At 27.9% G+C, this 72,089-nt stretch overlaps 4 protein-coding genes and 1 pseudogene across 12 annotated transcripts in view; 2 read left to right on the forward strand and 3 right to left on the reverse strand.

The window, feature by feature from the left end:
• The window catches only part of LOC112682943 (F-BAR domain only protein 2), a 10,462-nt gene extending 3,896 nt beyond the window's left edge, over positions 1–6,566 (reverse strand). Inside the window, exons 1-9 of one of the 4 annotated variants that reach the window (XM_025553730.1) lie at positions 6,092–6,566; positions 4,643–4,734; positions 4,363–4,579; positions 4,024–4,281; positions 3,809–3,907; positions 3,619–3,715; positions 3,273–3,548; positions 1,645–1,734; positions 18–117 (exon numbers count right to left, since the gene is read on the reverse strand). In XM_025553730.1, coding sequence (XP_025409515.1) covers positions 18–117; positions 1,645–1,734; positions 3,273–3,548; positions 3,619–3,715; positions 3,809–3,907; positions 4,024–4,281; positions 4,363–4,579; positions 4,643–4,734; positions 6,092–6,124 — 1,262 coding nt within the window. In that variant the 5' untranslated portion in view covers positions 6,125–6,566. The remainder of the gene's footprint in view (positions 1–17; positions 118–1,644; positions 1,735–3,272; positions 3,549–3,618; positions 3,716–3,808; positions 3,908–4,023; positions 4,282–4,362; positions 4,580–4,642; positions 4,735–6,091) is intronic. The other 3 variants (XM_025553732.1, XM_025553733.1, XM_025553731.1) reach the window with 3 other exon arrangements.
• A 12,263-nt stretch (positions 6,567–18,829) lies between these two features.
• LOC112682952 (zinc finger protein 25-like) lies at positions 18,830–29,923 on the reverse strand. 6 transcript variants are annotated; one of them, XM_025553743.1, is made up of 5 exons: positions 29,193–29,923; positions 28,983–29,123; positions 28,416–28,528; positions 21,692–21,814; positions 18,830–19,975 (listed from the first exon to the last, which is right to left on the reverse strand). In XM_025553743.1, the coding sequence occupies exon 5, from the start codon at positions 19,654–19,656 to the stop codon at positions 19,027–19,029; it is 630 nt and encodes a 209-aa protein (XP_025409528.1). In that variant the 5' UTR covers positions 19,657–19,975; positions 21,692–21,814; positions 28,416–28,528; positions 28,983–29,123; positions 29,193–29,923; the 3' UTR covers positions 18,830–19,026. The 6 variants fall into 6 exon arrangements, with proteins under 6 accessions (XP_025409528.1, XP_025409531.1, XP_025409530.1 ...); XM_025553746.1 differs by lacking the exon at positions 28,416–28,528; XM_025553745.1 differs by lacking the exons at positions 28,983–29,123; positions 29,193–29,923 and adding an exon at positions 23,966–24,048 and having other exon boundaries at positions 28,416–28,794.
• A 1,344-nt stretch (positions 29,924–31,267) lies between these two features.
• Positions 31,268–33,366, forward strand: LOC112682944 (annotated as a pseudogene).
• Positions 33,367–45,584: 12,218 nt separating this feature from the next.
• LOC112682950 (protein C10) lies at positions 45,585–46,820 on the reverse strand. Its single transcript, XM_025553741.1, has 3 exons — positions 46,496–46,820; positions 46,224–46,400; positions 45,585–45,821 (listed from the first exon to the last, which is right to left on the reverse strand). The coding sequence occupies exons 1-3, from the start codon at positions 46,533–46,535 to the stop codon at positions 45,688–45,690; spliced, it is 351 nt and encodes a 116-aa protein (XP_025409526.1). The 5' UTR covers positions 46,536–46,820; the 3' UTR covers positions 45,585–45,687.
• Positions 46,782–53,396, forward strand: LOC112682949 (zinc finger CCHC domain-containing protein 8 homolog). Its single transcript, XM_025553740.1, has 8 exons — positions 46,782–46,881; positions 47,814–48,067; positions 48,549–48,754; positions 49,553–49,776; positions 50,312–50,430; positions 50,640–50,784; positions 51,725–51,858; positions 52,787–53,396. The coding sequence occupies exons 2-8, from the start codon at positions 47,837–47,839 to the stop codon at positions 53,162–53,164; spliced, it is 1,437 nt and encodes a 478-aa protein (XP_025409525.1). The 5' UTR covers positions 46,782–46,881; positions 47,814–47,836; the 3' UTR covers positions 53,165–53,396.
• The last annotated feature ends 18,693 nt before the right edge of the window (positions 53,397–72,089 follow it).

A 72,089-nucleotide genomic window follows, 5' to 3' on the forward strand; every position in this document is an offset into this window, starting at 1 on the left:
ACTTATTTCGAACTTACTTATCAGATTTGTCTTCCTTGCCTACTGTTTCACCATTTGTATCCTTCTTTTTTTTAGTTTTCTTTTCCTTACGTTTGTCTCGTCTACTCCTTAAAAACCCTGAACACACACAGACAATTATTTAACTTTATGACTCATAATGTGTTTACTACTGAGTACTCAATACAAAGATAAAGAAAATTAATATTATACTTATAGAAAGAGTATTTTTTAATATATATTTTTTTTTTTAATAGACTTTTGTCTTTTTATCTTTGTATATGGCACTATGATACTATGCAATTTAAAACATAAAACTAATAAAATAACTGTGAACAACATGCAGCTAAAATAAATATAATAACAATTCATAAATAAATAATATAATAATTAATAATAAATGCAACAGTAAAAGCCATTTCAAAGGATAATAAAAAGGACAAAAAAGAAATTCATTTTTGTAGGTTTTTCTTAGCTTACACGGAATTAAAATATACTTATAGCCTCATACATTTAATTATCTTGTAATAGGTTTACTTGAACTTTGTGTACGTGTATGTATTTGTATGGCATCATGCTAAATATAAAGATGTTAATAAAAATTATTATTTATTTAGTTTTAAAGCATATCTATCTGTAATAATGAATAAATTAATTTATAAATGCATATACAGTCCAAAAAATAAAATTAAGTTTTTTAAATAATGTGAAGCAATTAATATCGTTCATAATAACCAATACCAAATATATATGTATGTATATAATATAGAGATATATAGTGTCAACTAGAACCTATTTTAATAAAATGTAGTGAAATTAGTGTTTTAATTTTTGTAAAGGACAAAATTTAGTTTGATTTTTATAATTTTACTTTACCAAAAATGAACTGTGATTGATGCATAACTGCTAAATAGTTTACATGACAAATTAAAAAATTATGTATACTATTTGACCATTCTCCTTAATACGAATATAATTAATTTATTTATATTTTCATCATATGGTTAATAATAGTAATAATCTTATAATATTATTGCCAACATAAAAAATGTCACCTAAATAGCAGATTTTTAAATTTTAATATAAAATTGTAACATGAATAATAGATTATAAAGACATAATTATAAATACTATTATTTTATTAATTTAATGAACTCTGAAAAGAATTATCTTTAATTATAAATATATTATTTAATGAACATTGTAATGCATTTTAATTAGAAATATATCAAATTATACAACATTAAACCACAAATATATTTTATTTAATTCAGAAGTTTAAAAGAAATATTAATAACAATATATGTATAAAATATGTTTCAGAATAATAACTTAAATGTGCTCAACAAAATATAATTTTTAATGTATGTACCTAATTAAATACTTCATATTTTAAATATAATCCAATAAAAACGAAAAAGATTATATAGTAAAATAATTATAAACTACTTTGTTAAAGTTTATTATCTGAAACTTACTATATTCATATATTTGTTTGGACAGCAGGCATCAAGAATAAGAACTAATTGATTTAAAAATAGCACTTTAGAAGGAAGAATACTTCATATCTACAGGAAAATACTAAAAATAATGCAAACATGCAAGAAACTTCATACCTAAGGATCAATAAAAATAAATAAAAATTACATTTTGATCCACGAATGGAATTCTGAGGAAGTGAATAAGCTGTGTGATCAGTACTTAAACTGACAGTTCTGTTTGATTTTGAAAAAGCACCTGTAACACAGCTTTTACTTAAACAACAACACAAAAGCTTATAAACAATTTATATAAATAAAGAAACATGCATAAATCATAATGTAGCAGAACAATAATGAATTATACAGATATTTTACAGATAAGGTGTGTATTAAATTTAGTTATTTTAATATTTATGTGTTATTTAAAACAACATAGTAAAAATAAAAATGGGTAAGAGATTAATATAAGATAAATTACTAATATGAATAGTATGAATACTGAGACATAATTTATATAAATTAATCTATTGTTATTTTAATAGTTACAATTTAAAAAACTAAATTATTTAACTAACTCTATAGTTATTAATTTATTATAATTTTTTTTTAAAAATATTGTATAATTATATGTAAAAGTATACTATTATAAAGACTTAAAAAGATATGAAGAAAAAGAAAAAAAAATAAGACCAAAAAATATATGGTAGGATACGATTAAGAATGATATGATGGCCATTAGTGTGTACTAGGGGATGTAGAAAATCCAGACAAGTGAAGGATTAGGACAAATATAGCCAACCCCAAATAGTTGGGATAAAGATAAAGGATAAGAAGACGAAGATTTGTAAAAGTATACTATTTTTATTACATTAACTACATTCAGTAGTTTCATAACCTATAAAAATTAAAAACTATTATCAACATTGAACAGAATTCCAGAACACAGTTATTAAGCAATTATAACTCACATTAATGTAAACCATCAATAAATATTATAAAATATATTTTAATTGAGTTAATTGTATAATACATTTTTTTTTTTTTGTTTGTTTATATTATAGGAAAAAGTTATATTAATTTATTACTTTTAAAATGAGTTTTAGAATTTTTTAACAGTGCAATATTAATATTTTTATACTCAATGAGATAATAAAACAATAATAAATACACTCAAAAATTAATATAATATGTGAAGTTATTTCTAGGTAATTATATGGAAATGTAATTGTTTATTCTTCTTTAATTCAAGAACCAAGGATATTATTGGACATTTTTAATTAAAAAAAAATTAATATATAATTCTAAGTTGAGTTCTTAAATCTTGATTCTTAATTATAGTTATAATTTTTATTACAAAATTATGAGTTTAATATAAACAAAATTAGATAAAAGACCACAACAATTATATGTTATAATAGAAATTAACCGACACACTTTTAGTGGTCACTATTCTCTTGCGAAATTTTATAAAGTTATACATAAAATATACACTTAGTATACTATAAAATAATGTTGGCAATATCAAGTTTAAAAAAATATACTTCTGAAATGTATGTGGTGATTAAGTTGGGGTAAAATAATTATTAAAAAATATCTAAGAAAATTAACACTAATGTATTAAGGGGACATGGTCAAACCATACTAACTAGTATACAAAATAATATAATTGTATAAAGCAACTAAAAAGATACTTAATTACCGATTGCTGGTACGGTGCAGAAAAATTCTACTAAAATAGCTGTTCTGGTAGGCCAATTGCGAGGTTGAAAAAAATTTATTGTTTAATGAACATACCGTGGGAGTTGGAGATGAAGATATTGAGTAAGGATGTTGCTCTGGAGGACTGGTAATTGGTAGCATCTTTCTTGTCCCTTATACCGCTATTACCTTCACGTTTTGCTGTAGAAGGCTTTTCAGATGCAACACTATTGGCACATGAATTTTGTGGTGTACTTGTTAACACTGGTGAATTGGTTCCTTGGATTGATCTTGTATCACTTGATGAATCAGGTACTTGATTGATAATATTAGATGTGCTATTTAGACATACTTCCTCAAATTCAATATTTTCTATTAAATAATAAATAAAATAAATCATTTAGAATCATATAAATCACTGAGAAATTAATTTTAATAGTACCTGGTTTTTCTAATCCTGTACATTTAGTTAAAACAAATTGCTGTAATAACTTATCTACTGATAATTCTGAACATTGTTTTTTAAATTCAAAATGAACCTAATGCAGAATATTATACTTACAATTACTTTTTAATATAAAATACATTGGTAATTAATTAAGTTTTATAATATGTCTTCAGTTGTAACTAACCTTTCCAATTTCTTCATGATTTGTTTCAATTAACTCAGTATACAAGTTGAGAAAATCTTTCATTTGTCTTAAATGTGATTCTTCAACTTCTTGAAAAATCTATATTGAATTGTTTAATATTTGAATATTTAATATACGGTTCAGTGTAGTTTATATTTATATATATAATGTACATGTGTATAAAAAAAATTAATAAAAATATAACCAATATTAACCTTGCAAGCTGTAGTCATTTTTTTTTCAAATTCTTCTTTCACGGCATTATATTTGTCAACTAATACTTTATAATCATCTTGAGCTTTTTTTAATTTTAGTTCTGCTTTTTCGATATCTTTGGCAGAAGCATTATCTTTTCTCAGTTTATCTAGTTCTCCACCTTTTTGTACATATGTATCTTTAGCTTTCTGTAAAGCCAAAGTGGTTGATTGTATGGCTTGTACAGAATCCAAAGTGCCACTTTGTTCTTCTTTAACCTAATAAATTGAATTATTTGTTGTTAACAAAGAAAATGTGACAAATTTATTTTTATATTTTTACTTGTTAATTATACTTACAGTTTTATGTTTTTTATGTAATTCATCAGTATACTTTGTAACATCTTTTACTAGCTCACAAATTTTATGTACCATCTGTAAATGTAATGTGGTGAGTTTTTCTATAGATCCTCGTAGTAATATCCATAAAGGATTGAAAGTTCCTGCTGCTGAACTGTTACTGGTTTGTTTAGATAGTTTTGCAAGTAATTTTGAACATGTTTCTTCAATATTTGTTCTGCAAATAAAATATGTATATTAGCAAAAAAAAGAAACAGTTAAAAAATTAAAATTAACTTACCTTTCTCTCAAAAAATCTGACAAATCTTTACTAGCTATTAAGCCATATTTCATATTATGGTACAAAATATCAAATCCATTATTTTTTTCACCCTAAAACAAGATATTCATATAGTGATAAATTTAACGAGATTAAAATTACATTTTCAAATAACTTATCATATAGGTACAATTACATCACAATATAACTCAATTTTACATTCATTTTTATAACTTATATTCTTAAAATGAAAAGTATTAAAATTTAATTTATCAATTAAATCATTGCCTAATATAATTTATAAACAATAATAGTTAATAATAAATGTATTTATGGTACTAAAACACTAAAATTAAAAACTTTACACACATATGCTACAAAATATGCACTTATAATTAAATAGAAAAATGAAATAAAAATAAATGAAATATTATTACTATAAATATATATATAAATATTATCAAAAAAATATTAAATTAATCAGTATCACTTAAAACACATTTCTGCTTACACACCTACGTGTTGGGAAATTAGAAAGAAAAGATGCATTTGCATCAAAATCCCAGCCTTACTTATAAGCTCACTTTGAAACCAGCATAAAGTGAGTCTTATAACTGAATTTATCTTATAGGTAAAGTGGAAAAAGATACAAACAAAAATCTGAATATAATTACTAATTTTATTTTACTACATTTTTACTTAATTTTTACTAATTTACTTTTTTGTTTTAACTGTATATAAGATATTACATAATATGTATTATTTAATACAATTTTTATTCTTTATTAAAAATATTTGTGATTTGTTTTTTATAATTTTCAACTATTTTGGAAATATACTGCTGTACTGATAAGCAGCTCTCCTCAACAAATCTATGGCCTTTAGAATGTCTTTGTTTGATAGTGATTCAACTATGATATCAATAAATAATTAGTAACATAGAAGTTAATTTTTAAAGATTTTTCTTACAAAATTTGAACCTTAAAACTGAATTTTTTTTATATATTTGAATACATCCGGATCGTTCCAGGCGATTTTGAGTCTAATAAGTGGCATTTACTGTAATATCCAATAGTATGGTAAATAAAATCTTTTACATTTTAAATAAGTAAAATACTTGTATATAATGACCAATATTTAATGATTGAATGTGATAAGAAAACCTAAATATACAAGGAACTAATTTTTTATCTTATCTTTATGAAATATGCAAGAAGAGCGTATTGAACAGAAATTGAACTAACAATTTTTGTTTTTATACTTTTTATAGCCTCTAACAATAAAACCATTAAAGTGAACTCGTTGGTTAAACCAACTCACAGGACTGACTCACTAAGTCATTTAACCGAGCACTCCAAAAATATACAATTGTTCGGATACGACAGATACTTCCCAAAAAGCTAGGAGCAAACGTAATGATGAAAACGATGTACGCGGTGATTACAGCTGTACAGCTTTGATAATATTTACCCAAAAATAATCACAAAAATCCACAACAGTCATGGTGACGACGAGAGGCACTGGTCATTCCAGAACCAAAACGGATGTCACGAAAACGTTTGGCGGCGACGTCTTTGTGATCGGTGTCGCGCGTGACGGATGCGGTGGCGGCGGGTAGAGCCGCAGGCCGACAGCAGAAAAATCGTCGCCGGTATTGACGATGTGATCGCGGACGGGCGTTGGGTTAATGCGTAAACGCGATTTCGCAACACTCGTCCAGCACACAGCCGACGGGAACGGTATGTATTGCGCAGTAAAAATGAATGACTACGACAATTGAACGGATAATAATAATGATGGTATTATTAACAATGTCGTTCGGGCGAACCGACTGCGGGAATGATAAAAAAAAAAAAAAGTAAATATAATAATAATAATAATAATGTAACGAAAAATAATCGAAACGAACTACGGGACGCTGGGAGGAAGACGAACTGATTAAAAATCGGTCGCTATCACCGCGAAACGGTTTACGCCCACTCGTCACTGCCCCGCTACCGCTACCACCGTCGGTCCACCTGACGCCGCAGCGCCCGCCCGCGTTACCCGCCCGTTGGGGCCAGTGTCATCGATGGGATATCGGAGCAACTGCTCCCGCGTCGAGCTCATGGAAGAAAACGAGCGCGTCGCGACCGGATCGCGGGTTTGCGTTATCCGCTACGGCGGTGGCGGCGGCAGCGGCGTATTCGCGTTCGTACTGATGCTGTTACAAAGTATAATGGCTGACGGGATATTTTCATGTATCGCAGTCACTTGAAATACGAACAAGTTCATCGGATATTTTCGATTTGTCGGCCAATTTAACCTATATTGCAGCGTTTGTTTGAACATTTTGTGATTTTATTTGCTAATATTTTTTCGTACTTCGCGGCGTCTGGCTTTTAAATCCATTACCCGAAGAAACAAATAACCAACCAATAATACGACGGCATACAATTAATACATAAATGTTATTCTATTTTAAAATATTAAAGCAGTTAAGTAATGTCAGAGGGCCATGGTTTGTAGCATTTCCTTATATTTATTACAAACAGATAATTTCAGATAAAGTTAAGAAAATTACAAAAAGTACTTGTACACTATTTTTATTTCCACAAAGTCAAGTTTACATTTCGAACTTCATTATGCTTTACGTGTTTGTGATTTTTTGTGACATTTTGTTCATTATAACGTGTATTTTTTCTCCTAAAACCACAACGTTTATTTTAAGTGTTACACATGTTAGTTATTTAATTATACTGTCAAACGATTTTCTATGTAAATTAATAAAATATTCTTTAATATACCTAGTTAACTATTTATTTTTATTGAATATTTTAATTCACATTACTTGTTTTATTAATTTTAGATCTATTTGTGCGTTGTAAAATATTTAATGGAAACTAGCATATATTGTAGTTTCAAGCTAAAAACTCTATATAAATGTTGTATTTTAAAACATATGAAAACTTATTAAAAAACGTTTTACACCATTCATAATCAAGTATATTTACACCAAGTTATCTTGAAAAATTGTCTGTACACTATACTGTTAGCTTATACTGTAAGCTTATGTTGTATGATTTTATTATAATTTTAAATTTAACAAATAAGATTTAATTATTAACGTTTTTTAAACCATAAAATCACAGAATAATCTGTTTTTTATGATGTATATGTTTGATTGTTAACGGTCAGGAAAAACTGATAGTTGAAAAACGCGGTTTTCTCATGTATATATTTCGAGACAATGTTCATTAATGTTTAACGAGCTCCTATAAAATATAAAATGGCGTAGCGTGGCAACTAAAGGATTAGAAATTCCAAAATAATTGCTAGTTTAATACGCCTTGACATAGAAAATAATTAATGGTTTTGACGTGTGGACGAATATTACTTAACGCACTGAATTACTATGTCTCACTTGACGCTCGCATTTAACAACAACGTAGTTTTGATGTTATGTAATACGAAAGGTCACATATAGTTAATAATTACGTATACCATGGAATACACGAACTATTAATATAATAATAATATATTCTGTAAAAATATCTATTCAGTACTCGGCCTTTTTTTTTTATCGTACATTACGCGTAGTCGATGGTTTTTGTATTTACATGTTACATACTATTGGTACCTAGTGCATACGGATTTGTTCATCGAGTGACATTCACAAATAATCATTATGGTACCACCGGTATTCAAGTAAAAATCGGAATCTAAAATCGATCCATCAGTGTATCATTGTATATATTTTCTTAAAATGTGTTACACTTATTCTAGATACTTGATACCTTATAGATAGCTATGTATGTGCACTGTATCGCACTCGTTAGCGTTACATAATACATGTATAGGTTGGCGGGGTACAACTGAAAAAGATTATACTAATTATATTAGTTACTTTTACACGTTTTAATTTGATAAATTTTGATGTTTAATTGAAAAATATTTTCATATTTAAAAAGGTCAAGGCCTAATTTTACTATAAGATTTAGCGTTCAGCTAATTTATATACATTTATAAATTATGAGTATATATTTCTATATCTGCAGTGACGCAATTGTATCGATAATGTTAGGTGAGTAATAAACCGCAGGGGCTTGCGTTTACAACAGTCCTGTTTTATTGGTTTTATTTATTTTTTTAAAATTATAAAATACCAATTTACGTCATAATATATTCAAAGTTAAAACAATCTATAAGAGTAGGTTTTACTTTGATTGTTTACTCTATAATATAGAGTATACTACATATTATGTAGTTTGATTCGACTCACCCAACTTGTCATCCGTTGAATATAGAGTACAATCGTGTACAAGAAAACGTTTGTTTATTTGTTGTGTTATAATTAAAATTGGTGTATTACAATAATTTTTAATGCATTGCATATATATACATAAATGTTTAGTATATTTTATTTATTTAGTTATACCTAAAAAAAAAAAAAAATACCATGATATGCACAATAAAATGTGATCTAATGGTAATTTTTTAATACTAAATATCATAAATACATTTATTGACTCAAATTTTGATTTACTATTGGTTTTACGGATATTGTTAAAAATAGAGTTATATTTAATTTATTTTCTAAACTTAAACGCATTTTGATAACTTTACACGTTATCATCAATGGGTCGGCATTGAATATAAAATGTTATATAATTAATATAAAAATAAATAAACAAATAGCTTATATATAAAAATAAATAAATGCTTAGCCTGGAATATTATTTAATTTTTAAAGTACGACAGGTTTCGAATTAAAAAGTCCGTCGTATAATATAGATACATATAATTATCAAAAGACGTTCCTATTTACATGTATGTACGAAGTACAGTTATTAATAGAGGTCGGATTAATATTCTCTTAAAATCCTTAAAATATGATGTTTTTATGTCATTTAAAAAACAATATATTCTCTAAATATTTTTAAAAATACCAAATTTATGATGATTTATGTCTTTAAAAATACAAATATTCTTTCAATATTCTGTAAAAAGATTATTTTAATTACTTGGTTTAAATTTATCAATTAGTAAATGTTATTATTAATATGATTTACAGTAACTTTTTTTACGGTTTTAATGCAAATTTTAACCGTACGTGGATTACCCCTGATACCTAGTGATTAATTTTTATTACAACCTAGAAGGACATAAAAATAATTCATATTGTGAATATTGTATTTGTTGATCAATATTATCAAAATACCGATGTACGTAGTACAATCGGTAATATACAATTATTTTCTTTGAAAAAAATATCTATAAAAATAAAACCTTCAAAAATAAAAATGTTTATAAAATATTCTCAATATATTCTAACGTATTAAATCTTCCCTAACTCCTAAAATATGATTTTTTATGCAAAATAAAATTTTTTCTCTGAATTCTGTGTTTTATGAATCGTAAAAATATCTCACTCTCATTTACATTGACATATCTGCATAGACTAGAAACAAATATGTAAAATCATAAAAATTCGACTTCTAGTTATTAATAATGAATAATATATATTTCTATATTTTTGTATAAATAATCTTTAATCTATTTTTCAACATGGCTGGACCACAAGTTTCGACTTCTCCAAATATTTCCACAACAATTAAAATATTGAATTGAGTATATAGTATCGGTGTATTTGTATTTATTATAATCATAGTTCCAGTAATTGTTTCAATGTCAATTGTTTGATTATATTAACTCAAAAATAAACATAATATATTCATTACTTTTTCGTATAGAATTTAATTATATCAGTATACGAATGAAAAATGTATAAAAGATATTTTTTATTCATTTCACTATTGACTCTTGCGGATACATTTGTATTCATTTTATAGGTGATGGCAATCGAGGTTTCAATACTTTAATTGATAATAATACTAAGTAATAAAAAATAAATAAATAATTTAAATGATTCATAACACACATAATAATTTTTAATTTATAAATATAAATATTACTACAAGTATGTAAATATCTATGCTTATAAATCGATTTTAGAACTTTTTATTCGGCCAATACAATATGTATTATAAATGTACAATTTATGTAGTATCTCGGATTGAAATTCAACTTTCTGCATGCTAATTATAATAAAATTAAACCACTATTATAGAAAGCAACTATATTCCAAAGTTATCACATAATAGCGAAATTTAACATTTCGCTGTTATGCATCTGTTCTCTATTGTAAATATTTTAGTAATTTTGTTTGTATTTTTCATATCTTGGTAATCGGTAGGTTTATGCTGGATGTTTGTGGGAAACAAATTTAACTAGACATGAATGTACGTATTACATATACATAAATAAATTACAAAAATAAGATACAGCAATATTGAAAAAGTTATATTTTATGTTTTATTTATATATTTGTTAAATTTATTTTCGTATAATACTTAACAGTGGAGTTTGTATTATAACTACTTATATTGGTGTAATAATTTTATTATTGTGTTAGGTTTTGTTAACGTTTGTAATATTATGTTTTAAGGACTCATGTCCATATATAAACTTGGTAGACTCATAATTATTTAATAACACGATAAAAAGTTACATCAAGAATTATTTTCATATTTTTGCATTTACCATTAGAAATGCACCCTTGAGATTTACACTACTGTTTACTATGTCATCGGTACGCCACAGGATCCATTATCTATTGCAAATTTTTCATAGCTTTAAATAAAGAATATTATGGCACGCTCGGCGGTTCACGCACGAATGATTTGAAATGATTTGCAAATATTTGTCTTGTATACGATGATAAACACGTACAATCGTTATCGTGCCTACAAAAAGTAATGCGAGAAAATATCAAATTTTTTTTAATAGAAAAAAAATAATTGAGTCACATACACGAAGTTGAGAATTGTATTTCATATATCTTTGCTACAATATAGATTTAATATTATTATGTAGTTATTATTTGTTCGTCAACAGTTCTAATAGAAATCAATTATTTATTATTCATAGTACAGCCTTATATATTTCATTTTTTCAATACTTAATATATATTATAGTTACCTACTACTTATTATTATGTCTATATTAAGGTCCATTTAGTTTAATGATGTTCAATTTAAAGTCAAAACAATTTCGTTCTGTCAGACGCTTCTGTCATTCATTTAAAATAAGGTTCAACTACTATCTTTATACACAGCTATGTTCGCTACAGTTATAGCATAAGCAAATATCAAATATAATACTTACACCACGATTGAGTTATTTAATCAAATGACTACAGAAATAAATATTAAATAAACGTTAAATTGCTACAATATTTGTATGTTTATTATATTCATGATATACTTATATTCTTGTCAGTGGCGTAACAAGGACATGGTGAACTGTGCCTACGTCTGGGACTCGAATTGCAAATAAGCGCAAAATCGTGTAAGATTTGTACTTATATTTTATCTTCAAAACGAAATTTTTCCATCACACTATTTGAAATATGTAGATTTTGTCTAATTGTACATTTAATGATGAAATTATGAAAATAAGACAAGGGATTTTATGTAGGAAATTTCATAAGAAAAAATGATCGATGAATTCGCCATTTTTAAAGCGAAAATAGTAAATTTTCAAAGTTTAAAATGTACACAGTAATGATAACTTATAAATAAAAATTTTATTCTTAAAAAAATTAGTAAAATTTAAGTATGAAAATATATTGTCATATGAAATTTTTAACTAGTTAAAAGTCATTTTTTATATGTTTACCAGGGGCCAAGGGCGGACTGGCAGGGCGGGTAGGTGGCCATATATATCGTGTAGGCGATGGTATTACGTATGAATTTGATGATCCAATTAAATTGGAAACCAATTCAATCGATTGCATTGACCAAGAAGTTAAAACGAAAATTGAAATGGATAATTTTAATAGTATTTTTATAATTTATTAATTTGATTTATATAGTATTTTGGTATTTTTCATTTTAGTATTTTAGTATAGATATTATAGTATAAGACTGGTTTTAACAGATTTATTGGCGTTTGCCATTTTATTTTTATTTTAACTTATATACTTATTATGTGTTGAATATTTATAATTATTTTATTTATAACTAAAACTTATGACAAATTAACTTAAAATTGAAGTTTTCTGTGTCCATTTTTTGGAAAGAACAGTTAATACTTCGGATTCTTTAATTTGTATTTCTCGATGTATGTGAAGATATGCCAATCCATTTAAACGTGACTTGTGTTTTGAAGGTTTTGATTCGCCATAACGTGGAAAACGATCTCTCAACCGTACTTTTACTTACTGGTAACGCTGCAAATATTTTCAAAAGTATAAATACTGATTCATATATTTTGAAATCACATAAATTTAAGCCATCAATTGCGTTTTTTTTTTTAGCGGTAAGGTATAGCAACAGTTTTTGAATTTTTCGTACCACAATCCAAATTCAGCTTTTCCGACAGAAAAAAATATTTTATTGCATGTCTTTTTCATAAAATTTGAAAAGATTTTTAAAACTTGAAATTTGTTCATTTGTTGGATTTTGTCCAGTTGGTAAAAAGCATTTAAAACTTGTAAGAAGATTCTTATGTTTTAAAAATCGATCAGAAAGACTGTTAAGAATCCATGGAATTGAACGTCTGTTGTATTCTTCAATATTTTCTGATGGTGTATTACATCGGTTAGTTTAATGTTTTGTTAGTCTAGGTATAGACATGGTCAGGTCTAAATTAGAGGCAATTTGTTATGCTTCTAGAAATAATTGCTTAAATTTATTTTCAACATTACTTCTAAGACGGCGGAAAATAGACACTACACTTTCTACTTGATTAACTGCAGTAGGAAGATCTATATCTGTCGTTTGAAGTATTTTACTTATTGGTAAAGTACCTATAAGATAATAATTTTTCTGAACAATGTAATGAAATAATAAATGAAGATTGACGAATACCATTTAAAAGTAAAAATGCTCCTGTTGATGAGTCTTACAGTTCCACGTTTGAATTTCTTCTAACGCCGCCACTATAAGTAATAAAAATTGATTGAATACTATTATTGAATCGTGTCGTTCAACCCATCTAGTTGTGCATAACTGAACAAGTTTAGTTTTATTAATATCAGGAACTAAAAGTTGAACTTGATTTTTTTAAATAATTTGACGTTTTGGTAGGTATATTATAAAACGTGTGTACTTTTTATACGACACCAAATCTATTCCTAATTGGTACTACGTCAACAGCATTAGATTAAGCCAAATTTAAACGGCGTGAAATACAATGTACATAAAGTGCAGTTGGATATTTTTCTGTTATACACGCTTGTACACCTATAAATTTGCCACTAGAAAAATCTGTATTTGCAACCTATCATTGCTTCAAATTAAGTTGTTCGATTAACAGACTTGGGTAAAATACTTTTTAAAAGTATACAGAATAAATACTCAAATACTTACAAAAATAGTATTCCAAATATGTATTCAAATACTTTATACAAATTGTATTCCGAATACATTATTTAGAATACTTCAAAAGTATTCCTAATACTTTTAAAATACTTCTAGTTTACATACTATAAAAATAATAGATGTTCACTCAACAGAAATATTTGAAATTACAGACTAAGTATATGTTACTTTATTGTATTTTTATATTACATAACTGTTATAGTTTATAGTTTACAATAATAATAAATACCTGATATTAGTTTTTACAAGATTCGACGGAGAAGTAATAAAATCATTTAAAAAAATAGACGATTTGACGGTATTCAAAATACTTTATCGAATACTTTTAAAAAAAAGTATTTAAAAAGTATTCGAAATACTAAAAAAGTATTCTGAATACAGTATTCCGAATATTGTACTCGGAATACTACCCAAGTCTGTCGATTTGTTTAAAAAGTTTTTGATAAATAGGAGTGGAGAAATACAAACATTTTAAAATTTAAGTATTGTTAACATATATTTTTTAAAAGAAACATACTTTTAGCGGATACCTAAAATTGAAATACCGTCTTTAACCGGTACTGGGAGAGATTGATGAGCTTAAATAAATGGGGGGGGAGGTATTTATCTAAGCTTATCAATTCATCAATGACAACATTTTAACACCACTGATGAATAGGGGCCTCTAAAATTAGTTTGCATCTGGGCTTCAAAATCTTAGTTGCAGCACTGAAACGAAGGCCAAAAATTAAAAAAAAAAATGCTCGCTGAGAAAGCTTCGGATGATGTCAGAAATATTTTACCGCATGACTACTTTAAAGTAAATACTCATTGGAGAACATACGATGTTCTAATAAATGTGTTTGAAAAAAAATGAAAATATATATGAAGTATTAGGTACATTTAATACACAACGTTTTAAAGAATTCGCCAAAAGCTTTCATTTAATTAATAACGATAATTTAAAATACGTTCCTCTTAAATCAAATGCCGAATCGGGAATTACAATAAAAGAAGAGTTTCTTCAATTTATTTCATTTTTTAGTTAAACTTTTAAAAAAATTACACATAAAAGTAACACAAAATCTCAAAATGTTGACGACAGTTCAACAGAATTTAGTGATAATTTTGAAACAAAGTGTAAGTTTGGAAAAAAATTAGGCTACTGCAGTTGTCCACCACATTTGTTAGAATATTTATATAAATATATCATGTATCAGAATTTTCAAACTTATATTTGGTATACAAATATATTCTCACTCTCTCCTGTATTCAAGCAAACTGCGAACGTGCATTTTCAAAATTAAAAAAATTAAAAATAGATCAAGGAGTGCAATGAAGGAAAATTTATTAAAATATTTAATGCTGATTACCATAGAAGCAGATATTATTCCAGAAACAGACATAATTATAGTTGCTATTGGTAAAAGTTCTGGAATATTTAGCAATTTATTAATTTTTTTTAACAATATTAGTAATTTATATTAAAAATAGTATTTTAATTTCGTAATATTGAAGTAATTTGTTTTATTTTGTTAATGAATTTTGTTCGATTAAGTATAGTACTCAATTGTAAGATAAAAACATTTTTTCCACAAATCTGTTTAGTGTATTAATATAACATTGTATTAATGTATTTTATAACAAATTTAATTATGTATTTCAAATAAAATTACTGTTAACGACCAAGATTGATTATCGCGTGAAAGGAAGGAATGATTATATTATATTGAAGTAAATAAACTCCCACGTTTAGACGTGCTTAAAAAGTTATTTTATTTAAAATAAAAATTGTAACAACTAACATGAGTCGCTTATTTGTTAATTTTAAAATGTGTACCCTACCTGGGCCTTCAGGTTCTCAGTCCACCCATACCAGGGGCACTAACGAATCTTCCTACGCTAATGATTCTTGTATAATAAAAACTTTTAAATAATACAGGATTACTAAATTAATAATTACTTAGCCAAATTACTCTATTTTATTCACTTAAAAATAAATATTTAGAATTCATTTTTTCTTCTATATGAATTGCAACAAATAAGTTTCTTAAAACGAAAAATAATGAAGCAGCTACATAAATATTTGTTAAAAATCATTCGATATAATTAGTTTTAGAATAAGAAATTACTATAGGTGTGTATTATTAATTATTATACTTCTGTGTAGAAATAAAGTGTCTTATACGCCGATCAAATTTTACGTACAAACACGGATACACAACTTGAATTAAGTTAATACTGAATAAAATGTATATGCTCCCTATAGTGATCAAGTCACACAATTACTACAGAAAACCCCTTTTATTGGTTAGTCTTCTGTCTTATATACCTAGCTTAACCTAGTTATACATATTATTGTATACATGCTAATTTGAATATAGTATAACAAAATATTGTTTTGCATTTATCTTTTTATACACTAAAATGTTATGGTAACCTATTTTCTATTGTGACATGAATGTATGTTTATTTTAATTTGTTTAATATTTCCTTTGACCTGAATTATGAAGTTGAATTGTCTAATACTACAACAATATACGTATAGCGTTATATTTTGGAAAATTATTTTATAAGTTATCACGAGGTTACCATATACGATCACAGGACACGCATCGTTCAGCATTATACTTAGATGAAATTTGGACGAAGTGTATTGCATGAATTATTCAAATATGTATTCTGAATAAAATCAATAAGTGTTATTGTTCATTTCCAAATAGTGAATCAATTATCCGTGTGACGAATGTGAACAAGTTAATAAACGATACACTATACATACCAAAATATATATTGATTTGATTTCGTTGTTAGTTCTTTTGTATCTCAAAATAATTATTTGATTAGTTCATGGGTTAGTATTTTATTTAAGTTTTGCTTGATTATTTTTAGTAAAAAAAATGTTTTTTCTTTTAAATATCTACGGCATGTTACTTTTTATTGATAATTACTTTTCATTTTTTGCATTTTTATGAATAATTACGTTTAATGTCAAGTATACAATGTTTTTATAATCGAATTGTATTCCATTTCTTTATGTAAATTATTATGAAAATAGGATTATGACTTTATCTGAATTTACTCGATTAAGTATAGTATTTAATTGTAAGAAAAAAACATTTATCCACATATCTGTTTAGTGTATTGATATGACATTGTATTAATGTATTTTATAACAAATATAATTACTGTTAACGACCAAAATCGATTATCGCGTGAAAGGAAGTGAAGGAATGATTATATTATATTTATTATATTAAAGTAAATAAACTCCCATGTTTAGACGTAGTGTTAACTCCTGCACGAGCTTTATTGAATGTAGAATCAATTAAAAGTAATAATAATAATGAAAATTATAAAAAATATATATAATATCAATAAATTAGTCACATATGTCATATAATATGTGTATAATATTATGTAATTCATATGTTTGAACTACAACAACACGAACTTTTATTAAATTAAAATTTATGAAAAGCAATAAAAATAATAATAATGTGTAATATTTATAAATTAGTTATTTTGTCATATAATGGTTACGGTTATGAATTTTACGTGTTGTACGTTTATAAACACATATATTTTACAATCGGGTGAAGTCGGTTAATTTAGTTATTTATATTATATTTATATAGTATATGTTATATGATTAACAATGGTTGTTTTTGAAACACGCACTTATGAGTTTAAAAATACAGTAGGTATTAAAATATTTGATATTAATTGTATAATATTTAAATTTAAATTTGAGAAATTATCCAGGTTAACAAGAAGTTAGTTAATATTATGTAGATAATTATTATTAAATTTTTTCTAATTATTTAATTTGTATAGTTACAAATAACATGAAAATAAAACTTGAACTTTATATTAATATAAAGTGTGAGTTTTTACTATTTCAAAACGTTATACATAATTAATAAGTACCTAATTAAAATTATTATTGAATTTATGTTTGTACTTGTATGCCGATGTATCTCTGAATAATTATAAAAGTTAATAATGCTTTGCATATGTGTACATCAGGTACAATATATATTATTATTTATTTTAGTTATATATATTATAAATAATTAAAATAGTTTTAAATGATAATATTTATTAAAAAATATATTTGAATATGATAAATAATAATATGATAATAATGTAATATAATAATAATATGTTATACAATACGTATCAATACGTGATTATTTAAACAATACACTATTTTATTTTTAAATTATATGATATGAACCATCACTTGATAAAAATCGTAAAGTTATTGCTAAACGCACTGCCTCAGAAATACTTTCACGAAAATTAGTGTTTTATTTTGTGATTTTTGGGTCAATTAAATTAATTAGATTCTATTAATTAATTTATTCTAATTAATTCTATCTAATTCTAATAACATAAACAACTAAAAAGTAAGGTATAATATCTATTATACATTTTTATGTGTATATATATGCACATTTAGCAATGTTTTATACTACTATCAATTATGTTCTAGTTAATATAACTATTTATATATATTTATTTACAAATTTAATTATATAAGAACAAATATAGTTTCTGAATAATAAATACAACAAACAATCAGTGTAGGGTAGTAATGTAACAGAAAATAACATCATTACTTTTATAGTAATACGCTACATAATTTCATTACAGTTTTTACTGTTTATCAAAAATGTAATGTAAATTATTTTAGATAAGTCATTGCTTTAACATAACGCATTACAAGTACGTATCTACAATCTAAAATATTTTTCAACAAAAATTTATTGATACAATAATATACTATATACAATATTATATTTATAAATAGATAGATAAAAGATTATACTGAGACTATACATAATGTTTTGATAAGTTCGATTTTTTTTTTAACAGCTTATTGCATTTGGAACATTGATAATGAATGTATGGTTTATGTGTACGCTCATGTAAATCAAATAGCTCTTGAGAACTAAATTGTTTTGTGCAGAATGGACAACAGTACTGTAAAGCTCTTCATTCTTCAGGCTTATTAATATGATTTAACACATTACCTATAGTGATTGGACGTTGATGTCCGCGTTCATGTATAACTAATTGATCTTCATAAGTAAAGCGGTTTGAACAGTATCGACAAGGATACGGTGTAGCGGCTACGAATTCTTCATACTTTCTTAAATAAAGACTCCACTTATCATCAGATGAATCAGATGAATCATCAGCATCATCAGTCACTAGTACTTTTTTGTAATGCTGTGGTAGACTTAGCTCATAACGAATACAATTTGAAAAATCAGTCTGATCATGACGTTTTATTAGATGTTTCCTTAAAGTGCTAAATAATAAACAATTTTTTTCACATATATTGCACCTGAATCTTCGTCTATCAGTGTGTGATTCCCAATGTTTAAATAATTTTAATTCTTTTTTGAATAGCTTTTTGCAATTGGGACATTCATAACGAATATACGGTTCATGTGCGCGCTCATGTAGATCCAATTGTTGTTGAGAACTAAATCTTCCTTCTGTACAGTATTGACAACCATACCGTAAAGGTTCTGATTCGGCAGGATTACTATAATTATTCAACTCATTATCTGTAGGTGTTAAAATTGGTAAATCTATATTTACATAAATGGATTCCATTGCAGCAAATTAATTATTATTGTTACTATGTGTTGTAATGATTTGGTATATTTAGCACAAAACGACAATAACTCCAAAAACTAATTTGATTATGACGTTTTTTTAATATATATTCCCTTAAAATGATTAATAATAAAAATTACATGTGACTCTCAAAGCTTAAATATAAATATGTCTATTGTCAACTCCTTATTGTATTTGTGACGTTAATAATGAATGTTAGATGTGAGATTCATGTGTCCACTCATATCAATTTAACTGTTGATGTGAAATAAATCATTTTAAATTTGACATGTTCATCACCATCAAACTCTTGGACCTGAAAAAATATTATTAGATAATGTCTTAATTATTATTTATAATCAATTGTTTTATTTTATTTTCTGTGGTATTATTTTTAATCAAATTTCACGTTTAGTTAATTCCAAATAGAGTAATTGTTTGTATAATAAGTAGTTCAGTAAATATCAAACAATTAAACAATTCTATACTTTCAGAATAAAATAATTAAAATCTCAATGATTTGTACACTAAGTAATTGAAGTAAAATACTGTTAAGTAAATAGTAAAATAATCCTTAATGTACCAACTAGACAATATTTCTTATCTTTTACTCTTTATTTCGTAATGATCGGAATAATAATTTCTATTAAAAATCATATGCACAAAACACAGAAAAAATACAAGATAATACCAATATAATCATCGATGTACTCAGATCTATAACATACACTATGCTAAAACCATTACATTCTTAGTTTCACTCAGAATCTAAAACAAATGAAAATAATATAAGGGGACGAGGTTTGGGAAAAAACCAACCATAATTATTACTTTTATTAAATATTTTTTTTAACTTTTGTTTTACCTACTGAAATTAAAATTAAAAATTTCTATCTTTAACTGTATGTATTTAAGGCAGACCCATGTGCAAGAATAGTCTAAGGGAGGGTTCAAAATTATATATGTTAGGTTAAAAGTCAATAAAAAAAACACTCGTTTGGATATCCATGATCAGAAATATAAGGATCGAAAATTAATAAATGTTTGAACAACTTGAATAGCTGACTTGTCTGTGAAAATGTGTTCTATAGATGGCTGCATTTACAACAATAATCGTATAGTGAGCCGGTTTGATCAGACTGACTCGAAACGTTTTTACGACGAATCACCTTTTGTTGCAGTAATTACACGTTTGTTAATAGAAGTTTGAAGTAAAATAAAGAAAACACATTTTTTAAGTTATAAATATGATCTATATTACTGATGTGAATTATATTACTGAAATACAACGTAATGGTAGTCCGATAAGTTTATGTTGTAAGTTTAAGAGTATCGGTCTACTCATAAATTTGGTTACATTGTATCTGAATAAGTATTAGCATCACGTCCCTATTTATACACAGATAGTTAGACGTAATGCGTAAAAGTAGTTTAGAACAAGGAAAAGACTCAAGGCTTTTCGTTGATCTTTAAAAACAAAAAATAATATTAATCTTTCAAAAACTTATACTAAAAACAACTATTCCCGTTTAAATGGTTAGCTAATAACAAAAATAATATAAATATTCTTAATATCTAAAATACCTGTTTACCTTATTAGCTAATAACCCGTCTTCAAATATAAAAGTATTTTAATAGATAGTTGTTTTTGACAACGTCCAAGGAAAATAGGTTAAGGAAAAGACTACAAAGTAGTTTTAGCTATGTCGTAATGACTTCGGTTACTACAATCGATAGTAGGTGGAAAGTACTCACAAATTAAATAAAAAAAGGTGTTAAATCGAGAATATTGACACAGTTAAAACAAAAATAGACAATTTTTTATGAATTTTCAAGTCAGTTTAATTTTCATAGAACGAGGACTCGGTGTATTCTTAGTAAAAACGTGTATAAAAAGATTCTTAATGTGGGAGTTAAAATTCCCAAACCTTTCCCCCCCCCCCCTTTGCACACGGACCTCATTCAAGGTCTACTGTATAGTTAATATTTAAGTTATTAAACAATTTAAGTTAATTAAATGACAATATTTTACCTGATAAATGTAGAATATGATTGATTATTATCTAGTTTGCAGCCACTTTTTCACTACAAGATATGCTTGTTAATTGTTATTGTTTTCTTTAATCGATCCGCAATACATTTGTTGTTTATACAGCTGAAAAATAATGTGTAATTCAAACGGTGATAAATAGCTAAAAGGTTATTAGCCAATGTATAAATAACATTACATTTAGTTCGAACATTAAGTTTAGAAGTAATTTAAGTGTTAAATAATGGAAGTACTAGAAGAAATATTCAATAGACGGTCGATGGCTAGACAGAAAAAAACAACGGCAACGACGATGAGTGGGCAAATATGGAGACGCTCAAGTATGGCGTCAATACCTACTCAGTTGTTTTGATGGAGGGGGAGAGTATAATATGGGGATGATGCACATCTCCCAAAATTAATGTGGGCCAAACATCAATAGCGTCTCATTGCAGCTTGGCACACTAGCTACTTCGCGCGCTGCTCCTCACATCACACCATTATCAACTGTTATTTTCTAAAATAATCTGATTATGCGCGCGTGAATTTGAATTATACCTATATTAACAAATTATTATCCAATCTTTTACAACAGCACTATATTATAAACTGATGAAACATGTACACATTCGACATGTTTGAAATACAATAAGTGTAGAATTTGCATCCATACATGCTTGTACATGTGAGTTTATAAGATTAGATGACAATTCTAAAAAAAAAAAAAAATGTTTTTACAACACAAATATATCAGAACAAAAAAATTTTAATGGATACGTTTACAATTTATAGTCACCATAAAGTTCACAAAAATCAAACAATTATATACTAAACAGAAATTATTTTAAAATTAATATAACAATGAAATTTTGCAAAAAAAAACGTACTAAAACACAAATTAAAAAAAAAAATAGGTAAAGAAGTCAATTGTTTAAATATCAAAAATCATAACCAATGGTTATAACAAATTTGTTGTTACAACAATAGTTCACGCACTGATAATGGTATGATAATAGGAGTTGAGCGCGCAGCAGTCAATTTGGCAAGCTGCTATTTCAGCTTATTAGATGCTCGTCGAAATCTACCGTTTCTACCATTCCTATTTAAGGATGGCAAAAAATCGTTATCCATCGATACATCGCATAACCAGGGTCGGAACTAGGGGATGGAAAACAGGGATTCATCCCTGGGCGTAAAAGGCCGTAGAAGGTATAATTTTTGTAATTATCAACAACTAATTTGATATTTTTAAACTTTGTTAGATACTGTTCTTATGTTAAAACAAGTATGATTTTATATTAATTATTAGAAAACAATTCTCGAGAAGAGTATTTGATTTTTGGTCTATGATAGGGCGTAATTTCCACATTTTTTCCGGGCGTAAAAATTCCTAATTCCACCTCTGCGCATAACCTATATCGATACCACAATATATCTACCGCTATTTTATATCTTTACATTGATTTATATCGAAATTATCATACAATAGGGTACAAGGTACAAGGGTCTACGAAAAAAATGGATAATGATAATGATTAAAATTCTTCTATGACTTTATCACCCAATCGGCATTCTTATAATAGTTTTATAGTAGATATATATATTCCATGGATACCAATAACCGCTACAGTCACATATAATATACTATATACAGAGCTACACTTTAAGGGAGACAGGGGGACGGAGTATCCCAAATTTCAGAAATTTTAGCGTCCATCTACTATTATTACGTTATAATTATAACACTTAACAAGTTTTGGGGACGCTATTTTTTTTTTTTTTAAGTAAACACAGTCCCCTTTTTAATTTTGCCAATTCGAACCCTACTATATACCTCTACCGACTTTCGATTTAATCAATGAGGAACGTGGATTGTGTGGTGCAAATATGCAAAATGTAAACACTAAACATAACTATTACTATTAATCTATAACATCGCAGTTAATTTGTAAATGTGTATAAATATATCATCTCTTTGTTTCCCGACGATTTATCTTATTAAAATATCGAAAGACTCTATTATATCGAGTCAGTATATCGGTAAGGTCATATCGATATATCGTTTCCATCCCTGTTCCTATTACATTTAAAGCCGTACGTGTAGTAAATCCGTGTGTTCTTAAGTTCATCACCTAATCTAGCTGATTGATTAGAATTTAAGAACACCTATATGCGGCATTGCGTTGTAACAAATTGGTTAATACGTTTAATCGCCATCAACCACTATAATGTTATCATAATTCATAATATAAATTAGAGAGGAGAATTACGACTCACTTTAGTAAATCAATTCATTAAGTCAATTCATCAACTCACAATTGATAAGTCAAATCATATCTTAACCAAGTCACGGTTTGAACCTAAATCATAATGAATCGAATCAAATCGTTACACTAATGACAATACCACGTATCTGACATTTTACATAAAATGAGGTTTTGGTATCAAAATATTAGTTATCTCCTTACGCACAAAATTTACTTTCTGTACAATAACCTAAAATAAATTATTTCCCTTCCAAATTGGATATATTAATTAGTATTTTTATAAATTTATAATTTATTTTTTTATTATTTTTGCAACAATGTTAAAGCACTGCTCAAAAACACGTATCTCATAACAACTTTAAGAAATACCAAGTAACTACACTACATTTTAACAGCAATCAAATTTAAAGAGTTTTATTAAAAACAATGTTGATTAATCATAACTTAAATTTAAACTTGATAAAAATATGAGCAGTATAATATTTGTTAATATTTATTTAGTTTTTCACTCTCCTGGACAATTGGTGAAATTTAGATACGTGGTATTGTCATTAGTAGAGCCCGGATTTATATGCATTTGCATATTTTTACTAAGTGTATGCACGTCTATGGAGGTTTGAAATTTCCAGGATTCATATCACATCGAATTTAAACACCAAATTTTATACTGCATATTTTGCATATTTCAATGGTTATTGCATATTTGTTCATAAATGCATATAACATGCATATTTAATGATTTTTAATTAATTATCTATTTAATTTACAGTAAATTTTGTAATCTCCTCGAATAGAGCACGAATTAAGATGATAGGTATTAAGTTTCAAAATATTATTTTAAAAGATTTATATTTTTTTTTTTTAAGTTTTCTATTAGTTTTTTTACGGTAGGTAACTTCAAATAATCTAAAATATTTATAAAATCTAAAATATTTATTTTTAGTTATTGTTTTTATTTGTATTCTCGTTTTTTAGTTTCCTAAAAGTTTTAGATTGATTTAAATTATTTGAAATATAAATCATTGGATATTATCATTTTTTTTTGTTTTTGATAAAATAATTAGAATTTTATTTGGTATAAAAGTGTGGTTTTCAAAATAAAAAATCATATTTTATAAAGTGTAACATAATGCATATAATTTTATATTTAGCCATTTTTTCTTTGCATAATTGCATCATATTTGACACTTTATAAATGCATATAAATCTGGGCTCTAGTCATTAGTGTAACAAAATCTATTAAATTTTAAAATAACATATTTTTAGCTTATTTGTGATCATTTATTATCACAGTTATCACTTAATCAGTAATCATACCTAAATTAAGTTTTCAAGATTAATATTTAGTATTTACTAATTAATGGAAAAGATTGTTATTTAAGTATTAACATTTTAAATATTAATTCACATATAAACGCTGTTGACGGGTTCAGCCACTTTTGTAGGGGGGGGGGGGGAAGTTGAGAAGATAGGATACATTTGATCAGTTCCGTCTTTACTATATAGGCAAGTGGGTACGTGCCCAAAGCTCCCATATTGCTGAGGGCCCTGAATAATAGAAATTATAACTTTAAATTTATGATGTAACGCAGTGCTTCCCAAACTTTTTAGACACCCGGTGCCCTTTTTGACTTAAGGTTTTTTCAAGGCGCTCTTCTCTAAGTCATAGCATGACTAATCATAAGGAAAATGTTAGACCCGATAGTATTTCATGACAGCGCGGCGCCCTTATGTAGACATCGTGGCGCACACTTTGGGAACTTATGCTGTAACGTATTAATACGACAACTTATAAAAAAAACTTAGGTGAATAAGAATTAAATAATGAATGCTTAATTGTGTGAATTTACATTAAGTATCTTATTTCTTATCCCATTATTTCATTTTTTTTTTAGGTCAGCTAAGCTTTATGAACCCCTGCATACCCTAAGACGGCCCTGTATATAATGTTATTTAATTTATATCTGTAGCAACGATAAACCAAAGAGAGAGAATTGCTAGAATGGTCGCCAACATTCAGAATCGAAAAGCACCCAAAGAAGAATATAAATATATAATATATGAGCTTATAATGTAGCAGGGTATATTAGTTATAATTACAAATCATTATTATGTTGTTTGGTATACATGTATAATGATAAAACGTATCGATGGCAAAATTTACGTCCGTTTTATACGTGCGATAGGTCGGAAAATGCCAGTCGTCAACATGCCGTTAAACATTGTATAACGTAAAATGTTATTATTCGAAAGTTTAGTGTTTTAGTTGATTATTTAAAAAAAAAAACGTAAAGAAAATGTGGTACACCAAATTTATAAAGATAGGCTTGAATTTGGCAAATTTCATCATTTGTATGCACAATTACGCGCTGATGATAATTTATTTCATTCTTACATGCGAATGGTAACAAGTACATTTGATTACATAAAAGAGGTAATTGAACATGAATGTCATCACTACGCGATCTATAAATTTTTTATATCCCATTTTTTCCAAAGTAACGCTCTTCTTTGTACTTCAGAAATAAGATGATCCATTTTTTAAACGCAAAAAATACAAATTTTATGTAAATACGGGAATATTTATTTTAATTTACGTAACAATATTAAGTCTTGCCCGCAGAACGTTGCGTTGAAAAATAGAGCATGTTCCATTACGCTATGTCCTAACTGAATCCGTGCGTTGCGTGCGTTGCGTGTATTGCGGGCGATGCGTGCACGCAAATAAAACCAACTGCAACAAAGTACGAACATGTCCTAACTGGCCGTAACATGCGTGCGATGCGTTTTAACGCACCGCACAAAATAGAGCTTGTTCTATTTTCCAACGCAACGTTGTGCGTCAAGACACATTGTCAATTATTTAAATTTATTTTTTTTTGTATTTCAAAAATGGATGTTCTTATTTCCGAAGTACAAAAAAGATCAGTACTTTGGAATAAATGGGAACCAAAATTTAAAGATCGGGTAGTGGCAGACAGGCATTGGGATTCTGTATCCAAAGAACTTGGAATGTCAAGTAAGTTTAAAAGTTTAAAATTGTATACTGAATATACTAGCTAAAGAAATATATTATTATTACAATATTACAATATTATTATTTATTATATAATATATTAATATTTTATGGAATAATGTAATCAGTAATATAATACAAAAATAAAATAATGATAGTAATAATATAATTAGTTCCTATAAGCAATACAAATTGGACAATTTTTTTTTCAAAATAAAAAGTTTAACCGCCAAACTTTCGGATAGTACAATTTTTCGTTGTTCGGAGGTTAACGACATGTTAACAACTGAAAATAAAATGTACAACTGCCTGCAACTTCACAACCTCTTGTATGTTGCACGTCTGAATTCATCGACGTCAATTTTGCCAACAAAATGTTGCGTTGCGTGCGTTGCGTTGCGGGCGAACGTATAAACGCAACGCACGGATTCAGTAAGGACAAGGCGTTATGTGCGGTGCGATGAAACGTACCGCACGCGTCATACGACCAGTAAGGACATGTCCGTACTTTGCAGCAATTTGTTTTATCTGTGTGCACGCAATGCCCGCAACGCACGGATTCAGTTAGGACATAACGTTAATCTACGGTCAGACTAGACCCGGCATCGGCCGAAATAACGTTCAGTCGAATACGCACGAAAAAAATAAAAGTATAAAATTCAATTGTACATTACATCCGAGAAATTCGATCGTTTACAGCCGATGTCGGATAAAAACAAAATATTTTGTTTTTTTCGTCCGTATTCGGTCGATGCCGGGTCTAGACGGGTTTTTTTCGCGGTCCAAACGGACGGGCGTGTAAAGGGATTCGAGTCGTGAGAAACGAGTTACGTAGGGGCGAAAAATTCACTACGAAACAACAGTGTACGACCAACACATTTTTCGACCATTTCACCTCGGGGGACTGCGATACTAATAATTATTAATAATACGCAGTACGATTGCTTCCGCGTATAATTTTATTCATATTGTCTGGACATAATTACTGCACGAGGAACATGAATGTACAAATACAAACGATTATACGAATTTATGTTTATTAAATATAAATTAATACAATTTGTAATTGTAATTTGTAATTCATACAAGGTCGAAGACACGAATTATGAATGGAGGTAAATAAAACGCGTTGCGATCGCGCGTTATTCAAATCACCCGTGAGTTATAAAAAAAAGAAATGCATTGGAAAAATATTTGTTTTGTAGTTGAAAAACGTTCAAAATTAAACAAGCGCGTCTCATGGGCGAATGCGTGAATAAACCCATACAATTATTACAATACGTTTTAATTTGCAGCGATTAATCGCAGCATTCGAAACACGCAGTTAAGTTTCAAACATATAACCGGTTGATTTTATTATTGTAGGGTATAGTAACTTAAATATTGAAAGTCAAAATTTGATAAACGTTTTTACAGTTAATAATATTAAATATTATATTCTTACCTTATGATTTTAATCAATCTACTTCTGTGTCCGACGGATGTTCTTAATCGAATACCAGAATGTTAACGTTGTAAACTTTACGATTAAACAAAATTAAATACTAAGAATTTTTGCTGAAATAAAAATAGACGTGTCATTACGCTCATCAACGCAGCGATACGGCACGGCGATAACGCGTGTTAATACCCACGAAACAATATAAATAAAAATTGATGCCGGTTTGTATATTTTCGCAGTACGGAGTAAATGGGCAATGTATAGCGTTAAAACAAAATAAATCGTCTGGTAAATATTTGTTTCATTATATTTTTCCACCAATATCACATATGTCACAAGTAAACAGTTATCAATAATTAGTTAAATTAGTAGTTAAATTATGAAAATTACTTTATTATAATTTACAGAAAAATTATTTGAAAAATGAAGGCAATTTGAAAATATTTTAATTTATGTCAACTAAGTTTTTAATCATGACAAGCATTATATTATGATTCAGTTTGATAAAACAAGCATTAAAATATATTACATTATAACGTAAATGTAAATATATAATGTAAATGTAGGTACCTTCTTTCGTTCCCAAAAAATCAAAATGAGGTGCTAATGTCCACTTTTTATTGTTAGATGCCGCTGAACCCGTAGATGGTTTTCTTTTATTTCTGGCATAAGAATCTCTAATATTTTTCCATCTCTTTTTAGTTACATCCACTACAAAATATTAATTATTGTTATTTTCATAATATACTTTTTATATATATCTAATATAGACTACATTACCTGATTTTCCAAGTTTCAAAAATATGTCTTTCCAAATATTATCTTTTAATATTATATTTTTATAATTTTTATCTCCAATGTTGAAAAGAACCGGATTCTTTTGTACCTCTTAAATAAGAATTTCGTCGTTGGACGCAGAAAAAACCAAAGTAGACGCCATCATGCTAAAAATTCACAACGATCACTGTGAATGTCGCGGCGACTTGTCGCGCAGTACTGCTCCCGGAGCAGTAGTGTCGTCGGTCGTCGCGACCCAAAGTTCGGTTGTCGTGGTTTGTCGCGCGTTACAAACCAGTCTATATGATTTTCGAGTAAGCAGTTACTAACGACATGTCGCGTCTAGGAAACCGTACTTTAAGTCGTGTGAGCATTTCGTAACATTACACGGTATTATAATTACTAATTTCTTATCATAGTATATTACTTGATGTGTTACAATCTAAAACTTCGGAAACAGTAATGACCAATTATATTTGAAATTTTATGTTGAAATTGAAATAAATAAGGACTGGGTCCGGGGGACATTTTCGGGTAAGAATATTATTAGGCGACAAATGACCACTTCTTCCCCGTTAAACCCGCCACTGCGGAACACCGAAACAATCATCGTTTGTTACGGCGGGTTAAAGCGATGTTGATAAATTTCAACGGACACTGTCCGTTGTACGCGTTCATTCGAACGTGCACCGAGCACGGGCGCAACTAGCGCCCAAATATTGGGGGTGCTGAAATTACTGAAAATAAAATTACATGGTATTTTACTGTAATTATTATAGATTATATAGATCTGAAAAAAAAACCGGGTGTGCTAAAAACCCTATAGCGCCTATGGCACAGACATCAAAACCGTATCGGCGATCCGAATAATTTGGCGAACGGTACTCCGTTATCAACCGCTGAGTCGTTGGATAAAGTACTACTGTCCGGTGTCGAGTGTGCGAACGAACGAACGTTCGAAGAATCATTTGTGTCGTTTCACTCGTCACTCGTTGTTCCCAGTCATAGACGTGCGCAGACCTCTTTCAGGGTATGGAAAAGGCTGCCACTGCCTATCTCCCCCCCCCCCCCCTAAAACTGAAAGTTAATTTAAGCGTTCGAAATTCTGGTCTTAATAACTATTTAATTTTTTTTACCCGAAAAAAGTGACTGAATAACCATTTCTTAATCGTTATAACTGTCTTCATAATTAAAAATTAAAATAAATTACGAAAAAAAAATTTAAATACATAACACTTGAAATGGTTTGAGTAATACGTTTAAATAGAGTAAATAAATAAAATCGTAATTATATACTTAAATGAAAAACAAAATAAATTTGATAAATAATCAAAATTAATCATAAAACGATTCTGCGTACAGTGAAGTTAATAAATCACCGTTGTTTTCGGGATTTTAATTTGTAGCTATTTCTTGTTCTGTGGTTGATATCTATTTAATCTCGCTTGAATTATTGTACTTCTTAATTTCATTAACACATTAAATCGTTATTATAGTATATGATTTGTGATTCAAAAATAAATTAAACTGTCTGGGACTGAATATGAAAATATAATTAGAATCATAATGTAATACTAAATCACATAATATACATAAAACCAAATTTGTCATAATTTTTATTTATTTTTTGTAATTTTAGAAAGAAGGCTCTATGTTTAGGGTATGCAGTTGCATAACCCTGCATATCCCCTGCACACGCCTATGTTCCCAGTGTCGTATTTTGAGCCCCGGCGCAAAAAAAAAACAAACAAAAAAAAATTGGCGTCCCTCTAAGAAGCCTACCCACGGAAAGTATGGGAGATAGATCCTCATGAACCTTTTAGATATTCTAAAATCAATGCTATTTTTGTGTAGTAGGCACGCCACCGCACGCCGCACGCGATAACAACAAATTTGGGAACTAATATTAGATATATTAATAATATTCTGGATCGATGATGGCTATATCGCTATAAATACATTAATAATATATATTAATAAATTAAATACATTAACATTAATTTATGATACTGTTATAAAACAAAAAAAAAAAAAAATAATAATTTCAAAATAACTTTAAAAGTTCAATAATTCACAAATGAGCAAATTCCCGACCACAACATTTTGGCGCCAGGGGCAGTTGTAGCCAGTGCCCTCCTAAATGCGGCCTTGGTTGTTCCGCATTTAAATGCATTTCTGATTGCCGGATTCTAATTCCACACGACGTACGAGCACAGACGGGAATCTGCGCCGAAAAAACAACGCGTATTATATCAACCGTTCGTTTAACACGAAAACGCGACCACTATCGGTTTTGAACGAATACATTTGTCGTATCACGATCGAGTTGTTATCTTTCGACGAAAACAAATTAAAATTTCTGTGGAAAATTGCACGGCGTTGCCCACCGCTCAACCGACCGATCGTTGTGCACGCGAAACAACGGATCTTACAAATTGAGATTGTTTAAAATATCGACGGGTACCATGTTGGCCGTGAGTGGATTGTTGGAACAGTTGACGCCCAACAGCGGTCTGCACACTACTGCGGCTACGTTTCTTATGGAGAATAAGTACCGCTGTGTTTTGTTAGCTTTGCTGTGCTCGTGGTGTTTACCTATTTTCCTTGCCTTTCAGTCCAACACAACAAACTCGAAAAATAAGTTGATCATCCAAGGAATGCTATGTACCATTCCTCAGAAAAGATTATTAAGAGTAAATGCTGTCCGTTGTGCAGTCTCGATTTGAACATAAAACATACGGTAACATAACGTGTGATTACATTGAATCATTGTTTGTTTGTAAATATTCTTGAACATTTATAGGACGTATTGATTCTGAGTCAATTCGAACAACCTGATGGGTGTATCATGTCATGACAAGTCACTGGTCTTTGTGCGATACAGCAGAAAATAGTATAAAAATTAATGTCAATGGCCTATAAAGTAGGTAAGGCCCTACTTACACTAACTGAATGAAACACAAGATTTCAATTAATATTACACGTCAATATGTTTCAATAAATTGTAGATCTTGGTTGTATTTCTTATTATTAAATTGTATAATATCATTAACTAAATAAAAAAATCATAATGTAACACATGGAGTGACATATTTAATAATCTAGTTAAAAGTCCATAAGTACATTATAAGCTGCATTTATGTCATGTTCTAAATTGTGCATATAAATATATATTTTGTTCGATCAATCAAGACAAATTTAATACAATTATTTAAGTTTTTATTTGATAAATGTCTACCACATGCTATTCACTAAAATAATGCAATATTTTTAGATCATATTTATTTTAGTAAATTCTCAATTTGTTATTGTCGACCATGTAAAATTTATAATTTAAAGTTTAAATAATTGTAATCAGTCTAATGATTTGTGTATGAATAACTATAATTAACAACTATAGGGTACATCATATTTTTGAAATATCTTTATAAAATTATTTGTAGAAACTTTTTTGTATTTGTGTTTTAGTTGAAATTCAAGTGGTTAACATAAAATAGTAGTAAATGTTTGTTTAAATTGTGATATTTTATTGTTTTTATAGGTTTAATGACCAAAATGACCCCAGAAAATTATATGAAAGATCTTACTAGAAGAAAGAAATGGAAAAAATGTAATACACATTTCGATAAATCCACCATTAAAGTTTATGAGAATCACTTATCCCAAAAAAAAAAGAGACCTTATATTAAAATATATGCAAAATAAAAATTTATAAAAGAAAAAGTTAATATATTTGTATATAATTTAATGCAGCGGTTCTCAAACTTTTATTTTCGTGTACCACTTGAGTATATTATCAATCAGTCACGCAAGGGCATTCGCAGAGGGGGGTAAGTTGGGTTATCTGACCCCCCTTGGCTTTTTCATGGGTCAATTATCATAACCATTATGTAGTATAAAATATCACAAAATACATTTTTTTTTTAAATTAAAAACATTTTTTGAAACATTGAATAACAGATAGTCGACAAATGTTATGCGGATCTTTATGGATGTATTACATATTTTTTTCACTGTTGCGCCCTCATTATTCATCATATATGAATTTATATTAAAATTTTAATATCCACTCTACCACTATGCAGCCATCCGCGTACCACATTTTAAGAACCACTAATTTAATGTATTTGTATGTCTGAATTTGTTGTTGATTATTTATTATATGACTAAAATGCTTAACAATAATGTATAAACATTAATTGTGCAGTTAAAGTTAAATTGCATTTTTTTTATAACATTGTCATATAATATAGTAAACCGTAATAAATAATATAAAATGTTTGTAATAGTTTTTTTTTTCTTCATCATTATTGTCTTATGTATATATTTGAAAATATTATAACTAAGAGTCTGTTTAAATATCAAATTAAATAAAAACAACTGGCAGTAATAAAGAATAGAGATTAAACAAATAAATAGCATTTATTTGTTTTTTTTTAAAAGGATAAGTAAAAAACAGTTTGATTGAAACAAAAATCATAATTTTATGTGATTGCAATAAGTCATGCTTGGCCAATGATGATAAATAAAATTTTTTGATTTATAATTAACAACTGTACCTTTTGATGATTGCGGTTGAAACATATGAAAACTGTCACACTGTGGTTTTCTGGAAAGCCATAAAATATTTTTCATTTAAAAATTTTAAGTTAAATCGACTAGCTTTACTAATAAAATTAGATATATTTGATAAATATTTCAAGATTAATTGTACGATAAATTTGATAAAATTAATCAATAGGACACCTCATTCCATTATGTTGAAAACATTTATAATATAATAAGAAATTATTTGGTAAACAACTATTGTTTTCATATTTGGTATAAAAACTAGAATAAGTATAGTTTTTAAAGTCTTAGGAGAAGTTAAATTTGTTTTTTATAACATCAATATATTGTCTTGGAATACATCAAAATTTAATGGATAAAAAAAACAATTATATTTATATCTTTGTAAATCATAATCGAAATTATTTGAGCTAACTATTTACTTTATTGCATTTTATCTATTAAAATTCGGTTTTAATAATAAATTAATTTTTATTTAGTAATTTTCCATTTATAAATTAAAAAAACTCAACATACACCAATTATTATAATATATAACATCACTAAATAAATTGCAGACTTACAGGTCAATTGTACATAGGTTTTATTCGATTAACGATAAACAGCAAAAAAACAGATGTTGAACACTGAAGGGAAAAGAAAATTTCTTTATGTGTAGCAAATTCTACCCCTAGCGCTGTATCCTCATGAAAATGTTTAGTCTTGGAATCTCAAAAAATTGAGTAAAACTACTGCAATGGTAACATATTGTAAAATTGAACTGTTAATAATTCATTTAAATATACGCAGAATAATAAACACTATACATTAATAGTTATAGTAAAATTTTATTAAATGGTATCACACAAATTTTTATTTTTTCTTATACATATAAATTTTTAACATATAATTAGTAGTTTGATTTTAACCCTTAAATTGTACTATATTTTTTTTACGAGTTAAGAAGATAAAGAAAGTAAATAAAGCCTCGCTAATAAAATAGGGCAGTTTTGTTTATATGGGATTCAAATACTCTTCAATACAATCCATCCAATCTATAGTACTCCGATGAACAATGATGTTGATTCATAGTATTTGAAAGTTTGAAAGTGATGAGCAACCATTGGTCGAACTGGGATTGATTATTGTGATGTATTGATGTCTGTAATAAATTATAATTAGACACTAATAATAAAGACAATAATAATATGATAATAATGATCGCTACAACGATATAATAAGAATAATAATTATAGTAATGTTCCTTAAATCTATTGATATTGTTATTTCAATCATAATATTTAATTGAATTGTGTGTTATTATAAATGGTACAAATGATTATAATAGTAATATTATGTTATAAAAATTGTTTTCATAGAAAAAGTCGTTGTAGTTAAAATTATAAAATCGCAAGTAAATAAAATTTCACACACATGTAGTAATAATAATTAGGTACAATAATTGGTATAGGTATAATAAACATAATAGATATAGGCAGTGGCGTATATAGGTTTTCATTTCGGAAGGGGCCGATTATGTATTTGATTTTTGGGTGGAAAGGAAAGAGGAAGCACACTATTACGAAAAAATTACTTTAACACTATAAGACTTCTCGACAGTCTTTACACCATCAGAAAAATAAGAAACTCAATTTTTTTAATGATTTATTATTATTTAAAAGTATAAAAACTACATTGTAATAAACAAATTTTTTATTAGAGTCACTCAAAATTCACCACATATTTTCTTAAAAGAATAAACATATTTTATAAATATAAAATTTTAAATTATCGCATAAGCAACATTCTCAGTGTCGCGACAAATTTTCGGAAACCCCCAGCATTAAGACATATCCATATTAAAAATAACAATCTTTAACAATGGTGTTTTTCATTTCGGAGGGGGCCCGAGCCCTCCCCCCTCCCATAAATACGCCCCTGGATATAGGGTTCACAATAATTACCAGGGCTGTTGGTTACTTTATATATTTACAACATATAAAGCAATTTATAAAAACAGCGAAGTTAACTTTTCTTAACAAAAATATATTTGACAGTAGGACTTTAAATAATATTGGTTTTTTTTTTCTTTTAAAACGCATATTATAAAGCTGAAACAAATAATTACTATGTTTATAATAATTAATTATAATATAAAATAATAAAGATATAAAACAATTAACCTCTAAGTTTAAATAAATGTAGAATTATTTTTAAATATCTATTAGATATAAAGTTGACTTGAAATATATTTTATAGAAAACAAGTATAACATTAACATATAAAAAAAATTTTGTTATCAGGCGCGTTCACAAAGGGGGTTTTAAGGGTTAAATCCCCCTCCCCGAAATTCAGGAAAATTATTAAAAATTTTTTATAAATTATTTAAGTATGAAAATGTACAACCTAAATACTCCCAAAATATTTTTTGTATACATTATAAATTGTATATTATATACATTGTATACATTTTATTATTTATAATATACATTTTGACATGATAAGTCATAGAAATCCGTTATATTTTTAATCTGAAGTATATAATATATTGTTTTTACATTTTTAGTAATTATATTAATATATAAAAATGTAAGTTGCATTCATTATTAAGTTGTAAATCCCAGCCAGTTGCATACATTTAAACAAATATATAATTTTTAATTTTAATATTCATATGGCATGGTTATTTAACAGAATTTTTTAAAGAACACTTTAGGATCATAGGTTCTACTTACTATCATTAATCATGAGCGTTTTATCCATTTATGAAACTAAATAACTACTTAATTACCATCAATAAGGCTTAGTACATAAGAATCTAGAATTACGGAAATTCAGCGTTGTTGAAGTGTAGTGATAGTAACAGAGGTATCATCATATATACCAGCGTTTCTCAACAAGGGGGTCACGAAAACCTTGACTTGTGGTCGCGTAGGTAAAAAATAATAAAACGCTGATTTACAAAATGTAAATTCAAATCAAATTTTTACCTAATATAAATGGAGGGGGGTCGTGAAGTGATTGGCTATATTTTATACCTATTTTGGGGGTCGCGACACTAAAAAGGTTGAGAAACGATGATATATACTTTAGTTTATAACTGAATATATATTACAGGATATGTGATTATATATGGCTAGCGAGTAGATTAGATGGCATCAAAATATTATGACTATAGAGTATTTAGTCAAGTTTTTGAGTTTTTTTTTATGATTGGATTTCTTAGTTAAGAATTGAATACATGTAAAAATAAAGTTGTATACATTATTCTTTACCTTATAAAATTAAATTAAATTAATTTTATTTTAGGTACTGTAAATTACATAAAATTATAAAAATATTACAAGCGATTAATAAATTGCAATACATTTAATTACACAAATTTTTGTTTTACTCATATTCAATAATTATAATATAAGTAATAGTGACTGTAACATTTATAAAATGTATAAATAATAAAGTTGATAGAAAATCTAACTCGAGTATTTAAAACACCAAGATATGTACTACTAGCAATATAATTACCAGTGTTTCAAGTTACCTATTTTTATTTCAAGTCCATGATTTAAATGCGGTAGACTTGTTGGTTGATAATCTAGTGATTACACAGCTATTGCAACATGTTTGATGTGAGTTGGCCACTATGACGACAGTTGAAAAAATTTGACACCACTCCATTCATACCCATCAATAGTAACAGAATAACAAACGTACAATTAAAAGTATAAATGTAGATTCAAAATAAAAATTGTATAAATGTCATAAATAAATCTAAAATATAAAACATTTAAATTATTAAAAAATTCATAAAAAGTATTGGTAAAATCTGAAATGCAGTATTACTATTACATAATTTAATATATTTCTGTATATTTTAATACAAATAAACGTGAAGGGTCAGCTGTTATTTAATAGCAAGTTTAATTAAACTTTTAATGAATTAAGTTGTTTATTGTCATTATAAATCTATTTAAGGTCCAAACGTAAAATGTAACCTTATTCTAGTAATTTACTAGTTCAGAAAAAAAATTATAGTGAAGAGGATTACAACAAATTTGTTGATTGAATCATAAGGATATTTGTATAATATAGGAGTTTACATATGGCGAGTTTTTCTGCGTGCTCGTCATATACGTGAACCGTGATACATTTTCCTAGGTGCAAGCGATTCGATTTGTAGAAATCTGTCTATTCCTTGATTCGACTCACACAGTCATAACATAGTGTCTATCATAATTGGTACCGTTTTTAAACCTGTATTGATAGTCATAGCTTAAAGATACTGACATATGCGTTCATCATGAACTTCTTGATCAACATATTCAATATCGAATATTTTTATTTTTAACCCGATTCCGTATATGAAATATCGACGTTTAAGGTGAAATTTAATATTTTTTTTTTTTTTTTGATACGTACACTATATATTGTTGCTTAGTAACTGGCTAAAGTAATTTCCTGGCATCATCTCTCTATCCCCAACCATATTCTGTAATTTGATAGTAATCGAAAAATATATTTATGAAATATATATATTTGTGCATGTATATATATGACCGTGAGATAGAGGCGGAAAAAGTATTGATCGGTTCGAGAATAATAATAAAAAAAAATAAATAAATAACAGCAACATCGCTCGTTAAAATGTTGCCTTATTTAATAAGTAGTACAACATAATTACTACAAAATAACGATCCTCATTACACAAAATAATCAACGTAACTACATAATTTATTTATTTTTCAGTTGAAATATAGAGTGTACTTTTTTTAACTCAGCTCACATCCAATATAGTATCAATAATACTGGTCTTCGGACATACGAAGTATTTCCTTAATTCACCTGCAGGACTTTTCATAGTATATTATGAGTTAAAGGAAATTTGCATTTCCTGGTAGTATACATTTAATTGAAGGAATAATAATGGGTTCAAATATATACAAAATCGCATATCGGTGAAGTTCGGTGTTCAAAGCGTTTGAAAATATCTACCATTTGTATAGTGATAATTTGTTTCAAGAGTACGTTATACATGTATGTTTTTCAAGGGGTTATGCATAGGCAAACAGAATAAAATATTTTGAAGCCGTTTATAGGTATTACATATTTATAGAAACACTTTTAACCGATAATTGTTGCACAACTAGTAAATGTACTATATTTTTATTCTATAATATATATACGAGAATTATTTATATGTGGTGAAGCATTTTAATTGCTTCAATGATTTATATAATAATATTTTTTTGTATAATATAATATAATATATAATAATTTATTTGGCCAGAAAAAACAGTTTAAACGTATTTAAAATAGTAATAATGTAACATATAAATACTAAAATAATATTTAACAATTTAACCATGTATAATAAGTATTTGGCCCAATTTACCATTGAGGTATAACCTTTTATTGGTTTAGTTTCTAAGTGAAACGAGGAATATATTTTGTTTTTTCGATTGGTTTTACATTAATGTGTGTCTTCTTTTTGTTTATATGTACTATTTCGATCAGAAAGGATCACCAAATTAAAAATAAAAAATAGAAAATGCGTTCTAGTTAGTACTTTTAAGAGATCAAATGAGTTTCCTAAAAATTGCAAAAAAAAAAAATGATGAAAAGTTATGAAAATATGGCAAAATGTACGGTATATATGACAACATCCAATAGGTTCACTGCATTTTAGTATTGATAATAACATACATTTTTTTTTTTGCTATTTCAACTGACACCTGTGGTAAGCTAGGTCTTGTTATGTAGCAAAGTTTTGATAAGTAACAAAAATATACAAATGCATAGTTTATAATTTATATGAGAAAAATAAGAATATAAACAATTTGGACCTACTTAGTACAGCTACATATGCTATGATATACTCCATATACTATATATGCTTTATTTCAAAACCAGAATTTTGGTAGATTTTGCAAATTAATTTAAAATATACTTTCTATTAACATTTTTAGTAAGGTCTTTTTCTATGGGAAAAATAGATAAATTAATGAACCGATCTTGAAGAATGGAAGTTTTCATTTATGTTTTTATTTTTTGCATAGCTGAAAAACTAAGTTCACAAGTTACAGAGCTAAGTAGTAAAGTTAGTGCTACTTGTAATAGTTTATACATATTTGGAAATATTTTGTTTTTTTACAGTAGTTTTTAAATTTGCAATACTCAAATCATTATTATCTTTGTTTAAGCAATTTTTAACAACTTTTATTTCTGCTTTCATGCTTAGTACATTGATACACAATAAGTCCTAAAATATATAATAAAAAATTAGTTTTTCTATTGCATTACTCTTTTTTTGTTTGTTTTGTCAATAAAACTGCCGATTCACTTTAATTAATAATAATTACATAGTGCTTTCTTTATGCATACAACGTAAATAGTAAAAAGTTTTACGAATATTATTTACTGTATAGAACAGTGTTTGGTAACCGGCGGCCCCCCGGTCCGGATTCAACCCGAGCGTCAATTTTATATGAACCCCATTAAATTCCAAAAACAAGGAAATTTAATTTAATGTCATATAATTTTTCCTATTGTCTATCCCATGAACCCTTTTAAATTTTTGAATAGAGCCCAAAAAGGTTGCCAAATACTGGTGTATAGTATTAATATTTATCATATTATAATATCAAAAATGATCATACTGATATCTTACATAACTTTCTTCATACAATATATAGGTAAACATATTTTGTTTTATAATAATTACCTATAATATAAAAAAAAAAATTTCTTTAACATTTAAAGTTATTAATTTATTTAAATAATATGTATTCAACTATAGTATTTTTAAAATTTTCAAATTATTATTTGGAGGGGGGGCTTTGAGCGCTTATAGGGGCGATTAACCCCCAAGATCCCTCAGGATATCCGCCAATGACCAGCGAGTACTGTTACTTGTGTATATGCATAGATGCGCATATATATTATGTATATTTATAAATAATAATTCTCAAAAAAATATGTAAGAAATATTTATATAATAAACATATTATTCAGAATATACATATGTCTAAAGCAGGAGAGGGATTCCGATTTTTCTAGTTTTTCAATAATTTTTAAAATAATATTAAAAATTTAAATAATTTTAAACATTTAACTTCGAGCAATGTATCAAATATTTAGAATAATCTATATCGAGTTTAAAAATTAATGTTGGTTTACACTCTAATTCTCAGACATAGGCGTGCGCAGACTTTGTGCGCAGAGAGGGCCCCTTAAAAAAAAGTGAACCAAAGTTGTACTAAAGACTACTAGTATAATTAAACATTATACATTTTTTAAATTATTTATTTAATTCAATATGCAAATATAAAAATAAATACTATTTAAACTTACACAATTTATATCTAAGAAATCTTTATTTACATATAATTATACTATTATACCATGGGAGTAAGGTTTTTAAATGTATCAATTACATTTTCAATTTTTATATTATATGTAAATTCTGATTAGTCTGATTAATAACTAATAATTTTATTAGATTTATTTACAGATATCAATTCTATACTATGAGATTAAAAATTACTTGTATATTATAGATATACATTATTAAAGAAAAAGCCAGAGTCCGCAGGCCCACCCCACCGTGCGCACGCTTATGTTCTCAGAGTACGGTTGAATCTAAAATCAGTGGTTTTTGATAAAAAAAAAATAAAGTAATAAAAAATATGTAAAGTCCTTTATACATCCAGAAGAAAAATTTTTTTATAACTTATGATTACATCGATTTATTAATTATTTACATAATGCTTCAAAATATATCAAATTTAAACGTAAAAAACACTCATTTATAGTTTTGTAGATACATATATCTTTAACATAACTTGTAAAATAATGAAAGTAATGGCATGTGAATAATACCAGTTAGTATTTTTTTTTATAAAGGAATCAAGAAGCGATTGTTTTTATATTGTTGTTACCCAAAGTCTCGATTCGCATCGGTCTAATATGTGTTTGTACAATAATTATTTTATGCAGTCACTATGAGATTCGTAACCAGGGGCGGATATAATAGGAGATTTAGAAAGTCAGCTGATTCACAGTTAATATTTGTTGAAGAAATTGGCCTCTTGAAGATTTCTTATATTTTTTAAGTGTGCCGACTATACCTATGTTGAAGTTTATATTAGACTGGAGGAAAAGTCTGAGTGGTCATCTTCCAAATAACGCCATTGGTTAGATTGTATAGTACAGTGAAATATCTCTATGCCGGATCCTATGTAAGACAGAATCTTCCATAAAATAAATGTTAATGTTTTCAATGATAATTATGAATTAACTTAAAAATATATATTATACGATCATATTGTGTTTTTTTTGTTAAAAGGTATACATTTATAATCCCGTTTCAGTCCTAATAAGTGGCCTCTTGAAATAGCCTGATCCACAAAGTTCTTGAACTGTAGGTTCTGTAAATCTGCACCGGCTATACAATACTTCAATAATTATAGTTACGAATCATAATAAATTATTAATTAGTATCAAAGAATTAATAAATATATAAATAGTTTATAATAAAAAATCATTAAATATTTATAATATCAATATAAATGAAATGTATAAATCCAAGTTCTTATCTGGATCAGGGGGTATTATTTTATATGCATGTAAAAAACATTTACGAGAGTTTTCGATTTGAAAAATCATAATCAAGTATAAGAAACGCAAAAATTTATTTGTTCAAAAAAATAAACGTTCATATTTTTTTTTTGTTTGAGTTTTATGTTTTTGGTTGAGTCTCGAAGTTTCGACCATGAAAGCTAAAACTTTCGTAATTACTCTCGCGCACGGCACTCAACAATGATAGGTAGGTAGGTAGTACCTATCGTATAATAATTGTTCCCATGTCTGTAATTGATGACTTTCAAAACGGATGAAGAAATTCTATTTATTTCAAACTAAAGATTTTTTCAAAATTATGTTTTATTTAGAAACCGTACATTTCATAATCACTATTTAGATTTTTATTATATGTTGAGAATAAGACGCAGATCAATGATTCGTATTTTCTTTAATAAAACCACTATGACCTTAATATTTTGAACATTTTATTACTACCAAGATGTGTATTATAATGGCATTTTTAATTGAAAAAAATATATTAATAGCAAATGTCATCAATAATTTGGTTTTTTCAATTAATTTTGTAATTTTTGGTTTTGAGTATTTTGAATTGAATATTTTTTTTCTTAGCAATTAGTTGACTTCTAAAACATTTTATCAACTTATTTTAACTAGGTTTATGCGGTTAGGTAGGTAAATAGTCTATTCCAAATTATATTTGTCATTATAAAATATTATTATACATCGAAAAATTAAATAAATTCACTGCAGTATGCATAAATAATATAACTGAAAATATTTTTTGGTCGAATAACAATAAACAGATTTTGAAATAACACTTTACAAACAACTATACTGGTTAGTAAGTTTTGTATTATAATACTTTGGTTGTTAGGTAAAACGGTTACGTTTATTATTATTATTTATAATTGTTCACAGTTATTTAAAAAAAAATCCAAGCGTACACACCTACTTATGGATGTTTGTTTTTATAGAATTCAAATTAAATTTGTTGAAATTGTTTTTTATGTTATATTTGCCAATGAATGTGTGATTGTTTACAGTACCATTGACGAATAGTTGGTAAGTAGAACGTTAGTTAGTAGAACGAGATATTTATTTACCAAAATTGCTTAATGAAAAATAAAACTTAGAGAAATATGAACATATTGATTTTCTCTAACATAAGTTTTATAAAATATAAACTTACGTAGAAAAAATACTAACAAATAAATGTATATTATTTTATCTCAGATGATAAAAATAAATCAAATCAACAAAACCTTTTTTTTTTCTATACATTTTTACTCAATTAAAAATTACTTTTGTAAAGATTTAAAATAACAATGAAATAAATCGATTCTATGCATACAATTTTCTAAATATTTCAATATTAATTTTGTTAAATAAATAAAACTTATTTTATAACTAACTTTTATATTTTTAATGTTTACATGACTTGCTCGATAGGTACCATTCTTTTTTTTCGGGTGTATTAATTTTTTATTTTTATTCTTTTCTGTAATTATTGATAATATTCATTTAATTTATATATATATATATATATATATATATATATACAATAAAATGTGTTTCCATCAATGTTGATCTCTTCATAACGTGGGTCAATCAAAAAAGATAATTAGGTTATAATGGTTATGTCATAGGTTGATCATTATGACCTTTATTTGTAACTGCTGTATACTTGGTGTTTATAGAATGTTCTTGTATATTTATAGTATATACTTTATGTAAATAAAATTGTAAAATTTTAAACTAGTCAACCAAGGTTGTCACTGTGGGATATATTTAAAATATAGATTAAGTTATACATACACTACATGTATTTATATACAGACTATACAATTGTCTCAGTTATAGTAAGTTAACATCTAGATAATTTATACTCCATGAACAAGTATATGAAACTTAGTACACCAGACCTAATGATTAAGCGAGAAACAATTCTTATTCAATAACTATTTACCTTCTAAATCTGACACAACATATATTTGGATGAACTAATAGTTAAATTAAATTTTAAATTAATTTTTCTCAAGTAAATATTTCAAAGAAACTTTTTCTCTTTGAAATGAATCTTATTGCCTTTTCAACTTATACTATTTGTTATGAATTGTTTAACATGACATAGTATAATTATTTTATTTTATTTTATTTTATTTTATTTATTTTTCTTGTAGGAACATATGAAATGTTATTGTTAATTATATAATAATCTGTAAATTTTTAAAAAAGCAATTTATTATAAAATAAATAAATTTATGAATAATGTCTGGATTTATTTTTTTATAAATTAAGTTATAATTTTATAGAACAATTTATAAGAAGTTGATTGAATTCTAAAGAAAAATATTTTATATTTGTGTTTAAGTTAAGATGAATGATGACATTTGGTGAATATTGACATTCACCGAAATTTCTGATGAATGTCAATTTCTTCTTAGATGTAGACATTCACTGGTGTGACACCAACAAACATGCACTATATGTTTTAGGTAAATGTTTGAATTTTGTTAAAAAAGAGGAATAATGATGAAATAATTATTACAACTTAATTAACCATAAATTATTTTATTTTAAATTTTAAATTATTTGTTACAAAAAGATAAGCTATTATAACATTTAGATTTACATAAAAGTCCTAAGAATCTACAACTACACTTCTTCAATACACACTTTGCTTTACAATTGCATCAAGTACCTTTGATACTATCAGATAATATTATATGGGCCATTAAAATTTGTTCAATTAAATAATATATTATAAAATTATTATATGTTTTTACTCAAACATAATTTGTTCTTCAGATATTGTGCGAACGATATCATATCTATAAATATTCACAATCTTTACATATGACACAATACACCATACACCAATTGTTGAACGTCTATATTCCAAATTTAACTAAAATTTTCTAAAATTAAACAAAACTCAATTGTGAATGTCAACACTTACCGATAATCGTTGTGAATGTTAACGTATATATATACATGTAAGTATAAATTATATTCAGTACCTTATTAGTATCATTTTTACTATTATATAAATTAAATTAAAAAGTGTAAAAAATGAATTTTTTTTATTATTCATTTATATTAATGAACAGTATAAAAATAAAAATATTTATAAAATTCTTTAACTTAAATTATAAAAAGTACAAACACATAAATAATGGTTTATGTTACTTTAAAATATCATAATATTAGTCATATAAATTATGATACATTAATAAGAAAAAAAAAAAAAAAGAAAATGGAAAACAAACAAATCATATTAGATACCTCCATTTCTTTACTCTAAGTTATGGTTAATTTGAGTTAATCGTTAAATAATAAATAATTATTATTAAACATGTGAGGTAACTGCACTTGAAACATTGACTGGTGGCAAATAAAATGATCGTATCTGACGGTGTAAATCAGCTACGACTCTATCATCTTTTTCAAATGCAACCACACTTCTAGTAAATTTAATTATTCCTAAAAAAGCATAGATTATTATTTTTAATTTGATATTTAAAAGAATGAAGATATTTAATTTAAAAATGTTATAAGAATACATTGTGTACATTTATTTATAGAATTTTACTTTAATGATTAGTCATTAAACATTTTTTTTTTTTTATAATAAAAATCATTCTATTGTTTAATAACAACTTAACTAAGAAAAAATTGTGAAGTTAATATGTTTAAATATTAAGTATTTAAATAATGTTTAAAATATGACTAGTTTTAAAACATTGCTGATTTTCTGGATAAATGAAATTGAATTGATTTAAAGAGTTAATACTTTTTTAATTTTTACTTTATTAATGTACACAATGTTATAGTTTTCTAAACACAGTCTCGCATAAAACAGAATTTATCATTTTTATTATTTACCTTCTCGTCCTTCAGGCATTCCATATCTTTTAATAACATCCATTTGAATATTGACAACAATTGGGTAAACATATTGCATTACTTTTAACATATCATTTCCAGCCTTATTCTTGGCATCTTCTAAATTCAATGCGTTTTCACATGTTGTAAGAGATTCTAGTATTTCAGCCAAAATTACTATAACATTAAACAGACAAAACAGATCATTAGAAACGATTAAGAGCAGGCTTTGCATAAAAATGTTCGGGTGGTCCATCGTTTTGATAAATTACCTCTTACGGTGTTAGAGTCCAACTGAAGGGACGCAGTCATTGTCGTTTTGTTTGCGGAAGCGACGACCAATTAACGTACTATGACTGACCGTGCGAAACGATTGTTTGGTTTAAGGGAGGATCGAACACAGTGACTTTCGAGATACAAACGCTGAAAAGCGATTCACTCGCGAACGTACGATCTCGATACCGGTACGGTATTGTTTCGGAAGCATAAATCGAGATCGGGGCTAATCAACCGGCCATCAGTGCGTATTGATAACACGCGTTACGAAACCGATAAGAATATCGCGTTCACCGTCGCAGCGACACGTCGTCAACGCAGTGTCGAACCGATAATTCGAAATCGTCGGCGAATTCTGCCGTTCACAACAACCGACCGAACCGTAAGTACCTAACGTATATGTAAATGTATGCCGTACACAAAACGCGTTCTCCGATTTTTCTGCTCCTCTAGCGCGCGCCACCATCAAAAAAACCGATCGTTAGTAATATTCGTGTTTCCGCGCTTTGTCGTCCCGCCAGGCCGCTACGCGTGAGCGCGCGATGCGCGTCGAATGATAGCCGCCGTTGATTTATCAGCAACACGGATAACACTGCGTTTTGTTATGTTTTTATATTTTTCCGTTCGAACGACGAGGGTGTTCGCAAAATCCGATAGGTAGGTCACACGTGTCGTGACGCCTTCCAGGTCTGTCGTCTCTGATGGTGAGTTTGACACAGCGCGCGCTCCCCCGGACGTACGTTTGTAGCCCGCGGTTGACTAGGGTCTATGGCGCTGCGACTCGTAACACATGGGTAGTTGGCCGACGACGCCGTCGTTTCGCTCGTGGGGGGACGGATTTCCGACGTAGCAACAGCGCACGCGAGCGTAACAAGTGAAATCGGTGCGGAATCCTCAGAACTGTCTTCCAGGACTTCTCCAGACTTCTCTCTCGCTCAGATGTTTAGGGAATCTCAACTGTGGAGTGATCCTGGTCAGAATATGCACGTCGTCGGTCGCTCGTTTAAGAGCATCACGAACATCGTTTGATGGCAATGTTATACATTAGTTATTTTCCCCCCACTATAATGTCAATGTCTGAATTACTTGCGTCAAGTTCTTTCCTTTCGCCATTGATGTTCATCGTTAGGAGAATACACTGCCTTAGTCTGGAATAATTTGTATTTTACAATAGTAATACATTTATCTCCTTTTCTCATCAATGTCCGATTACCCACACTCATTGGTGTTCATGTCAAGTATCGCATTATGCATTTAAATGCTATTTGATTGCCATTTGTATTACCATATGTGTACTTACCATCTTTGTTTTAGTGGAAATTTGGTTCACGGTCATCATGAATGAAAGCAATCAGGATATGGCATTTGGGTCATGTCCGGAGCTCGATAAGCCATTTACAGATAACTCTATGCAAGATCTAGAACTACATGATGGCTCAGAGCAGTATGATCTGGAAATTGATGATAATTCAACATCGATTAAAGATGTAAATGACAAGGAAGATGAACCATTGTTTGTTGTAGACAAAACTGATAGTTTTAAAATGCGTCATGCAATACAATACGAGGTAATACAATTCTGACAACTGTTACAATTGAATTTATAACTAATTATTTAATAATTTAAGTATAATTTATATATTTATATTATAATTTAAGTATAATAATTTAATTTTTTAAATATTTCAAATATTACTTATTTTAAGATTTTTGATATTTTAACAGTATTATCTTATTATGAAAATTATTAATTAATAATAATGTATTTTAAATTGAACATAATATTTAAATTTCTTTAAAATTTAATTTTAAAATGTAATTATTATTTATTTTAATTAACTATGATTAAAATCATTTTTAAGATTTAAAGACAACATAGTAAAAGATTCAATAATCTTCCTATACCTAGCTATATATAATTGTAAATAATAATAACATTTTAATGAATACTTACATTGTACCTATTAGTATTTATTTTATAATTTCATTTTTACTATAAATTGTTTGTATGTATATTTTTTTAATATTTACAAAACTGTATTCTTTTAGTCTCAAAAAAATAGTTATGAAAAAAACCAGAGAATAGACACGGGGTCAAAGCAAAATTCCTGTTGGAATTGTGGTATGCCAAATCATTCTCTGCACAACTGTCCTGAACCTAGAAATCAGCCATTAATTAATATAAATCGTCATATGTTCTTAATGCAGAAACATTCTCAACCAAATAATTTTCATGAAAAAGGTTTCAAAAATCGGTAATTATTTTGATTAAAATAATTTAAGTAATTTTATTTTATTTTTTATAAAAAAAGTGCATATTTGCTATTTTATGTTTTATCTAAAAAATCAAATGTATAAACTGGTATTGAATGAAAGCAAAGTTACTATGGTAGTCACTTAAGATGCCAAGACATAAAGTTATCACTTAATTTTATATTGTGAAAAGTTATAAAATTATTTTTATTAGTAGTAATTTTTAATGAGACACCTTTCCTCTTTTTGGTATAATTTAAAAGGCATTATTCAAATATTTTGGCCTGTGTTGATATTGCTTCTTTAAAATAGAAAATATTGATATCTATTTTTCATCCAAATTTAATTTTGTTTAAGTAACATAAGATCCTTAAATAAACAAAAATTGTATTTAATTATATATTATTTTGTATTATTTAATTTCTTTCTAAGAATGATTTCTAGTATCTTATTTACTTATAAAAATTAAAACCAAACAGTCTTAATAATGTACACGCAAGTACAGTTTAGCGGTAATTATTTTCATTTAAGTAACCATGTATTTTAATGTCAGATATTCCATGTTGTAAATAACATATTATTGAATATATAATAAGACATATATTTAGTACATTATAAATGATTCTAATAACTTGATATAATCCGTAATATTGTTTGGTTAGGTTAAGTTAGGTATATATAAACATATGTATTTTTGCTTTTATTCATATTAATACCAAAAAAAATTCTTATGGTATGTTTATGTTTATCATATTTTCACTTTTTAATATATTTTTTTTTTTTTTTAATTTTTGATTTAGCGGTCGAAAAAATGTTCGTTACTTTGTAGCGGGTAATAAATCCCCATACAATAATCTTACACCTGGTAAAATTAGTGCTGAGTTGTTAAAAGCATTGGGTCTACCTGAAAATGGAATTCCAGTACACGTTTATAGGATGAGAAAATATGGTTATCCTCGAGCATGGCTTGAAGAAGCCAGAGATGAATATTCCGGAATTTCAATATTTACAGCACCTAATAAATGTAATATTTTAAGTATATTCCATAGATTAATTTATAGTTTCTGTATTAATAATGATAATTGATGAAAATATTTGCATATTTATTTTAATTAAATGATTACTCCTAAATAAATATATTAAATAAAATAATATTTCATTAACTTATGAATAAATTAATAAATTTGTTAAAATATGTGAAAATTGTTTTATCTAAGAATCATCAATATATAAATGTAATAAATAATAATTATGAAAATATAATACATTTATACATACATAAAATATGTATATATATATATATATATATATATAATTTAATCCTATTAAGGTATTAATAATTGTTTTAAAATGTTAGTTAAATTAAACAAATAATAAAGAATTTTTGGTTATTAAATTTAACATTTTTAAACTATGAATAAATGAGTTGTTAAGCTGTTAATTATTTCCCCAAAATATTAATATTTTTACTAGTATTTAACTATAAACGTTTTTTATACATGATTATAAATTCAATAATTGTATTTTAATTTATAATACTATGTTATGATTTCATATAGGTTTACCGTTTCCAGGAAAAAAGAAGGATGCAACTGATGCTGTCTTTTGTAATATTAATAAGAGGAAATTACATGAATACCCGGGTTTCAATGCACCTCCTCCTGCTAACTCTATTGATGTAAGTATTGTCAAATAAGATTTCATTCAATAAAAAATGTATGATTAATTTGTTTTATGTTGAGTATCTAAAATTCTATATATATTATTTTATTTACGACTGTTATATAATATTTTTATTTGTATTATTATTGTATTTATACACAGTATAAATTGCAGTTATAGTTTATGATGTTTAATTAATTGTGTTTATATTATTTTGTTTTTTAGGAATGTAAAAAGTATGAATGTCCTGAATTCAATCCGGAACAAAGTCTTAATCATATGTATGAAAATTTGCAAAAAAATATAACTGATACTAAAACAGAATTACATGGAGATAGTTATAATGAAGATACAGGCTTTTTATCTAATGGTAATAATTTTCATTATATATTAATAACCTACTTATGTGAATACTTTCTGAATATTACCTAATATTGATAATCTTTAATCTAAGTGTTTTAATTTTTAATTATTAAATAATAATAACATCTCAAATGAAAAGACTTATTAATAATAATTTATATACTATTATTTTGATGCAAATATATATATATTAATGAATTCAATTATTATTATAATAAATATACTATAAATAAATAAATATATAAATATATGCAATTAAAGACTAAAACATACTCTAGTACAGTGTTTCTCAACTTATTTTACCCGCAGAACCTTTGCAAGAGCTTGAACGTTTTGTGGAACCCCAATATTTTTTCTATAATTTTTATACAGACAAATGTTTGGTACACTTAAATGAGTGGGTTATCGGACACTTCCGGCACAAGAGTGTCATTATTATAAAAAAAAAGACGGTTTTAACATTTTATTTTGTTTATTACTATTACAATATTATAAATGTAATATTAAAGCTTAAAATTTAATATTTGTCTCCCATTACCTCTAAAATAGATTCAATGAGAAGATTGGAATATTTTCATAGTTTTTTCATAATTGTTTTTAAATCTGGAGTTATTCATGAAAGTGAGATTCGTAAGTTCGAAGCCGCGTTCAATTGATTTCGAAACTTATTCTTTGTCTTTGTATACGCCGAAAAGCTACAAACTATGCACCTCATATCGGGAAATGTGTTAACTCTAGTTTTATATAGAGTTCTATGTTCAAATCATAATCCAAATCAAAATATTGCTAATTAATTTATATTTTCTTAAATTTCTCATGGAACCTTTTGCGCGAGCTCACGGAATCCTTAGGTTCTGCGGAACACCAGTTGGGAAATACTGCTCTAGTATACCATTATTTTTATAAATATATATTTTGTGATTTTATTAACTATTGAAATTATTTAGAAACTTTGCCTGGAGAAGAAAGTTTTCAATCTAAAAGTATTGAGAGCAAAAAATCAACTGATCATATGCCCTCTTCGCCTGAAGATGGAGAAATCACTGATGAAGATATCAGTTTAGAAGACAATTGTGTAGAAGTAAGAATAACTATTACAATCTTAAACTTATTTATAATTTTAACAGTAGCGGCTTGTGCGATAGTGCAATTACATTTTAAAATAAACATTTGCTATTATACCAGTAATAGTATCTAAATAGGAATCATGATGTTCTATATTTCTTTCAAAATAATTTAAGTGATTCTGAATTTTATTGAAAAATTATGATATTTGAAGAAAATATCACTTTAATCCGGCAATGATTCCTATACAATAAAAATAATCTGAGAATTAAATAAGACTGAGCGACCAATGCTTGAAACATTAATATGTTACTCGTTAGTCATAGTAAATTGCAACGGTTATTTTCTCATCCCACATTTTCAATGGCAATTAGCGCTATTATAAACAGTTAATGCAGTGAGTTCGATATTTTCATCTAATAATAACTAAAGAAATTATGACCAACAGCAATAACTATGAAGTACTTGATATCCATATTTGTGATACTAATCACATTTCATATTATTTTTATTATTATTATTTATGAGCGATATTTTGATAAATCTTGTTAATAAATATATAATTTTATGAGTAGTCTAAGTATTATTGTTAATCAGTCCCTCAGTGGCGTCAAAATCAGTTTTACAGGTGTCGTCAATTATAGGTTTAATATTCATCCAAGATAGGTAGAAATGTGGGCTTTCTGCCCTTTACAAAAAATGTTTTACTATACTACAATATCAAACTACCAAAAGCTGCCACTGAATTTTAATAACGTGTCTGCTTATTAATAATTTATTTTGTATAGGTATTTCTAATTTTTATTTTATCACATCGTTTGTTTATTTCTTAAATTTTATACTATTACTTAGTTTCAAATGTATGTTAGTATTATAAACATAAATAAAAATAATTTAATTGTTATTAACTTTACTAATATTGCATGGTTTAATATGTTTTATAGTCTCCATCTAATGGAACAGCGTCAGAAAAAATTAATGATGATCAAAGTAATTCAGACACATTTGAAAGCGGTGTTGACACTAAAGACTATGTAAACGATACTCAAATAAGTTTATCCAATTCTCTCAATTCTGAAAACGAATCTATTTCTCTAAATTCAAGTGTGAAAAGGAAATTTGGTGATGTAAAATCTGAACTATTAGGCACTCCAGTTCTTAAACATGTTTCCACATATTCTAACCGTCCAACTCATGAAAATTTTGCAAAAGGAATGGTCGATTTGGTTGAACATGAAAATTTACCAAATGCTACTGGTACTTTTAAAAAAATTAAAGAAATATTAAAAGATGTACGTCAAACACTGAACAATTTACTATAATGGACAAAATCCATTAACAATTATTTATACAAAGACAAAATTATTATGTAATTAATAAATTACCAGTAATGACATTTTACTTTTAATTCCTTCTATAAATAGATTTTAGTTTTAAGTCTAATTAAATATTAATTCTACTGTTTAACAACTTTTCACTAAGTTGCTTTAATTGTATAGGTAAAAGTTAATTCAAGTTGTATTATAGACTCACTTAATTTAGCAATTTATCAGTATAAATGTTCAGATCATTGAAATTATAAAAAGATTTTATCTTGTATTTTATTAAATTTCTCAACATTTTATTTTCCACCTAAGATAATAAAATATCTGTTTAAATTTAATTAATATGTGTAGTATTTACTTATGTATTTAGCTCTATTGAATCTGGAGATTTAATTTTCAAATTATTTTGTGTGACTAGTTATGTAAATGGTATTATCTAGTAATAGTAGTATAAATGGTAGTATTTAATACAAACAATGATATTTATATATTAATTTATTAAAATTATAATATAAAAAATGAAAATATAAAATTTAAATAATATAAAATATAATATATAATAATAATAATATATATATATATATATATATATTCATATTTTTTACATAATGTACAATACATTTTTATGAACATCAATTTTGTCTACAACACTGTTAATGAAAATATTGTCATAGTAACTATAATAACATTATATTGAACATTTGGAATTTAAAATAATTTACTTATTAGTTAATAAAAATTTTATTTTGTTATAATTATTCTATATTAAATAAAAAAGAAAAGATTAGTGTGTAATTGTATTTATTTTTATTTTCAAATTATACTGTTAGATAATAATTTCTATGAAATTTATAGCTATTAAGTTAAAATATTGTTTAATCAATTAACAAATCTCCTATAAAAATATATTGATTATTGCATTTAAGTTTATTACATTGGAAAACATTTTTTTTATAACAAAATGTCTACACGCTCTTACCAATACCACGCAATACCATTCAATATGACATACAAATATTAGTCAAGTTATTTAAATTTTTAGCTTGACTTATGTTTTTTATTTTTTTTTTTTTTTTTGTAAATATAACATTCCGAATTACTGTAATTATATTATTGATTTATAACTTAAAATAAGAAATATTTACAGTTTTTGAAAAACCAGATTTTTTCTTTTAAAAGTTTTTGCTTGTTATCAATAATTCATTTAAATTGTTTTATGTAAGTACATTGTGTGTATGTAAGATAATGAGAAATACAATTATTATTCATTGTACATAATTTTTTTCTATTGTATATTTTATGATTGTTTTTTTACAAAATATCCCTCCGATTTGTCCATTCTTGAATATATATATATTACAACAGGATTTGATACATTGGTGTTATTTGCTCATTGACTAGTCCAAAATAAATTTAAAATATAAAAACAAATGTTTCCTTTAAAATTGCATGATTGTTATAATTTGTGAAATGGTTAAGAGATAATGTGCTATGTAAGCTTTTTCATGTGTCGCCTGTAATTAATCGTGGTTATTAAACAATCAAGAATGCCCTTGTTATAATTGTATAATTTAAGATTTCAATAACTTGCACAATTCTTTACGAGAAACGACTGGATTGTAAAAACAGTTGGATAAGTTGTGTGTTCTTATGTCCTTTACATATTTTAAAAAGCGATGGGATAGGTATCCTATAAACACTTCATACATATAAAACATTAATATACTCTTTTTAATTCATTAAATAAAACCTATTTATGTTAGTTCAGGGTATCTGAATAAAAATAATCAGAAGTACTTATTGACTCGTTTAGTGAGATATAATTATATATAACTTAAAAAACATTTGGTATTTTTTGTATTGTTTATTTTTTTAACTTATTCTTCGTATCTCTACATTGTGGATAGAACCAAATTTCCTTTAGGAGATTTGGAATAATTCCTGAACAAGAAAAATGAAACCATTCAGTAGAGCACTAAAATAGAAAAAAAACTTAATTAAAACATGATTTAAGCCATAACTAAATGTTACAAAAACCATATAATATATAGATATTAGAAATTTTAAAAGCTGAAAAATTCCTATAATACCTATCTTATTGATAGGGTAAAACTTTTTATGGATAAAATTAACGGTTTACGAAAATTTTGTTTTCAAAATAATTATTTCGGGGTTGTTGTACACTTAATCTTAAAATAATACAACTTCAAATTATTGTATACAATTCAATAGGTACTTTTATTAACAGACGATAGCTTCGAGTGAAAATTAAATTATTTACAATGTTGCACGCCGATGAAATCGTACGTACAGACACAGGCCCGTCGTAAGATATTTTCCACCTTAAAGCGAAAATTGTACGGTCGCTCTTTATTACAAATATTACAGAACAGAATTATAATATGCTGAAATAATTTACAGTTACATTAAGCTAGTGGAGCTTAGATAATAGTACAAAAACAGCAATAACTGTATAGTATGTAGTCGATGTATATTAAATTTTGCTACTTGAATTTCTTTAAAATTGTATGCTGCCCTAAAGCAATGCATCACTTGCTTGTACTCTTGCGACGGGCCTGTACAAACACATATACACAACTCAAATTAAGTTAATACTTAATAAAATGTATATGTTTCCTATGGTGATCGTATTGCCCGATAACTAAAGAAGACTTACTTTATTGATTAGTCTTCTGTTTTATACACATTTAGCATAACCTAATTATATATATTAGTGCTTACAAGTTAATTTGAATATAGTATAACAAAAATGTTTTACATTTATCTTTTTATACACTAAAATGTTATGATAACCAATTTTCTATTGCAAAATGAATATACGTTTATTTTAGTTTGTTTAACATTTCCTTCGACCTGAATTATGAATTTTAATTGCCTAATACATTGCCGTAATATGGTATAGTGGTAAAATGGCACTATTTTATTTTATTCTCATATCTCATAAAACAGTTAACTTTCATAAAATTCGGTTCCTTCCTTCAGTTGTGTGTCTAGTATGCGTTTAATTTTATCGCTAAAAAATATCAAACTGTTTAGAAAATTTTTATTTACAAACTTTAATTTTTTAAACCAAATAACGTGTCAGATAATGTATAATTTTGATACTTCATATCTTCTAAATGTTCTTAAATCTCATATTTTTTTTTCTACATGTCAAGTCGTATAATATGCTTAAGAATAAGTTTTAAGCTAAAAGTAAAACACACTTAATACATTTTTTAAAGGTCCCATTTTTACAGAATGCAGGTAGGTGATTCATAAATATAAGATAAAAAAATTTAAGCAGGGCTTGAAACCGCTTCCGGAAAAATGGGTTACCGGATCTAGAGAACTGGGAAATTTTTTTCGGAACCAGTTGCCGGTCTTCGTGGTTTTTAGAAGTAGCGGTAATCGATTCCCGGTTACCAAAATAATTATAACAAATGGGATTACCGGTTATCTGTTTGGAAGCGGTTTTAAATCACCAAACTAATCGGTAACCACTTTTAAACCGGGTTTTCATTTTTTTTTCAACAGTTGATTTTTTTTTTATTTAACTTAAATCTTAAGTACTCCTAACAAACTATTTATGCATGTTGTTTTGGTGAAACTGTAGGTAAAAAGAGGCATAAAACAAAAGAAAATACTACATAACTACATTAGTACTATACTTATATCTTTTTTTTCTTTAAAATACAAAAAAACTTAAGAATATAAAATAAATGATAATAGCTTGATAAAAATGAAAACAATTTTAATACAAAACATTCTACCCTAATCAAAGTTGAAAAACTTAAAATAATTTAAAAAAAAAATTAATCTGTGTACTCCATAGTGTATTATTGTTAAATGTATACTTATAAAAATATTAAATACATATTAAACGTAAAAAAAAACATATTCAATTCCATACCCATCTTATTTGCTCTTATATTCATGATTTCATTGAGCAAATCATATGATAATGATGATCTTAGGTCACTATATATAAACTTGAGCCCAGAGAATGTACGTTCTACGGTATTCTACAACAGTTCAATCCTAAATAATTTAATAATATTTAATTATACGAGTACACTTTGCCTACTAATAATTACTACTTTTACATTATAAAGATAAGATGGTTTTAAATCCACAGATATTTGTTTTATTTTTTCTGGTAAGATATAAAATTAAAATTAAAATTTACTAACCAATTGATTGGCTTGATTCAATAATTTATAATTTATTTACTTTTTTGAACCATAATTTTTTTAATTTTGGTATATTTAATAACCTATCTGTATATCTGGTAGTATATCGTACATGAGTTATAAATGTATAATATTACATATCATATGTATCAGCTATTGGAACAATCTGTATACTGAGAACCTACTCACATTGTTTGTGCGCCGATCAAATTAAGGGTTCAAACATGGATTATTATTTTTGTTTTAGTGTTTTTACATTTTTATATTTACTTCACGATTCTAAAATAATTTAATAACCTATTTTAGAATAAAAAAAATTTTTTTAACGTTTATTGGTTTTGAGATTTACGGTATTGGTTAATTAACCGGTTCTAAAAATAAACAGTTAAACGGTTACCATTATAGATTTCCACCTTTACAAAATTAAACGATTATCGGTATTTGATAACCACATCTCTATATTGAAACACGAGAACCGGTAAGCGGATACCCGTCCAAAAAGTAGTCATGGTAACTGGTAACTGGGAAAAATCGGTTATCGGAAGCCCTGAATTTAAGTGAACGGTGAAACGAGCGCATTTATTTTATCATAGAACTTGAACCTAACCTTTTTTTTTAAAAAAAATGAATATTAATGTGAACGATTACTTTTTTTTTATGCATTGAACGCGAACGTGAAAGAGTTCAATTTTTAAGTGAATGTTCCGAACGCTAGGACCTAGGACGAAGTCGTTCTCGAACGACTCAGAAAATATATTTTGCTAGTTATAATAACTAGGTAGTCATTTATATTTTATCATTGACTAATTCTTTTTACACCAAAGTAAAAATTGTTTTTTATTGTGACTATTCAAAATGTTTAATTACTTTCACTTATAAAACGTTACCTCTCTTAATTTACATTCACTTGCTCTGTGGACGTTTATTCTGTGAACTCATCTCAAGAAGAGTAACTCACCTATTTGAAATACTCAGGTAAGGTTACATTTTAATATATATCACCATGCGTATATTATGAGTTAGTATATGTAAAAACATATATGTAATTAAGGTAAAAATATTAAAGGTAGGTAAGTGGTAGTATCTATAGACACCCTCCATCAGTAAGCTTTTTACCTTCACATTTGAACACATCTCAGTTCTTTTTAATTCGTAATAAAAATTAGATTTGTGTATATATATTAATGATATACACCTACTTATTATGATTGTTAGATTGTAGCATTCCAGAAATCTGATCCTAACTATTATACATACCATAAATCTAAGCCGTAACATCTTGGTTTGTGTTTTATTATAAGGCATTCCATAATATGAGATTAATTAATACTATTTTTGATTTATTACAAGGCTAAATAAAAAAAAATAAAAACGTAGTAACTACGACCAAGTATATTAATAAGAGGCAAAGTTATCCCATTGAAAAACCCATGATAATTTTTGTTAATCCTTTGTCAAGCTCCGTGGGGCTAACGGCTAAACACAATAGGTCACATAAAATACCAATTGATTAGAAATATTGAATAAATGAAAATGGGGTGACCCGCAAGCAAATTGGTTAAACAGTTTAAAAGTTACAACCGAAAATGTTCAATATATTTTAAGTTCAATTTTTTATATTCGATGAAAATATTTCGTAAAATATTATTTTCCCACGATTCAATATCTATTCCGCGTTAATACAAGGACAAATCAAATATATATATTTATAAATTGATAATCTTATTTCGTGTCGTATAGAGTAAAGGCTTTTGTTGGACTATTATATTATTAGCAAAACCTAACCAAATTTATGATTGTGTTTACAAAATTGAATTAACAGGGTTTTCGGTTGTTTTGAAAATAATAAACAAAGAAGGAAAATATTTACTTTATACATTCTAGATGATTTAAAAAATTCTACGAACATTAAAAAATAATTGATGCTGTATATGACACAGTTTCTGAAGACAACCTTATATTTTGTCATTTCGAAACACTACAAAGCAACTCGATTTATAGTGGTTTCTCGTTAATTTCGATTCTTTTTTTTTTTTTTGAACCGAAAACTTAGTTAACGTCGTACATAAAATACACGCATGGTTATAAAAATGTAAACGGTAAATGTGGATTTGCTTCTAAACACTTTAAACGGAAAGTTTGCTCGCTCTTCAGCATTACAGGGCGCGTGTGTGCGCGTACGGGCTGACAAACATCTGTGTGCGCGCGCGCGCGTCGAACGGAGTGGTGAGATAAAGGGGCTGCAGAAAGTCGACCGTCTCGAGGGCGAGAGGGTAGCAAGGCTTAACGCGATCGGATGTAGCGTACCGTGTAATTGGATCCGTTTCGGTGCGACGACGACTGCGACGACGACTGGCTACGTACACAGTCATTATAGATGTATACTGCGATACAGAATGTATAGAACTCTCTCTCTCTCTCTCTCTCTCTCTCTCTCTCTCTCTCTCTCTCTTCCTTCCTTTCTCTCCGTTTCTCTTTCGCGTCTCTTCAACACCACTATCTCTCGGTCGACCGGGGGGTTGATTTGTAGAGCAGTATTGTGACATTTAAATTAAACTGTGAGAAAAAAACCTCGCCACCGCCGGCAGGGGCCGCGCATTTATTTTTCGCCATACGCGTTCGGGAGTGCATATCGCCCGAATCCTTCCCTCCGACCAACCCTTCCGCCGTCGTACCCGCCAGATTCGTTATACTCTGCTGCTGCTGCACGCGCGTACACGATTTAATGTTTCTCCGCCGAGATTTGTCAGCCGGCCCACGCGCGCACGCGTATCGTCACCGCCGGCGTTACAGATAATTTGGCTAATAAACGCGAACGGGGACCTATTTAGAGCAGTCTCTCGAACGTTTCCTCCCCGTCGTCCGACACGACGGAAAAATCTTCCGCGTTTTATTTCTTTTATTTTTAATTTCCAGCCGGACTCCTCCGAACCTAATTAACTCTCTCCCCCCCCCTCCCCGACGGAATTCGGCGAACGCCCCCTGTTGTTCATCGCGTCCTACTGTTCACTACTAACTGCTTACCGTACACCAACACTTAGGGGTACTATTTTACGTGGTGCGCAGCCAATTCTCGTGTACCGCCGCATTGTTCACCACCAGGTGGCGTTCAGTGTAATAAAATACATGTATAGTTGTATATATATATATATATATATATATATATAAGTTACTTGACGTCGTAATATTACTGTACGCGCGCGTGGACCTACTCGAGCTCGACCCCTTGCTTGTAAATAAATATGCATGTGCTCGTAGGTGAGGGGAATTTCGACTTTTTTTCCCGACTTAGTGACACGTGTTTTGTGTACATGCCACTTTTTATAATTAATATTTAAAACACAAATGTCAATAGCCCAACCATCATCATACACGTACGTACTTAATACAGTTACCCGTCCGAGTGACCATACAATGAGTTGTCGTACACCTTCTGTTGTGGTAGCTGCTCACATAATATTGTACCTAATGCACTTATGATTTATGAGTTTACGACACGTCTGTGTGTAGCGCAATAAATTCTTTGTCGCACAATGACTGTGCATAACGTACATTACATCGATATCTAAAAAGCACTTTCAATTTTATTACTTTTCGAACGTCCCATGAAAATGGGTAATACGCAAAAAATATAAAACGTACGTTTTACATGGTAATCATTCGTTTTCAACGTTGAAGTTCTGCGTGTTCCTGTTTAAAAGTAAAAATCATTTTGATTTACTTCATTTCATATCGTTTTCATTGTATTGTAAAATAATGACCGCTGTTCAGTGGCGTACGAAGGTTCGCTAGCGCCCCTGACAAACTTAGAAAAAAACGCTTTTTAACTAACTAAAATTTGATGTAATGATATTTTTTTTTCAACCTTTAATTTTACTAATTTTTTTTACGTACATAGTTTATATTAATAATTTATTATCACGGTGTTAATTTTAAACTTTGAAAATTTGTTTTTCTCGTTTACGACTGGCAAATTCATTGATAATTTCTTCATACGAATTTTTTTATTTAAATGCCCTTGTGCTATTTTCTTAATTTCATCATTAAATTCACACGTAGTCTGTACTAGTTGATAACATCTACGTATTTCAAAAAGTATAATGAAAATTTCGATTTGATTGTAGGATAAAAATACGATTTCTGCATAATTTTGCGCCTCTTTGCAATTTGCGCCCCTGGCGTAGGCACAGTTCGCTTTACTCTTGTTATGCCACTACTACTGTTATATAATTACGTTATGTAAAATTAATGAAATTCAAAGTTGAATGGGTTTACTCAGAAGTTCTTATAACAGACGATATTTTTACTTGTAATTAACTACACATTTCATACATCACACATCATAGTTTCATTAAAAAAAAATAAAAACAAAAATATTCAGAGAAAATAATAAACATCAATAAGATGTTTTAAAATAGTGGATAACTTAGATAAGTATGTTTGAATTATATGATATAATATGAGGCTATTTATTTCATGAAATTTTTTTTTTTTAAAGCATTGAAATAATATATAAGCATCTAAAATTAAAAAAAAACTATATATTTATTCTGAAAAAAATATAACTAAATAACCATGCTCTATAATTTCGATAAAAGATTTTGAAAACAAAAATCATGTTTAAATGAAATACTGAAGTGATGTGTCGAAGAAATTTTTAAATATTTTATGAAAAATTGTAGGTACATTTAAAATTATAATGTAACTCGTTTAATTAATTGAATAACACATTTGTACTCGATTTTCAAACGTAAGGTTTTTTTTAGCTCTTAATAGACTAGAGGTACATCCAAAATACGTAAATAGTATTAGCGGAAAACAAAAATAAAACAGTTGCAAGGGAAATGTGTATTGAATACTTACGTGGGAATCGAGAATACGTTACGAGTACTTATTTCAATACACAGTTAAAATACATTACGTTCGATGTTGTTCATAAATTGTGTGTAATTAATCTCAAAGTATAGATTGGAATTCCAACTAATTATAGTTTGTTTTTACTTTTCTGGGCACGTTGTATTCTAAACCTTTTACACCCGCCACTGACAAAGAATAGGTACAGAAGTGAAAACTAAAATCTCTATTTATTATTATATTATTATAATACTCGACGTATTCGAATTATTCCAGTCAGCCGACATAGTATTTCGAATCGGATGTATATTATAATACTAATACAATATACAGCTATTCTTTTGTATATTAAGCGATACGCTTTGTGCCTTACTAAAAATTCAATTGTGCACAGTGAAATGTAAATGTATGCGTTGCTTATGAGTCCATAACAAATCCTTTTCATACGTACGTCTTGTTTCCAAGTTTATTTATCGCGAGAACGGAAACCGTTTCAAACATCAATTGTTAACAGTAACAAAATGCAGTTTATTTCGACGAGAAAAAAATATTAACGGTAATGAAAATTGTTGTGTTTGAAAATGATGGGTAAGTTTAATGTGAGAAAATTAAACCTATTGTTATAAGATAATATAGGATCAGATGAATGCTTTTTTTTTTTATAAAAAACCATTGCGAACATGTTCGTATTATATTTAACAAAATAAACACATCCGAGTTGTTTGATTCAATGAATGTGAATGCGAATGAGTTTAAATTCTAAATTAGTGTTCTGAAAATTGGTCCAAGTACTCATTATAAAAATAAAAATGCATGTGCTTTATATAGCTTGTGAACCAATTGTAGTCGTTGCATTTGTGATAGCATTTATTTTATAGAGGTTTTGCATTGCACCGGATTGCGGTTCGTCTGAGATCGCAATGATTATTTATAAGAAAAGGTTTGCTAGATAGCCAGACAAAATCTCGTATAGGTAAATTTATTCGATTTATTTGGATGAAATTAATGGGTTGCAAACGATTTCGTCTAGGTACAACTCACATTTTTTTGTTGTGATCTCCAGAAGTTAAATGATATGTAAAAATAAATAAAACTTAATTTAAAATTATTCTTTATATATTTATGCATACAAGTTGCATGCTTATGAAAGACAAACAATATAACAAATTCACAGTCACTAAATAACTAATATATTTTATAATTTAAACAAATGAAAAATAATGTTATGTACAGTCGAGTTGTGTCTCGTCGTAAGTTGTTCTAAAAACTTGAATGTGACAATAATCTCGATATAGGTACGTTTAGATTAAAAAAAAAAAAAAACGATTGCGATCAGATTTGTAATCTGTTTATAATAGTCGTACTTAAAATAGTTAAAGTTTAATATATTTTGATGTTGGTGTTTGTTGTTTGATAAATGTTAACAACGAAAATGTTTGTTAAAATATTAATATATTATAAAAATATTAAGTTCAATAACAATGTCACAAAATATTAATTCTCATTAACTAAAAATGCTATATAAATATAAATCTATGAAGATGGTAAAATGTATAAAAATAAAGTTTACAATACATTGTTTAGATAATTGTGTAATTACAATTATAAAATAAAGAATAAAAACATAAAGAAAATACATCATTATTTGAGAAATAATAACTGGTCTATTTAATTATCAAAATTAAAAGATTAAATCTACACAGCTCGAATTTTTTTAAATACAATTTTTTGCTGACACTTATTTTAGCTTTTTAAGAGGTCAGGTAAAAAAAATATGCATTTTAAGCTTACTATTTACTACTATTTACTAGCTACTATTTAAAAATAATTATTTTTAAGAATTATAATTCTTCATCCATGGATACATAGCGTATTTAAGACATGAAACATTTATAAATATTTTTATTCAATTTTAATTAAAAATCAACCATCATTTTTATTAAACTTAAGAAAACAGTATACAATTTTATTCATAAAGCTTGAAATATTATATTAAACACTTGAGATTTTTATTAAACTGTAAAACAAAACAGTAAATCAATAATAAAATTAAAACTTTAAACTAGTAACAAATAAAATCTAAAGTATAAAATTATGTAGGTATACATTTGTTCTCTGTCATACTGTACACAAATTGCAATTAAATTTAATATTAAAGAATCCAGTAGTTTTGTACATGTAGAACTAAAAAGAAGAATATAAAATCTCTTTAACAAAATTGTACTTAAAAAATTAAAATTTATAAACATTAAAATATTTTTAACAATTTGTAAATTGATACTACTGATGAAATAACCCCTAAACCCTCCCTGCGTTTGCCCCTGTTTTACATCAAAAGTATTTAGAACAAAAGTGTACTATGGTATACTGTAGGTACAATTATGTAAGTTAACGACAATTTATCAGAATACCTTTAACTAATCAATTTTAGTTATTCATGAAATTATAATAGTAAAATAAATATATGTTATTTATTTGTTAAGTTATTAACTATTATTGTAACTATAATTTATTATTTGTATTCAGTATAAAAATATTTTGATAAAATTTCATTAATATTTTGAAGTATAACTCAGAATGCATTTGCACAAATAGGGTTTAAGTACATTTCAATAAGGAATAAAAGTCATGAAAGTCCAGTGTACACTTTGAAAACACACTGTCAATATTGCTATTATCGATTTTTGAATAAAGGCTAAAGAACAGTACGGTATTTAAAATTTTGTTAACACATCAAGGTATCAAATTTTCTAGTTTGTGCGAATTTCATGCGGATAAAAACGGCAAAGAGCCTATTCATACGCTCGCATAATTTTATCTCATACTACAAAAATGATCGGACCGTTTAGAAAATCGCATTTCCCTGGAACTATAATAGAACATTGTCATCACATGAATTGCAGTCGTTGTTTTTGCCTTTCTGGAAATCGATGTCAACGGCCCGCAAGTCGTTCATGTAGTTTATCCCTAGGAATATATGCATCATTTTATATTGAAATATACATTATACATTTGGCACTTGGCATTTTATCGTTTCGACGATGATTGTGTACTCTTATCTAAATCTCATTTACTCCGGTTGTAATTCTTAACGTTTGAAGGGTAATTTTTTCTAACATAAAGTTTTAGATATTACTTATGAACATCTCCTTGAAACCTACATTGTACGCGTATATTATCGCAAAAAAAAAAAAAAAAACCAAATCATTTTTTTCAGAAAATGTCCGAGTATTCAGAAACTGTTTCAATAAGTGTTCATAATGACAGATGGTAAGATAAAATAGATTGCTGAACGATTATCGACAATCGACGCGATGAGCTTTAACCGTATTCGAATGAAACACGAATTAAATGTATTAAACGAAAAATAATTGATTATCGAGCAAAAATATTAATCACACATTTAACACTCTATCAAATTATAGATTAATATATTTTCCGAATGATCCGAACCGAATAGGATGAACGAGAAAAAAAAACGGCCAATACGACGGATTATTAAAAACGCGATCGACGAAACACGCACGTCAATATTCCATGGAAATAAACGATACGAACGCGACTCGTAGCCATTTAGACAAGCTATGGTCGTAATAACATCGGCGAAACAGTAGACGGCGGTCGATTTCCGGTAGACGCGAGCGGCAGTCCAGTTTTCAGCGTTCGGCCCGGACGTCGGGGGCGCGAGTAAATACGATAACGAACGCATCGCGACCGCCTCCCGAGCGGTAGGTAATGCCGGTCGCACAACGGAATGTGCGATACGACTGTTATTATAAGGTTTTCTCCTATTTCTTCTTCTTCTAATTTTTATTTTTATTCCGACAGCTTACGCTCACGTATCCGCGCGCGTGCCCCGTCACCGTCGTCCCGGACGTTACAACTGCGCTGCGGTATTCGAGCTAATGCACGGGGGCGCGACGATGATGTAATAAAAACGGTCGCATTGTGCCGCGGCGGAGTTGATGTATGCGAAACGTAACCGACCACTCGAACGGTGGCGCTGCGGACACGTCGAATAAACAGACCATATATTTATGTATTCTCGCGGTTCGCGCAACACAATAGCGGTGATAATAATAATAATAATAATAATAATAGTAATAGTACGTATATAAAGCAGTGTGTCCGCGAGTTTTGGAAACGAACCGAAGGGGGTCGCGTGGCTGGGCACAATTGAGACGCGACCGGCGCTGACCACGCGTATCGCCGACTGCACATCATTATTATTGTAATATTTTATAGTTCATTATATTGTTTACGATACGGGCAGGTATATACAAACATTGCGGGCGAGACCTCCGCGCGCGCTCCGGCGAATAATACGTAACGACGTCGTCTCGGCCGTACACAATGCGCCGTCCCGTAATAAGGTGACAGCCGTCCGCGGTCCGGGGTGGATCGCACTCCTCTTGTGCTTGCACACCGTACCGTATATAAACGTATTAAAACTGTACGTGGTGGTCAACCGAACCACCGATGTCACCGGTCCAGCTGGGCTTTAGAATTCTACGCATTGATACGTGTACATCGTTGCCGTTGTTGTGCTTGCGGAGGGTTGCCGCGTCACGAACGAATGACCCGAACGATATCGACGCGCAACAATATATTAAATAATGCGCGACACCGCGGACCGACGACGACGACGACGACACGTACGTTGCCGCGGTGCGCGGATCGCTGCGATACCGTTTTCGAGAACCGTTTCGAGTCCGGGGGTGCGCGCTCCGTTGTATACAGCGTGGTCGAATCGATGCACCAGGAAATATGTATTTTTTTTTTCCGTTGCGCACGTCCGAGCATTCAAATGCTATCTGTCTAGACCGGTAACGGTGTTCCGGGGGTGTTAAGACCAACAGGTTTCGGCAGGGTTTACGCCGAAAATAAGCTATTCGGTGTGCACACAGATAAAACGAATTCGTGTGTTCGTTTACAGTTTACCGCAAGTGATCATTTGTCTCGTATCCCTATTGGCAACGGCCAACAGTGCCTGTTACGTTCTAAAGCATAATGTATCAAGTTCAATGAAAACTTCATTCTCTTAGTCCTCGTACTCGAATCGCACACTTGCACTACGGATACGATACAGCAGTATATTGATCAACAAGAGGATCTATTGGGATGCATTTATTGATGTTTAAATAAAATACGAATCCCTAATTAAAAGAATATACAATTTAGATTTATAGACTAGATTTGTATTAATTAAAACAAATATGTCAGGAAAGTAAACTTTGGAATTTAATAAGTTATCATTATAAGTAAATATATAATAAGTATTATTATATAAATGTATTAACTTATTCATTAAACTAATAAAGGTAAAATTTACGTGAGAAAATTGAGGATGCAACTCGGACGTGTTGTATAAAAACCGCGGACGCGCATCGGACAAAATATCATTTATGGACGTAATTCGAATGCGCCGAAAACTTAAGGATTGCCGATGAACATAGTTCGGACGCATGACGGCCGATATAGTAAAGTTATATAATTTCGAATAAAAATTAAAAAACTAGGAAGGTATCTTTTGAAAGAAATTGAGTAATTTTTTAACAAATTTATAAGTAAATGTAAATTTTTAAATTTTTTATATTTATAATACTAATTAATAATTATTAATAATAAATATATTAAATGCATCAGTTTTTAGATTTTTTAGTGCATATCTTAGCGCTTATTACTTTTTATTAAAAATTATAAGTCCCGAATACTGGTTATTAGCTACCGAATAATCTTAGCAGTTGACCATAAAGTCACGATGGGTATTCCACATGCTTTACACACGGGTTTCAATTCTAATAAAGTAAAGAAACTGTGAGTGCGACCAAGTCTAGTATGATCGTATTTCACGTTATAAACGAGCATAGTTCCCTCGAAAATGGTTATCGAATCGATCAAAACACGAATTTCGCTTTATGAACGATCATCTAAAATTTGACAGTAAATTTCGATCGATCAATGCCCGCCGTTGCAATACAGATTAATAAATCGACATCAGCTGTTGTTGTTCACTTACCTATCAAATATTTAGAAACTATTAACCGTTTGCTTTCAAATTTAGCAGTTCTAAAATTATCTGAATAAAAGAGCATCGTGAAGGATTTCAGTATAAAATATTATTTGATAAGTATTGTTTTTTTTGTGAAAGATCAAGGCCAGTTTCAAATACATTTCCAAATGTATACTGAAAATTGTTCACTTCTACGAGTTATTCCATAAATGTGAAAATATGTTTTCTAACATCTGAACGCAAAAAAAAAAAAATAAAATTATTTTATTTCTTACATTTTTACTAATAGAGATTAAAAATAATTAATAATAAAAACTTAAATGTGTACTTCTACGAAATTGACAACATTAAGTTATTTAATTAATAGCTAGCCTCTTAATGTAACTTATAATTTTTTCTTACTGCACATTGTGTATCAAAAGAATAATATTTAATTATACTAATAGGTACATTTTCACATTCTCCAATGCACAAATTAATATACCTTGGTGGGTGGTAATCCAAAGCGTAAACCATAATAAAATTTATTGTATTAGTTATATAATTAATATTGTAGCCATGTAATAATATCATATTACGTCATGTAGTGTCGCACGGAACCGTGCAGTGGTTAGTTGTAGTGATTTTTCGATAAAAAGTATTAATAGCCTGTGTCCACGATAACACTATAAAATATGCTAGTTTCACTATGCATGTTATTATAATACTCTTACAAAAGTATAAAAAATATTTAACAAGCCAACGGTTCATTAATATACGATGGTGTCCCCCGTGGACCGTGGGTGTCGGATGTGCCCGAGCATCCCCAAAATGTTGTTAATGAATCCCTGAAATACAAGTCTTAACTAAGGCATCTGCATTTTAACTGAGATTTTTTTAAATAAAATGTAATTTATTCTAAACTTTTTGGTAAAAAATAAATGATATTCCATTGTAGAAAAAATAAAAATAATTTTTTTTTAAATTTTCGTCCAAACATTTATTATGATAATATAACAGCTACATTGTTTACAAAAGTACAAATCATAAATAACTGAAGGTATCTGAGAAAAATATACGAGACTCAAGGAAAACATATTCATTGGAACTTATATACCACAATATTAAATAAAACATTTATGTTATGTTTATTCGATTCTTTATACATTATAATTTATTAAATATACTTAAACGTTATGTTAAGATAAGGCCCAAACATATTGTAGGCATCCCCTGAAATACAGGTCGCGTATGACTATGTTAATACATTTGCTATCAACATGATTCAATATATTTAATATTAAATGTTTAAAGAGCTATGTTTAAATACGTTAAATAATGTTATACATGTTCAATTATTTTTTGTAATAAAAAACGTAACATCTTTAATAATGAAGTATTAATAAAGTAGTGTAAGTATAATAAATAGTAATAAGTATGGATGAAGTGAACAGAGTTACATGAATTGTTAAGAATTGAACGACAGCAGAAGAACGTGATCAATAATAATGTCATATAAAAGAATAAAAAACAAAAATAGAATTATTTTGTGATTAATACTCTTTGAGTAGGTAATAAAATATTATTTATATATTTAATAACAACTTATTAAAAAAAAATTGTATTTCTAATTTCCTGGTCACTTTAAAAATTACCATACATATGATCGCGGCTATTTTTTTTATTAATGGAATTGTCATGAAAATCGAAAAAGAATATCTAAATTGATCATTTATGGTTTTCATTTCTGTCTATGCTGCAATTTTCTAATTTTTGCTTGACACATAACGTGGAAAACTTTTTCGAATTTTCGTGCATTAATACGAACCGTTTGGGATATACAGTGTGATCACGATAAGTAAAAACACTCAATAACTTTGTGCAGGCTTCATATATTTCAATTCTGCTTTTTTTGGCTTACTAATAAACATTATTATACACATTTTCAGATAATTAGACTATTTTTGTCACAATTAATTTCAATTAACAAAAACTTTCTTTTTTTTATGACATGACCTATTTTTGACCATAAATTATTTTTTTATGCATTTTTTAATGAATTTTAGTGGTTGAATTTCTTTTTTAAGTTAAAAATTGGCCGAGTTATAGCAACTTGATTTTATGTTATTTGTATGGGCATAACAGATTATAAAATACATAATTAATAATAATAAAAATAAAAATAACTACTTAATCCAATTTATGAAATATCTGTTTGCCTATTTTGTTTATCTTTATCAAAATTATCTCAGTAATTGTATTATAATTAATATCATATTTGCATATGTTCTTTTTTTTTTATATTTATATGTATATATATTATATATTTTATATTTTAATTTGTTATTTTCGTTAACACAGCTTATAGCTCTAAGGTTTTTTTTTATAACCTTCGGAAATATACCAAACAAGAAAATATTCAAAAACGAATATATTTAATGGAAAATAATACATCGCGTATTCAATACGAATCTGATTTAGCGCGTATTCGGTATTCACGTGAGATGCAATGTCATTATTATTAACCGGATATCTGGAATCTGGATCCAGTCGTACGAGGTGTAGATAAACGCGGCGAACAAAAGCGTTCAGATTCCGGATTCCCAGGTACATTTTGCAATAGTATAACATATGCAAGTCCGCGGATACAGCGACGTGTTCGGTCGCAAACGCGTTACCGTTGGAAGTAAACAACGGTATTAAGGGGCGAGGGACGTTCACTGTGTTTGTACACGATGTCATTGTAATAAAACGACAATATTATAATATGGTGGTCGTCCTCCAATACAACTCGGTCGTCCATTGTGGAAAACGCGCGTATCTACGTGTAACAAGCGCATGTATAATATATTATTATTAATATTATTACTCCGTATTTATTGGTACGGCTAAAGTCGTCGGACTGGTCACGCGGACCGAGTGCACAATATAATGGCATACATAATGCGCTTATACGCGTATTATTATTATTATTTTATCGGTAGCCGGTACTCCTCGGTATTATTATAATGTACGAAAAACGGTTCGTCCGACGTGCACCGATGCGGACGGTCGGGGTGGACACACGAAAAAAAAAAACCGAATGCGAAGTATAAATAAATAAATACTCGCCGTTCCTGCAGTATATAACGACGATATATTATACTCGCGTATACGCGAACATAATGTATACGTACATTTGAATAATGCGCGTTCTGCGGTGCGTAAAACGCACGTATAAATCATCCCTTCGGCCGGAAATAAGGTCTTTGCGGACACCGAGCGGGTATACACTGCTACTAATATTAGTACGGTAAATACTATTGTTTATGCACGTGAGATTAACCTACACGGGCAAACAAACATCGCAAGTACACACGAGGCGAGGCTAAGCGTAAATAATATGATGTGCAATGTGCAGCCCGGCGTAAACACGTGTACAATGTGTTCCAAAAGTCCCATGTCCGCCATATTTATTTGAAATTTTTTTTTTTTGGATTCTCCGATCGTGATCTATAACGATGTTACGGCATTATTTCGATGATTAATAACAGTTCGTCAGATAGGTTTTTGTCTTTTAGTTTCACACGTTTAATCCGAAATCAATTAAATTTTATGACCGAAAAAGTAAACATTACGAAGCAGCATCCGTCATTGTTTCGAAATGAAAATTAGTATTAAAGAATCGCGACTAATTGTATAGTTAATTTTTAACGTTACTTTCTGAACGCGGTTCTATCCTTCCCATCGACCGTGGGTTGTGTAAATCAAATGCGTGGTTCGAGAATCGCGGATTTCGATCAACCGAAAGGGATTTTCGAGTAGCAAAGGCGTTGCAGCGAACCGTACCGTCACAGGTAGAGTTTTGCCCGACCGTTTAAATCGAGCGCGTTCGTCCGCGAAC

This window comes from Sipha flava, unplaced genomic scaffold, assembly GCF_003268045.1.
Source record: "Sipha flava isolate LNK unplaced genomic scaffold, YSA_version1 216_pilon_pilon, whole genome shotgun sequence".
Classification (NCBI taxonomy): domain Eukaryota; kingdom Metazoa; phylum Arthropoda; class Insecta; order Hemiptera; family Aphididae; genus Sipha; species Sipha flava.

Bases quoted from the DNA above. Each gene is read 5' to 3' on its own strand.
- LOC112682950 (XM_025553741.1), bottom strand. From the start codon at position 46,535: ATGACTGCGTCCCTTCAGTTGGACTCTAACACCGTAAGAG. The intron at 46,401-46,495 runs GTAATTTATCAA...TTAATGTTATAG, and splicing joins GGACTCTAACACCGTAAGAG to TAATTTTGGCTGAAATACTA. The intron at 45,822-46,223 runs GTAAATAATAAA...ATGCTTTTTTAG, and splicing joins AATGCCTGAAGGACGAGAAG to GAATAATTAAATTTACTAGA.
- LOC112682952 (XM_025553746.1), bottom strand. From the start codon at position 19,656: ATGGAATCCATTTATGTAAATATAGATTTACCAATTTTAACACCTACA.
- LOC112682949 (XM_025553740.1), top strand. From the start codon at position 47,837: ATGAATGAAAGCAATCAGGATATGGCATTTGGGTCATGTCCGGAGCTC. The intron at 48,068-48,548 runs GTAATACAATTC...GTATTCTTTTAG, and splicing joins GTCATGCAATACAATACGAG to TCTCAAAAAAATAGTTATGA. The intron at 51,859-52,786 runs GTAAGAATAACT...TATGTTTTATAG, and splicing joins TAGAAGACAATTGTGTAGAA to TCTCCATCTAATGGAACAGC.